This window comes from Diadema antillarum, unplaced genomic scaffold, assembly GCF_040938485.1.
Source record: "Diadema antillarum isolate AM-2024a unplaced genomic scaffold, OU_Dant_1.0 seq00001133_RagTag, whole genome shotgun sequence".
NCBI classification, from domain to species: domain Eukaryota; kingdom Metazoa; phylum Echinodermata; class Echinoidea; order Diadematoida; family Diadematidae; genus Diadema; species Diadema antillarum.
Genome location: NW_027271945.1, coordinates 280,139 through 340,208, shown reverse-complemented (window position 1 = coordinate 340,208; position 60,070 = coordinate 280,139). Strand labels below are relative to the sequence as shown.

General features: G+C 38.2%; 2 protein-coding genes and 1 non-coding gene across 3 annotated transcripts; 2 read left to right on the top strand and 1 right to left on the bottom strand.

The window, feature by feature from the left end:
- The first annotated feature begins 8,066 nt into the window (after window positions 1–8,066).
- Window positions 8,067–10,121, top strand: LOC139744063 (uncharacterized). Its single transcript, XM_071654518.1, has one exon. The coding sequence runs from the start codon at window positions 8,067–8,069 to the stop codon at window positions 10,086–10,088; it is 2,022 nt and encodes a 673-aa protein (XP_071510619.1). The 3' UTR covers window positions 10,089–10,121.
- A 6,923-nt stretch (window positions 10,122–17,044) lies between these two features.
- Trnas-cga (transfer RNA serine (anticodon CGA)) lies at window positions 17,045–17,126 on the bottom strand. The gene has a single exon. It is a non-coding gene; the product is annotated as a tRNA-Ser (tRNA).
- Window positions 17,127–34,875: 17,749 nt separating this feature from the next.
- On the top strand, window positions 34,876–45,702 carry LOC139744062 (sialin-like). The gene is made up of 9 exons (XM_071654517.1): window positions 34,876–35,061; window positions 35,789–36,022; window positions 36,946–37,033; window positions 38,038–38,124; window positions 39,393–39,523; window positions 41,981–42,133; window positions 43,415–43,547; window positions 43,991–44,232; window positions 45,475–45,702. The coding sequence occupies exons 1-9, from the start codon at window positions 34,876–34,878 to the stop codon at window positions 45,700–45,702; spliced, it is 1,482 nt and encodes a 493-aa protein (XP_071510618.1).
- Window positions 45,703–60,070: the final 14,368 nt, after the last annotated feature.

The window sequence follows — 60,070 nt, the reverse complement described above, 5'->3', positions numbered from 1 at the left end:
GGCGAAAGAGAACAATAGGCGATTGACGAAGATCAAAATAATGGGAATCGTGTCACAAAGAAAAGAGATCCAACGGATTTTCATGGCCGTTCCACTCACGGGCTGGCAGACCATTCATTCAATCGATCGATAAAGACACTTAAATTTATTAAAGGACAACAGCGCCTTCGCGAATTACGTTATACTCTATTAAGAAAAGCCGCTCTTTTGTGACGCTGTGACGCTGCTGCTGATCAATGTATTGGAGGCGGGGTGTGTGTGTGTGTGTGTGTGTGTGTGTGTGTGTGTGTGTGTGTGTGTGTGTGTGTTTGCTTGGGGGGGGGGGGGGGGTGGAGAATCGATGGGAATATAAGAAAAAAACATGAAGCATAGTCTGCAAACACAAACTTTATTGCATAATGCTGAGAGCTTATGTACGATTGTCTTCTCGAGAGACATCATGGAAAACGCGAAAACGTGTAGTATGCCAAAGATAGAACAACGAGATTGAGCGTAGCAAAGTTACTTAAGCAGTATAAGATTGATCGAGAAATAGGCAGGGGTTATCATTAATCGTCTTATGCAAATTCGAATTTATCATAATTATAGTTTTGTATGCATTAGTCTTTTTCATATGAATTTCATATGATTATAAGTGACTATCACAAATGGTAGCCTGTAGGCCTACATGCCTTCTCCCAAGGTCTTGAAATAGGTGGAGAATGGTCCATTATGTTGTACGAGACAGAACTCTGTTGTAAAAAATTAATCGTAAAGGTTATCAGTACAAGGAAACTATAAGTATTCAGTAAAGTTAATTACCCTGACTCTTCACTACTGGGCAATGCTTTAGTTTTGTATATTCTGTGCAGAAATAAACACAAAATGTGATAAAGTTATTGTTTTATTTACCAGCATGATTACCATAAGTTGGTTCCGTCATCAAAGTTATTTTGCAGTTTCCATTGTTTAGGGGACTTAAAACTTTGATTACGTTGAATATTCATACAAAACACAATCCACTTTGTGTGTTGTATTACCCATCATGTATCATCTGTGCAACTGTCTCTATTCTTTAGTCTAATTTATTGACAGAGTATATATTTTGAACTGTATTTTGATTACCTAATGCTCTTTTATCCAGTATCATGTACATCGGTGTATTGCACATTCTTGTGGAATGTCAAAAACAAATAATGAAACTCAAAATTTAAAGAAATAAATTCCATAACATTAATTAACTATATTTTCGAGTTCAAATTCTCACTCAATCAAATAAAAACAAAAGAAATAGTGAGTGTTATCAGAATAAAAGTTAAGAAATAGCTTCACAACTAATGTTCATGATCTTTTTAGAACAACGAAATATCACCTTGACTAAAAAGTTCCCTTACAAAATACATTTTGGTATATACTATTTAACCTAACATCTCTGTAACAGTTGATCGACACAGATCCTTACAAATATTATATCTTATACATAATCTAAATCATACTTATAAAATTAGTATACTGTAGTACTGAACATTTTACTCCGGTTACATCACAAAGTGTTGTAGATTCCCATTTAGAAAGGACGACACGTGGAATGTATTACTTTTGGAACGAATCATACGATTTCCTCAATACAGTCAGAAATGATTTCACTATACTCTTGGATAACATATTAGTAGATCATATACTATTCCCCGGTATTAGCGTATAAACGACTTGATGTTATCTTGCTGCAATTTTTTTTGAAGTGATCAACGACAAATTGATATCTTAACTCTTCTCACTAATACTTATAGGGCCTGGTATACTCATTGGCAGCCATACCGGTATACTCACAATCTGCCACAGGCCTTTATTATTAAATGTCGTTTTTACCTATGGAGTTAAACACTGCCATCTTCATTTCTTCCGATGTAAATTCTCTCGGGCATACAACTGCCTGTCTTTTAATTGGGTCTCATAAAAAATACTAACTTAACTAACGCTGTGATGCTCCTACGGCGTTCCAAGAATGCAATTTAGGCCTACATCGTGATATTATAGCATTGCATTGAATGATAACAAACAAATTGCAACGATGAATTAAAAAAAAGAAGAAATGACTGCGCCAAAAGCTTATGTATGAATGATTAAAATCCATCTTTTTAATATTACACAAGAGGCCTTCAATTGAAGACTAGCAGACGAGCTCGGTAAGCGCACCTGGTCCTGAGCTCACAGTATTTTACAAGACAATAGCTATGACCTTCGATGTTTTGCTTGCAATAACGCTATACAGATTGAATTGCTTTTCAGATAACATTATAATATCCATGTGCAAACTTACATGAAATTCTCGTAAAAGGACATCATACAAAAAAAAAAAACAGCAGATCGGTAAATCCCTCGTATACTGAATACGATGGATGTTTACGGGGTGTAATATTTGGCCTTCTGCAATACTGTGATGAAAAGCATTGTTTGTTGATAGGCGTATAGACAGCGAAGGGAGAGGAGACGAAACTGAGTTGTAATTGAAGATACGTTTCAGTTCAGCGAGGCGTAAACCCAGCATTGTTACCGAACACCATTAGTCAGTAGCAAGTGACGCGGATGTGCAATATTGAATAGAAAGAAACGGACGCCAAGAAGTGATACCTAATAGCCATGGTTAGAACCCCTTCTTGTCACCTCTGTGACGAAGATAAACAGTGAAATGTGATCCGAAGGAGTCCGAAATTTTCAATATCGGCGCAGGACGTGTATCACTTGCTATGGCGATCGTTGTATGTACTGCACACAGTTTTCCGCAGTGATGAACTGCACAGTGTTGTGAAATATTTGAGCGTACGTAGAAACGGAGCGGACTACGGACGCTGCACACTCGGAGACGGAACGGGAGGCGGGGTTGGCAAGCCAGCGGGTGAAGATAATTATTCTCGACCTACACCGGTGAAGCTGAGCGTAATCAGTTTCCAAGGACTTGCTGGTCAAAATTGACGCGAAAACCTCGAGCATTTCATCTGCATCTATTGTCACTGAGCGGAGCTGCGTACGAGTTTCGGTATATAGTTTCCCAGAGGCATACATTTCCATCTCCATTTTTACAGTAAGTATAATATATGTGCAGTACGTGGAGATATATAATAACTCTGCGTTGACCATGCACATGATTGTACGTTATCGAAAGTCAGTGCATAATACGTGTATAGTACCTTTACCCCAACGATTTTGATATATATGTAGTATATTGTCTCACTGAAATGTACGCGACATAATTATATTGCAGTGTATTTTTCCAAGATGTGGTATTATATACCTGTGTCTTGTGTCAGTACATAGCTCGTCAACATGGACAATGTGCCCTTGCTACATAACGAGTAAGATTAATCTTCTGTCTGACGTCTGTATAAGTCCCAATACGTTTGAATACACAATGGTTTGTTTTGAAGGTTGTATGTATCACGACAAAAATTGAATCTAGCCTCCTTTCATCCGTATTTCAATAGTTTGTAGTATATATAGGCTTATAAGAGTTATAACAGTTATTTTGTAAACCAATCATGAAAGTGGAAATAAATGAAATGAACGAAAGCTATGCTATGAAATACGTTATGAAGTGTACGTTTCACGTCTATCAGTCGATCACAGCAGCGTCTGTCAAGCTCACATCCACATTTGTAAGCCTATGACATTCGTGGTTGAACTTGTATTGGCGCAGTGTGCTGCTTTCAAAGGCAATGGTGTCACTCGTAGAATTGCCCTTTGTTCTCTCAATTTGTATGAGTTTGTTTGCGAAACCCAGCCGTCGGGATGACATGATTTTCGATTGATATCTATCTATAAAAGTATTTCTATAAGCTAAAAGAATGACAGCACGTCGTGTCGCATACACTCCCCGTGGGTGTTTTAAGCCTATACTCTTGATACAAAAACATTGTTTGTGACGAAAATCGTTACAAATTACTTCTAGCTTCGTACTTTTGTTTGGAGCCGGAACAACATGGGCCTGGGTATCGAGCCATCGAACATAAATGCATGGGTACTATACAATATTATGTTCCATAGCTGTTCCAATACGCAGATCTGTATCCTTACTTTGCTTGGCTCCTATTTAGTTTATGAGAAAAATAATTATTAGCTGTACGTAAATATACTAACGTTGTATTTAAAATTTCTAGGAGTTCAATCAGTTTCAGACCCGACGCCAATCGATAAATTTTCCATTGAAAAATAAAATGTATTCAGCCAGCCTACTGACGTGTCGAAAAGATAAGATCTAAAGGTATTGATCTGCAGTTGGATGTATTTAAATGTACATGGAGTTGTAAGCATAATGCAGAATATTTACATTGTATGCAGACCGAAACAGAGGTGTAATGGGGGATTATAGGTAGATAAATAAAAAGATGGATAGATAGGTTGATACATGTCGATATAGAAAGGGAGAGGGAGAGAGAGGGGGAGGGAGAGTGGATGTAACTAAGGCTGGAGTATGATAATACCCATCAATCTAATAACTCAATACAACGTACAGTTGTAAAAGATCTGCATTCAGGTCTAGCTATCAGATGTTTTATTCCAAAAGTTTCCCTAACATTGCGGCATGTTTATAGCATCTATAATTCTCATAGGGAGGGAAATTTACAGAATTGAAACCCAGTCATCTTCCCCAACAACAAACAACAACAGCAACCACAAAAAATACAAGAAAATCAAAAGAACGATGTTCGACTTTCGATTCTAAAACTAAAAGTTTGAAATATATAGTGACAATATCCAGTCATTTTATATTATAATATTACCGGTAATGTATGCGATTTGTCAGACGGAAGTGAATACTTTACAACTCTTGTCATTAACGTTGGGACGGGGATTCCCTAGCGGTATTCATTTCAATACATTGCCATTAAATATTTCTTCTGCGGTTCTGCTTCAGTTGTCTCCCTTTCTTTCGTATCTTAGATTCTTTTTTGAAGGAATGTTTCATTCGATCTTTTCACGCAAAAGTGTGGAAATATGGCGGTTGGTTTTGACGTTTCCTCCGTGTATGTTCTCCTCAGAGAGAGAGAGAGAGAGAGAGAGAGAGAGTTCAACCGTTCTCAAGTTTACTTCCAAATACAGAATGTTCTTTGAACCTTAACCGTGTCTTACCAGTATTTTTCCCCTGTTGCACTCCACCAGAGGACAGAGCACAAAGTCGGAAACGTTCAAGATCTAGGTTTCTAGACGACCAATTCTATGAGAGTATAATCGACATCATTCTGTGTCAAGTCGAAGTGAATGGTGAATAGGGTCATTCATCACTCCACGAAGTACCCAACAATGCTGGGTACATTTTGTACCTTTTGTCGTTGTCAGGCGTCTTGAATCCTGTGGCACAAAAGGTTGAAATGAGTGCTTAATCGTGGTCATGAATAAGTCGCAATGGCTTGTTATACTGAGAACATAGAACTGCTTGTTGCGAAAGTCTGTCGTTAGGTGGTGCAGAGGACGCCCCATTGTACGCTATAAAGTCCTAGATGTCGTTGTATACTCGAAAATGACAAGATGTATGCCAGCTAGTCTATACTGTAATAACATAATGTAGAATGGAATAATTTACTGAGCCTGTATGTATGCACAACTTCCCTCGATATTTGCCTCTTTCTCGGTGTGGGAGAAACTTTCTTGTTGTTGTTAGATTTCGTGTTTTGTTGCTGTTTTCTTGTTATGATCCGTTTGTCAGTATTCACATCTTGTATACTGCAATCTCAATCACGTGCCTATAGTCTGAGCTACACAAAACTTCATAAAGATCTCTTGATATTATGCTCTGAAAAAAAAAATGGTGGGCCTCGTTATGACGGCTTCCCTGCCTATTGATCAGTTACGCATTCGAGATTCCAGAAAAATCCGACGTATTGACGAAGACGTACTAGTGCTCTTTAAGGGCCACTGGGAGTCTTTTGTGTGGCCTTTTAAGAGGTAAAGGTTGACAAATCATCGATTTTTTTTTCTCTGCGTTTGAGTGAAAGGCAATGGGAGATAAGTTGTAGGTATTCGACGTGCGAACCAATTTGAGTGCCGGTGATGTAATGCAATTGTAACTAGAATTGTCCACCAGATAAAGATAGAACCACTTATACTGTCGCTTTCATGCTTTCCATAATCACTCCGTTCAGACAACAACCTGTGAGCAGAGGGCAACGTATTGCAGGTCGTATTACGTTTATATCTGGTCATATCGTCTTTCACACAATTTGCTACAAGTCGTCTGCGAATTCGAGCAAAGCTCAGAGTGTCCTCATTACGCGTCGCTCGGTGTAAAGTGCATGGTGAGAAATATGCAAGGCCGCTCGAGCTCGTTGCTAGCGGTTTCGACTTTCGTTTAATTGGTTGCCATGACAACGAAATGCTAACAGCATGCCTGACAGCGTCTTTGTTGTGGAGGGATCGAGGGCTTTGTTGTATTTCACATAAAGCTCCGATCCAGTGTACTCAGTAGGCCTACTCAGCGGGAAATATCAACAGTATAGGCTGTATTGTTATTTCCGTGTCTGCCAATATTGACTCTTGCGTTTAGCTATTGTGGCTCATCCATAACGAGAGAGCACGGTACATTGCCTATAACTGACTTCTGTTGATTTGAAATGCCTGATTAGTGACTCGTGATGACACAGTCTACCCATAAGCCTGTATCATCGTATAGCCAGTGAGGAATATCTAATGAACATGTACAGTGAAACAGGGGCGGATCCAGGAATTCCGTAAAGAGGGGGCGTGTTTACAAAATTAAAGGGGGGGGGGGCGCACGCACCCCTCCCCCATTTTTTCTTTTTATTTCTTTTGTTTCAACAAAAAATAAAGGGGGGGGGGGGCGTGCGCCGGTTGCGGTCCTCCCTGGATCCGCCCCTGGTGAAAGGACTCAAGTGAAGAAAATAAGTGACTGTTTATTCATTTAAAATGAGGGCATCTCAGCATAAAATAATTCGGTAATTGTTGCCAGTGTTATGTGGCCAGCTGTCAGTACTACATTTGTACATGTACAATAAATAACTTTGATTATACGAGTTGCTTTGTAACTGAAGAGGAGGATAAACTCTCTTTTGCAAAACGTCTTTTGGTTTCCGTGAACTAAAACGTGAATGCATTATGTGTGCACGTCACGAGCCCGACACCCACGAGTCATTACAGCCCACGAGTGCGACACTAGGCAAACAAGGCCCACGAGTGCCATACTAGGCAAACAAGACACACAAGTCCTACACCAGGCAAAAAAAGGTCTACAAATTTGTATTGAGTCCGATATTTAGTCTGGAAAGCAGACCACCTAAATCCACGGAATAAATAACTAATTAGGATATAATATCACGTGCTCGATTGACATCATTCTTATTATGATGACATGACACTAAATGAATTTCCGGCGGCTACTGGGTGCGGAGTTACAACTGCAGGGATAGATGCCAAGCCGTTGTTAAATCTTAATCTGTGAGACTTTGGAAGCGGCGATTAAGGGAAATAAAGCAAGCCGTCAGGGACGTTTATCAGCTCCGCACTTGAACTTTGGATCGGAAACAAAGTATGGGTATGTGGTATGGGCAAGCCCTCACCCAAAATAAGGTCAAACTATTTGATAATTTTAATTTGGGGAATTTTACTGAAGGAAGTACACACTTAACGAATGTAATCATTCCCACCCCATTCCATACCACCTTTTATCAGAACAGTTATTTATATTTATATCTTATTATTCTGTTATTTTGTGTTGTGTGCACTAAACTAAAATGACTGTCATGTGCGTTGGACTGTAGGAAACCTGAAGAGATTTTAAAAGTTCGACATGTTTCACCAGGGGGTGTTTCATCAATGAGTTCGTCGGAGGTTTTCACCGACAAATTTGCTATCAGCCAATCAGACACAAGCATTTCAGTAGCTGTTTACAATTGTCAGTGTAAATCACTGACAAAAAGTTTCATGAAACGGTACCCAGGTTTACCACTAAGTCATGCAGATATTATGATGTTTGACGTTGATTATCAATAATGAATGCATATTATTACTTTTACTCTCTTTTTAACATATTTCAGGTGAATAGCTTCAGTGTGGAGACTGTCGACTGACGACCAAACATGGCGGCAGAGACGGATCCAGCCAGCCCAGAGCACGACATCCACAGCGTCCAGTTCATGGAGGAATTCACGACTTGTCCGCTGTGTGAGCGCGACTTCGAGGATGCCCGCATGTTGCCATGCCTACACACTTACTGCAAGAGCTGCATCGAGAAGCAGCAAAAACAAAATGGCGGACTGTTCAAGTGCGACCTCTGCCGAGACGGAACGTCGGTGAAGATGAAAGCTGGAGAGCTCCCGATCAACGCGATGGTGGCGAAGATGAAGTCGCTGCTGCTCGGTGATCAAGGGGAGTCGAGCACGGAATCGGAGTCGGACACCAGCGTGACGGAGAAGACGTGCACGTCGTGCGAAAAAGGGAACACCGCCACTAGTCGCTGTCAAGACTGTCGAGAGTTTATGTGTAAGACGTGTTTTCGGGCGCACCAAAGTATCAAGGTCCTGCGTGATCACACCATCCTTACTATGGAGGAATGGCAGAAGTTAAAACAAAAGGACCCACAGGTGGACGAGACAGACGGCGTAACCAAGTTGTGTGGAGAGCACAAAGAACCAGTCTCGTTATTCTGTGACAAATGCAGTGCGTTAGCTTGTAGTGATTGTGTGGTGTTGTACCACAAGGGGCAGAATCATCGTTGTCTGGCGATCAAAGATGCTGCCGTTGCCAGGAAACAACAACTGGAAAATACGATCAGCGAGGCGCAGCAGACGGCCGCCAAGTTTCGCGGTGCTTGGGAAATCCTCGAGAAGACTCGTGGAGAGCTGAAAGGGAGCGCCGAACAGCTCCGGACGGAGATCAAGGACGCCATCAAAGGCGAAAAGGACGATTTAGAAGATCGCCAGAATCGCTACATGGGAAACGTCGACATCGCTGAAAAGAAAAATGACGGCAAAATTGAAGGTTTGATTGATAAGGTTGAAATGGCGCTGGAAAAGCTTGTGACTGCATTTGAGCTTGGTGAAAGTGTTTTAGACTTCGGTGATGATTACCACCTCCTGTCTCTTGACCTCCCGTTGCGATCGAGGCTGGATGTCCTGAAGAAGCTCCAGCCCACGCTACCGACGGAGGACCTGAGCATCATCGACCTGGTGGAGATCACGGGGGAGGAGGGGGTAGAGCAGGAGGAGGAAGATGGTCCAAAGAGTGAGTCCACGGAGTCAGCGGATGATGAGAGTGAAGACTTGGGACCCGTCTGGGAGCTGGCGACAACCATTGGATCTGCAGGCTCAAAGGAAGGTCAGTTTGATTGGTGCCGAGGTGTGTCCGTGTCCTTGGATGGACACACCGTCGTCGCTGACTGGGGCAACGATCGAGTGCAGGTACTCGACCGCGATGGCAAGTTCCTCTGCCTCCTGAACTCGGACAAGAAGCCGGACGGCAAGCTGTCCATGCCGCAGGATGTCGCCTGTCTCCCCGACGGGCGATTCGTTGCCGTGGACAAGTCGAAGTTTGTTCGCATGTACGACCCGCAAGGACGATTTTACCTCCGCTTCGAGACATCCAGCAAAGACGAGGATGTGAAGATGTTGGAAGTCGAGCTCTCGTGCGTGACAGTCGATCGCCGGAGTCGCATTCTTGTCGGCGACTGCAAACGCAACGTCATCACTTTCCACTACACGGACGGCACTCTGCTGAAGACCCTCCCCGTCGTCGGGCCCAGCCACATCGCCACCGATCTCCTCGACCGCATCGTCGTCAGCTGCCCCCGGAAGCAGAAGATCCGCATCATGACGAAGGACGGGAAGCTGCTCATGGCGGTAGACTCCTTCGGCGAGAAGGGTAAACTGAAGCCCAGCGGGGTCTGCTGCGACAGCGACAACAACATCTACGTGGTCCACAAGGAGCGGGGAGGGGAGAAGGGGGTCCACATGTACAACAACAAAGGCAGGTACGTCGCCTGCGTCGCCACAGCATTCCGAGAGCCATTCGACGTATGTCTTTCCGCCGAGGGGTACGTGGTCGTGTCCGACGAGGACACGGTGAAAGTTTTTCGTCGAAAGACTAAAGACAAGAACTCATAGGTGGGAAAAAATTGAGTATTTGTCATGGATGACTACGTGGATCTTTTTCGAAAGATGTGCAAAGTTTGGAAATGTCACCAGCTACAAAGTGCTTATATTCACTGTAAAAATATCGGTGTTAGATTTAACACCATGGGTGTTAAATTTAACACCGATCAAGTGTTAATAGAGGACCACACCCACAGGTGTAGAAATGTATTGTGATGGTGTTGAGAAGTGTTCACCTGGCACTTCGTGGTGTTAATTTGACACTGTATCTGGTGATATTTTGACACTGTACTGGTGTTAATTCAAAAATGCCACCGCATGGTGTTGATTTGATATTGCTGGTGTTAATATCAATGGTATAACACCCGTCCAGCTTCAGTAGGATACCACACCAACTTGTGTTAATGTGGTGTAAATGTGTTTACACATTTAAAAAAAAATCAGGTATCATCGGAAAATTCTTGATCGTCTTGTTTAAGTTCAAAATCAACAAGAAGTGCAGTTACTAAGAAACTCTTCAAAAAAAGTTTTATATTTTGAAATGACACCTGGAGGTGTTAACTTAACACCATAAATAAGCACCAAAAATTTAACCCCAGCTCGGTGTTTCATATTTAACACCGGACTTTTTGCAGTGTATTATCGTATTCGGAAACGGTATAGATTAATGGCATTTTGTGGGAAGAGAGTTGACGTGTGTTGGTGGCTTGCACTTAGGAATGATAATTCACCAAAGTCCTAGCTCATTAGCATTTAGTCATGTTGACTTTTGGTAGCGACGCTGTTATACATGTAGATTCTTAGACACTTTTACAAAACTGCCCGTATTGTACTACTGGTGGCGACATCAAAATTTTGATACACTGCTTTTTATGGCATCGAGTTGTTGTCTTGTCATCTTAACTGCAATCATTCCACATCCATCAACACTCTATTACATGGATCTATCTAATCCGTAACCTGGCTATTGCTGTTTCTGATATCTATTCATAAAAATGTCCATTTAACACCAATGCCAGGCTGGTTGACATCGCTTGAGAAACGTGAAAGAAACCAGGGGGGCGTTTCATCAACGTGTTCGTCGGAGGTTTTCATCGACATATTTGCTATCAGCCAGTCAGACGCAAGGATTTCAGTAGCTTTTAACAGTTGTCGGTGTAAATCACCGACAAAAAGTTTCATGAAACGGTCCCCAGGTTGGAACATTTACTACAAATGTATTTGCATCAAAGTAAATCAAATAAGGCTTCCCTAACTTCAATAGAGTTTCCGTGCAGCGTGCTGGCTGTAAACCTTTTAACATGATGTGACATTGGTAAAGCTCATATCCGTTTGCCTGCAGTGTTGATAGTGATACACTTTAAAGTGTTAAAAAGGGAGAGTGGTTATACAAGGTATAACACAATAGAGTGGGAGTAGAGGTATTATCCTTCCCGTGGGTTGAACTCCAGTCTAAATGAATGTTACATACGTTAGATTGACTGCTGTATTTTGCGAGGTATACGAACAATCATCAACTAATCAGCAATTCATCGTATTGTTACAGACCCAGTTATATACTGATATATGTTCTATGAGATTCAAAGAATGTCTTGGAAATTAGTCAAAGGGTCACATATTTCTCTGAAATATTATTTCGATAAATTTTCATTCCATTTATTTGCATGCATATCGCGTCATATAACACTACAGAGTATTCTTATGTACGTATTCAAACTACTCTTGTTTCTATTATTTATTTATCTTAGGGTAGGCCCTATCTGCAAGTAAAATGCATATCCGTAGTGCAATGTTGAGGACGTTTTATCATGTCTGGACATCTTTAAAAGCGAGTAAAATTGATTTCATACGAATGCGAAGACAGTCCTGTAAACTCTGATGTGAAGTTAGCGTGGTGAAAATCAGTTCATTGTGTCAATACTAATAGCTCTATGGAAGGCGCAAGAACTGAGTACACTAGTTTATTTATTTCATCGTGACATAACCTCAGTAAAAAGGTTTCAGTGTCCAGCTGAAATTAAAGATATCCATTGCCTAAAAATTGGTGGTGCATGTGGTTGCATGCATGTCATATTGAATGAGCAGTTTTATGAAAATATCGTTAGTTAATGAAAGTAATCTAAAATACTGATCAGAAAGTCCATATTAAAGTATACTCTTTGGATTCTATTTACAGTATCGCAAATAAAACTTTTTGCAGCGAAATAAGGACCCACCGTCCCTAAACATTGAATAATATCTATAAGAAAAAGATGATCACAGATATCTCGTAATGTTTCGTTAGAGGTAAAATTGAACATTTTTCTTTCTCTAGAGCATTGAACCTAGAATGTTTCGTTAACAAAGTTCTCAGTTCGATCTGAAAAGTTAGTATCCCTCACATTACAATACATTACCTCATGTTTATGGTCAAAATACGGTACAAAACAGAGGGCGCCGTAACGCATTTTGTATTCAGCATTCAGGTTCAGGTAGCGTCTCTATACGCCTACTATACTAGTATAATTATGTGGGGACTCTGTTCTGGCATGGGGGGGGGGGGGGCGTTGAAATGAAGTAGATGTACTTTGTACTACAAATGTATTAGTCGGAAATAAAACTCTAAAGAGACGGTTGCTGGCATGAGGCACATGGTCGCTACCCTTAGGTGTTGGGAAACGTGCAGGTATATGTAATTAACTATTATACTGGTCAATGATGGCTGTGTTCCTCGTCGCATTCCTCACAATGGCTGGAAATGTAAAGGTACAGCTGTGCTACCTACGTGATGCGTAATATAGCCCCAACACGTTATGTAAAATTCTTAATGTCCTCTGAAGAAACATTATAGATAAAAGGCGTTATGTTGAGATGGTAATGCGCAGTTACAGTACTCAGAATTGCCACAGTGCATGGTTGTCCTTATTTTGCTAACTCTGTTTTGTGCCAGTGTATGACCATGCAGTTTCCAATTACCCGACGACAAATCAAGTTGCTGTTTGTCCCCCTTATTTCAACAAGTTGATGAGATGGTCTAACAGAAAGAGAGCTAAGTACACTGTAAAAACATCGGTGTTAGATTTAACACCACGGGTGTTAAATCTAACACCGATCAAACTTCAATAGAGGACCACACCCACAGGTGTAGAAAATGCACTGTGATGGTGTTGAAAAGTGTTCATCTGACACTTAGTGGTGTTAATTTGACACTGTACCTGGTGTTATTTTGACACTGTACTGGTGTTAATTCAAAAATGACACCACATGGTGTTGATTTGATATTTGTTGGTGTTAATATCAATGGTTTAACACCCGTCCAGCTTCAATAAGCGAGCACACCAGCTGGTGTTACTGCGGTGTATATTTATTTTCACATTTTTTTTTTCAAAAATCTAGTATTCTAATGTAAAATTCTTGATCGTCTTGTTTAAATTAAAAATCAACAAGAAGTGCAGTTACTAAGAAACTCTTCAAAAAACAGTTTTATAATTGGAAATGACACCCGGAGGTGTTAATTTAACACCATAAATGAGCACCGAAAATTTAACACCAGCTCGATGTTCACTATTTAACACCGGACTTTTTGCAGTGTAAGGTGGAGAACAAAATAAGGTTAGGATTAGCACGTAACGGGAAGGTATGATGCAGCTTCTTTTTTTTAGTTATTATTTTTTATTTAGATATCGCTATATATCGTGATTTTGATTAGTTGACTGGAGAACCTTACTGAACATTGACTGAGCTTCATCATGTATTTTCGAAGTGGAAAACCGCAGTTACATCGATGGCTAAAAATGTATCATAAAGGATGACATGTCGTTCAGCAATCCAAAGAGATCAGTGCGAAATATTGGACATTGTCAAAGTGTGAATCAAAGTACGCAAATATTTAAGACCAATAGCCCAGGAGTACGAGTGTGTAAGCATATATTACAAGGTCGATAACCCATCATGTGCCTTTGAAATATAAGCAGATATAATTTTTTTTTTATTGACTGTTTGATATCAACTGTTAGGTAGCCGTACTGTTTGATTAATAGTTTATGGTCATCGATATCTTGTTTTTACTAGTATCTGTAAATGGTGCATTGTCTCTTTATCAAGACATCTGAATTTATTGTATAGCATATAAGATAGTATACCAACCCAAGACAAGCTAGTACTAGTACAGGTATATATGTGTTTCATTATAGGCCTATACACAAACGTAGATGGCGCATTGAGAATTGACGCTACTGACACAAGTATGCAGTGATACAGAGGTGTGGACATTGTGTCTATATTACATCAATCTTGTAATTTTAGAGCTGCTAATTATTTATAGCTGAGAAAAAGAAAAACAACTATCAGCGGCTTCCTTATTACGCTTGTAACTAAGCGCAGCCTCTTTCAGAATAATGGATAACAGATTATAAGATATTCTGTAAATACAAGCAAAATAATTAGTGATGGAGATGCAAATGTATGCATAATGTAACACCCATGAATAATTATAATGATTGTTATGTAAAATATGTGTTGAAAGTTTCAAACTAAGATTATTTATTATAATAAGTACGCGTATAAACTACCTAACAATGCAAATCGAACAAAAATCCTGCCATGAGTAATTCACTCTAATCATTTTGTTTCATGTGATTACACATTCCTGATTTTTTTTTATGTGTATTATTCATAAGTGAATGAAAATGGAGGCCAAATGAAATATTTCAATCGTATTTATGTGTGTACAAATAATATTTATTGACGAATGTTCTTCGCAGTAAACACTGTTTAAGCTCAAGTGATTTTTTATTGCATGTCAATTTATTCCGTGATGGATGATGGCTCATTTTAACGCATTGAACATTATTTCTTTCTCTCTTTATCCGTTTTCTAAAATAGCCCCACTCTCCTCACACACACACACACACACATACACACACACACACACACATCTATCTATCTATCCATCTATCTATATATAATTATATATATATATATACATATAATATATAATTATATATACGTATATTTGCGGATGAACCTGCAGTCAACCGCGTGAACTTCTGTCTGTCTATATATATCTATATATATGTGTGTGTGTGTGTGTGTGTGTGTGTGAATAGCTACCGCCATTTTGATCAGTGTCTATAGGCTGTGCTTTATCTTTGCTGTTGCAGAAAGTAAAGTATTTATAACATTCTTGCATAATCATATCACCATGCCAGGTCGTTTGTAGGGAGAGACTGAGAAAGGTCAGCCGATTCCGAACCCGAAGCATAAAATCGTTAAAAATCCACTGAAATAATTTTAGCCAGTGTCACCTAGAAATAGGGTGAACCCTGTCAATGAGTGTCACTTAATTCTTTTTTGTCCATGAGATATTTTGTGTGAAATTTGTGCACATTTTTTTTTTTACTCAATGGTTCACACAAAGTTTTAAAGGGGTGGTATAGTTTTGGTTGAGATGGAGAATCAGGTTTTAAAGGGATAGTACAGTATTGGTGGAGATGAGAATTGGGCTGCAAACCTTTTGCGAGATACCAAAAAAACACTTATGATATAGTACAGAGAATACCACTTTAAGAGGAATTCAAAGTTTATTTGATGAAAATCGGGTCTGGAATGACTGAAACATCCAAAAACAAAGTAAAACAAAGCGATCGTAATAAAGTGTGGGTCCCACACTTCATTAAAATCGCTCTTTTTTGGATATCTCAGCCATTTCAAAACCAATTTTCATCAAATAAACGTTGAATTCCTCATAGAATTACATGCTCTGTCATAATTATTTCATAAGAGGTTTCTCATTACCTCACCAAAAAATGTTAGAAACCTGAAATTAGGTCTCAACCACAACTGTACGATCCCTTTAACCCTTTTTTACGAGATGCATGTAATTCGAAACCACTCAGGTGACATATTAGAGAGCATCAAAGTTTATCAGATGAAAATCGGTTTTGAAATGGCTGAGTTATAAAAAAAACTAAGTAAAACAAAGTGGTCTTAATTTTTGTTAAAATCTCTTTGTGTCTGGATATCTCAGCCATTTCAAAACCGACTGTCATCAAATAAACTTTAAATTCCTCTTAGAACGGTATACGTTTTAATAATTCATACAAGTGGGGACCAGGTTTCTTATTGTCTCGCAAAAAGTTAAAATCTGAATCCCCATCTCAACCAAAACTTTACTATCCCTTTAACCATCATTGCTGCAAGACGGTAATAATGATGTCATAATGCTATACAATGTACCCGTTAAAGGAGAACTTCAGACGATTTGTAAGCACTTTCCAGCGAAAGTACAAAAGTACAAGATTATTGAAACTTGACCAGACTGCTTTGAAACGCTTTCTTTGTCCACAGGTGTGATAGAATAAGAAAATATCATTTTTCAATTTCATTTTTCTGAAAATATACTTGAATCGTCCATTAAAATCCTGAAGGCTTAACGAAAAAATGTTCTCCCAAAGTATGCGAGCAATATACAAACACGTTTGTGTGTGAGGGTGTGTGTGTGCGAGAGTGTGTATATTAAGTGTATAGCTTACATGCACTATTGTGTGATTTTTTTTTTTCACTCATTCCCTGGGTACACACGGTTCAGCCAATAGTGACTGCAGGTTGTATTTTGTAGCTTAAAATAGAAGAAAAAAAAGCACACTCAAACAAACATAGTTACTCACGTTGTCCATAACAGTGAGCATGATATGCAAGAATACTGAGTACATTGCATTATAGTTTGGGAAACTTTAATGCACCATCTTTACATTTTATGAGAATTTAGCAGGACATTGCATACGCGGAGATTATGTATACTGCACGTGCTGCTTGAGTGAATTTCTGTGCTATTTTCAGCGCAAGGACAAAGTGCAACACTTAAAAAAAAAAAAATAAAATAAAATGAAAAAAAAAATCACAGTGACGCAGGAGAGGCAGAATATTTTGTTCTCATGCGGAATAAAATATAAATAGCGTTTGAAAAAGAAAAAGAAAAAAAAAAATAACGTCACGGACAGGATTCGAACCTGTGCGGGGAAACCCCATTGGATTTCGAGTCCAACGCCTTAACCACTCGGCCACCGGGACTACATGCCAGCGAGGCGGTAATAATAAATATATTCTATAGTTTGCAGAAACCTCATACAAAAAGGGTCATTCCATGGTTAGTTTAGGGTATAAGTACAGATGTCTTTATCAAAACCTTCTGGAAATGGATGAGTTTCTTATTTTTGTTAGCACAATATCTATTTCAACCAGGCATACGCTATTCATGTCCGAATACGTACTGTACAGAGTTCAGTGGCTTCCGAATTCCGCATTCATCCGATGACAAAAAGTGGCTTAGCGCCCTCTCCGTTATCATTTAGCCAATGATTTGTATTCTCGGCACGGATTCTCGGACGACGTTACACATCGTGTTTTTAATAATCCTCCTCCGTCCGAGAGATCGGTCTGCATGGTATTCTTGTCGTCACGCATAATCATTTTCAGCGGAGACTACGTCTGGCTTATCTGCGGGAAAATTAAAAAAAATGGTTAACCCCCCTCAGGACAGACAGATTTTTCTGTCTAGAACGTGTGATGAGGCGTTTGGGCGTACATCATAATCATGCAAAGAACGAATGATTCTTATCGATGGTTTCAGCATAATTAATGAATGAAATGTAAAATCCTTGATTGGAATTCAGTCCAGACTATAATATTTTCATGTTGTATTCTTATGGCATTATACATGTATAGTTTAACAATCCCTATCGCAGTGCGAAATTCAAGACTTACTACTTTAATTAATTGGCCCATGACTAGAAGCACTGACACCTTACCCTCAGTGATATTATAGGTTGCCTAACGACCAAACCAGACTTGAGGTCCGTTTCAGTTTTTCACTCTTATGAGAAAAATTCCCTTATATAAAACACATTTATGGGAGAGGATGAAATGGATTCGAAAGTGTCATATATTATTATGAGCAACTTTGGCCATTCTGAGGTTTATGTAAAAACTTATGTGATGACTTTATGAAACTGACCCCACTAGATCCATAGGCAGGAAAATGCAAAGCTCTCGTTCCTTTTCAGTAGGCCTAATGAAATCTACACTACGTTGTCAGATAAAGCAACTGTATTCAAGTTCCCCACTTTTTTTTTTTTTTTTTTTTTTTTTTTTTTTTTTGTGGTGAAGCAACCTGGACAATAAAGGTTTGGACAATGTCGAACTGCCCAAATCCCGCATAGGCGTATATGAAAAATGCTTTTAAAAAACCCCCAGTGATCAACATTCATATTCACGAACCATCAATTTAACTATTCGACTCCCTACCACATCCCCCAAAACAACCAAAGAGGAACACAAATAGAAAGACGTGTTTTCCTGTTTAATTCATTATAGGCCTAGTAAGTTCTATGTAGGCCCTATAAGGTCCTATAGCCAGACCAACAAGACTAAATGCACCAAAGAAATCAATACTGGCAACATATAATAACAATATTCCTTATATACTTTTTTTTCTCTCAATATATCGCTTATTAGGCCTAATTATGCTTCAAATACAGTCATATTAGAAGACATAAATATGAACCACACAGAAGATAATGATTAGTGACCCTATACCAGTCAAACATTTAAGTTTCAAATGACAAAAAAAAAAACAAACAAAACCCATGACAACTTAGAGCAGGAAAAGTAAGCCACTCGAGATGCACGCCATTTATTGAATGCAATATGACGCATTTATAACAATTCTTGATGAGACGGAGTCCAGTCTGTCATTATTTGAAGAGTTTATTCGCAAAAACCGATAAGTCCATTTTTGAAGATTTTGAAGTACGATATCTGTCATAAAGTACAAAATAATACCTTTTAAATGATATACTGGTCACTACATAATAAACAGTTTTATAAAGGTACATTTCTGAAGTTATAGTCAAAAGAAGCTAACATTTTCTTATTGTTCTCTTTATTTTTCTTGACCTTTAATTGCAAATATCTCCATTTGGCAAAGATGGACTTATCGGTTTTTGCAAACAAACTCTTCATTTTCGTCTATCATGATGAATTTCATAGTGCACACAAATTCAGTAGTCATAATATGTTTGTGTTTGCATCATTATTATTATGTGACATTTTTTTTTTAGTCTACAGAAAGGCCCTCTCGCAGCCATTGGGGTATATACCCAAACGAGAAAATATTAATTCCCCCTTTTTCTTACATTCAGGTATAACCTTTTCAAATGATTTTGATCAGATAATCAGAAAATCATGCAACATTATGTTATAGAATATTATTGTAGAATTTCATTTCTTACAAATCTAGTTGTTATCGTTTCTTTGCAACTTGCACATTAAAGTGACTAACTCTTCGTCCTTCTCTTTTGTTTGAAACTATTCCATCAAAACAGGATTGTTGAATTTAAATTCTGAAAATACAAAAACTCTCTCTAGTGGAAGCACGGGGATAACCTTGGCCTTGTATTCAGACCGCCTCCCCTCACTCCGTATTTTAATTTAAAATCATTGATGTTTCAGGGGTGGATGGATTTTATGTGCAATCTTGATACTCAATGACTAATGCATCTTCTTCTTTGTTAAAACTGACATTTATTTTTCTAATCATTCTAACAAATGTGCACCAGATCCTTAAACTCCAATTCCTAAAAATGCAAAAGCTCACATGTTTGTTTGTTTGTGTCTTTGTGTGTGTGTGTGTGTGGGGGGGGGGGGGGGGAGGATTTCCCCTTCCCACTCCCTCGCCCGCCTCCTTCCCCTATATAGACTGAACGTCTTGCGACCCCCCCCCCCCAAAAAAAAAAAAAAAATCCTCCTTGACAAAGGGCATTTATTGTTGGGAGCTTATGATAAAAATCACAGGCCTAATTGAAGGAACATCATTTACCATTGACCTTGACCCCCGTGACGGATATACAATAACGCAGTCCAACCACCCTGAAAGGTTCCGCGGCCCCTGCGTATTATAAACATTAGAATCAATTGCACACTATTCACACAATGAATAGATCAAATTAAATCACTATACTTCTCCTGGTCAGACATTGTGTTAAAATTCTGATTCCTAATTATAACAAGCTACATTAAAATCGATGATTCTCTTATGTCAAACAAAACTAGTTGAGTTATACCCGTATTGAGTTTATTAAAGTTAATATAAAACAACCGGATAAATTAATACCTTAGAAGATATATTGGGTAAAAAAAAAACCAGTCCTGTCTAAAATTTGCGTTTACTTGACAAGTACATTTTGTACATCAATTACATTATGTGCACAGAGCCCTATGAAGTATACCAACAGCTTTCTACGAATAACTTTTGACGAGAGTACACCCGGTCGATGAACTTCGATGAACGACAAAAATAAGAACGGATATATTTTGTAAAGTAACAACCTTCCTACATTTCCTAATGAGTGGCATGCCATGCGAAAAAGTGCACAAAAGGCCAAAATATGAACCCTAAAGAGCGTCAGTGAACTTTGGGGTCAAGGAATATCCGTTCATAGTATCGTAGAGTCCATGTGCGTTTCTCCTGGCTTTCATATTTAAAGAATATACTTTTATCTAAAATGGTAATACTCTCAGCCTCGTATTTTAGCATCAAATGTTACATTGATTAATAACCTGTTTCTGGTTGATGATATCATGGTAAGTTATTTCCGCAAATAATAGATTATTTGTATAGGGGCAGTAGTCTCTGCCAGATTCAGTAGGAAAATGTTATGTTTTCAACAGTCTCAGAGATGCAAGTGTGGGTAATCACAGTCTCAGAGATTACGTGTGGGTAATCGAATGTGTGTATGAACGTGCTGTCCTTGTCATATTTTCCCGGTACACGTGGTTCAGTGAGCAGTGTCCGGGCACTAGCATTGGTATTCTATATTTTTTCCCAACCGGTGTATCTCAAAATAATATATATTGTTATAGAATAGTATATCATTTACTCATTATTTATCTAGCGATCCACGTCCGACAAGCTTTGCTTTTTAGTGGATCACTATTTTCCATAATCGAATTTATTTTCCACTCGCCCACGAAGTATTAATACAGTGTTTTTCCTAAATATTGTACATGTTATATGTTGTTCTATAATTTGTCTCGTATACATGAATCTTTTGCAAACGTTTGAACAATATTATTTCATCACATGTATACTTTGTACTATGTTTTTTGATTTTCGATGATTGGAAATAAACTATGATTGAATTGAATTGATGCAAGTTTCAAGTCCGGAGCTTATATTCACGTTTGCTTACACCCATAACCACTATTATACGGTGAATTCATATTTGCTTCTTTGCTTTCACTAAAATCAGTGTTTCAAAACATACGTAGAAAATCATAAAGATCGGACGGACAAAAATATCTAGAGTAAACATCCTTCTGTGATAATAATGATAATGATAATGATGATAATAATAATGACAATAATAATAATAACAATAATAATAATGATAATAATGATAATAATAATGATAATTATTATTGTTATTATAATGATAATAATAATAATAATGTCTTATTTACCCAGAGTATAGCCTCTTCAGTGTTACCAGTGCTCTACCAGAGGGCCCTGCTATTACTGGTATTTGTATCCATTTATACACCTGGGTCGAGAGGGACATGGTGGGTAAAACATCTTGTCCAAGGACGTAAGCACTGGGCGGGGTTCGAACTCGGGTCCTCCGATCGGGAGTCTGGGGTCTTATCCACTATATATATGCCGCAGCGCCCCCAGCGTGATGAGGAGGAAAGGAACAGAAAGTGAGTAAACAGACGAGGGAACCTTGTTAAACTATGTAAAATGATAAAAAAACATTCAGAATTCCCAGATTCAGCATTTCGTATGAAATATTGAAGACGAACGCAACCTTACTTAGATTACATGTAGATAGAAGGTTGATGAGAGTGAATGTTGATATCGGCGTCTTTCATGTCATTGAATGACTTGCGTTGTTCAATTACTTCCCCTTTTTTTGGAAATAAGATAAACAAGGAAACGCGTATCTTTCGCAAAAAAATAAATAAATAAATATTGTATCAAACTAAGCGTACTCTTTAGGTTGAAGGGACTGCAGTGACTAAGAGCATGCAGGATCCTTATACACGGTTACAGTTCGTTATCCCGAAGGTTCATTAACCCCGAAAATGAGGCAGCATGACAAGGTTCGTTCTTTCAAACGTTCGTTTATCCGAAGATTGGAATGAGGTTAATTATTCCTAAAGGTTCGGTAATCCGAAGTTTTTTTTTTATTCCGAATGTTCGTTAATCCAAAAATGAAAAAAAAAATGCTAGTTATTCCGAAGATTTGTTATTCCGGCAACGAAAGAAAAGTTTGTATTTCGTTTGTTCATACGCATCTTCTTGTCTTTTTCGGATTAACGAACCTGGTTCCATATTTGAATGAACGCGAACCTTCAAAATGATATACTCTTATAATTATACTTCATAATTGTACTTCATGCTACTCTTATTATCAATTTCTAGACAAATATAAAACAATAATCATGAAATGTACACTTTGTTTTTTGTTACGGTTTCTGTGAACAAAATAATGGAAACAAATCTCAGTTAAAAATTGAACTTGGAATGACGAACTTTTTTTTCATTTTCGAATTAACGAACTTTCGGAATAACGAACATCACCCTATACACCACCCTGTGTATACTATACATATCATTGCGACCTCGTGGATGAGATGATGAGGACCAACCACACAAGCGTCTTTTTCTGACACTCGACAATATCAAAGCCACATGATCATCAATTTACTTAGGAGGAATCCACAAACCCTGACTTCATTCCTCAAGGTGCGATCTCTTAGTCTAAAAACTTGTCACCTTATGGGTTAAACATGATTACACGAATTTGCATATTATATACATATTCATTTTAATTTCGTAAGCCATATACACACCAATGATAAATTGGCGTGGTAATGGCAACATCTCCTTATATCCAAAGTTTGTTGAAACTCTATTTCTCGTGAACATGAGTGGTATTATGAGACTCATTCGTTGATGAGATAGTACTTCTTTGATGCAGATAGTCGTAAAGAGTTTCATGTGGTTTCACTCCTTCAAACAAGAGGTCGTATATCCACTCACAACCGTATGGCCCTGTCAGAACGAGTGCATGATAGTCAACGGTCATACTCACATAGTTGACATTTTGCTGATAGGGTCAGCAGACTCACCATGATGGGGATGGGATTTAAAGGGGAAATCCAGTCCAAATATAAGTTAGTCTGATAAGAAAGAGTAACATATTACGAGTTCAATGGTATAATTTTGATCGAAATCGGATGAAAAATAAGGAAGTTATGACATTTTGAAGTTTCGTGTTTTTTTTTGGTTTTTTTTTGTTTTGTTTTATTTTATTTTATTTTATTTATTTATTTATTATTATTATTATTATTATTTTTTTTTTTTTTTTGGGGGGGGGGACAGTTCTTGAACAGTCAATATGAAAATGCAAATGGCAAAGTGAGCATGTCATCCCCTCACAACTTACCATAAATATATAATTTGTACATAAAACTTTGAAATTTCCAGTTTTCATTCCAACGCATGCAATATTGCCAGAAGCTCAAATCCTCGTATATCTAACTGATCTTTATTCTGAAGTTATTGAACCAGGAATAACATCATGTTTCAGATTTCAATGACAGAAACATTGAATTTTCGTAATTTTTTTGTACACGATCAATGGAATATAAAGTAGAGGGTATGACATGGTTAGATTAATAATTTGCACATTCATATCCACTGTGCAAGAACTGTTTTGCAGAAATTAGCAAGTCAATTTTCTTTTCCCGTTGAACTCGTAAGATTTTACTCTTTGTTTTATCAGACTAACTTATTTTGGGACTGGATTTCCCCTTTAAATCCCATCCCCATCATGGTGAGTCCGCTGACCCGATCAGCAAAATGTCAGCTATGTGAGTATGACCGTTGACTATCATGCGCTCGTTCTGACAGGGCCATACGGTTGTGAGTGGATATACGACCTCTTGTTTGAAGGAGTGAAACCGCATGAACGTATAGCCAGCGGTCGGTCAAGGCTCTATACAGTGCACATAAAAAGGTAATCCAACTTTAGCGGGCTACTATTTCATAATTGTCAGCTATGTTGAGCGCAAGGTTGGTTGTGAGGAGAGGGGAACTCTTCCTCTTTCCATTGGTACCTAATTATGTCGACATATGCCATGCATGAGTGAACACATGGGCTTTAAAGACAACAATGACAAACTGTACTTTTTCCAAGTTTGAGTGTGAAGGAAAAATGAATGTCTCACTGAATGGATGAGATCTGTCAGTTAAAGTGGTCAAATTAGCAGGCCAGCCTGCACGACTGCATGTTTGTGTTTAGGGTTTCTTTAACTTTTTATAGTCCATAATCTTCGACGTGGCCACGTTGTCGATAACTTGGTCACTCCTACAAAGGCTAACCCATTTTCTCTTTTCTTATTTAAGACATGGTATGTCGCTGGGAGATCTGTGTTAAATATGAACAGAGAAAATGGACTAAAATATGTGGGTTGGCCTTTGTGGGAGTGACCAAGTTATTGGACAGGTGGCCATTAAGGTTATGGACGGTAATGATTGAGGGAAAAAAAGCCCTTAAAATAAACCCTAAACACAAACCTGCATTCGTACTGGCTGGGCTATATTTGGCCACTTTCACTGACAGACCTCTTCCATTCAGAGAGACAATTCATTGTTCCTTCATGTGTCACTCAAACTTGGAAAAGTGCACCTTTTCATCAGTCATGCATGACATTTGTCAACATAATTAGGTACCAATGGAAAGGAGAAGAGTTAGTGAGGTGTGAATTTTCTTCAATTTGTCTCCCTCTAACAAATGAAATTATAAGATCGTAACTGCTGATCTGTAATTTATCAAACATGTAGGAAAAAAGGAACCGCGGGACTCGAACCTGTCATCTACTGCATTACGGGCAGCGACAATCATCCCTGGTTGCCGGCAGTGACACGATGAACTTGGAACAAATACCCAAGCTCCGAAATTCCGATATTGTGATGTTAAGTAGTTCAAGTATTTGTTCCAAGTTCATCGTTCATCGCGTCCCTTGGTTCCTTTTTTTCCGACATGTTTGTTAAATTACAGATCAGTATTTGCGATCTTTCAAATCTTATTTGTTAGAGGGAGACAAACTGAAGAAAATTCAAACCTAAACCTCCACCCCTCTAAATACTGATTATTCTCTTCTCCCCCCCCCCCCAAAAAAAAAGTTGTTCTTTCTTCACAACTAACATTGTACTCTCCATAGCTGACAATTATGAATTACACGAAATAATAATATAATAATAATAATAGCTGGTTTTTATATAGCGCATTTCACACTTAAGTGTCTCAATGCGCTTTACAGACTATTATTACCCCGGTCACTGGATACATGATTTCCAACCAGCACTAAACAGTGCTCATTCTCCACTCCCTGGGGAGCATTCCAGCCAGTCGCAGCCATTTTACAGGCGCGCACATGCTGATCAACCAACATAAGCTTTCTCATCCTACCGGGTACCCATTTATACTCCTGGGTGGAGAGCAGCAATGTGGATAAAGTGCCTTGCTGAAGGGCAAACGTGTCGGGCTTGGCATGGGCTCGAACCCACCATACCACGCTCATGTCGTTCACAGACGAGCGCTCTTATCCACTCAGCCACGACACCTCCAGCTAATAGCCTTTAAAAGTTGAATTACCTTTTTTGATACGCACTATAGGCTCAAGCTTTTTCAAAATGACTCTTATGAAAAAGTAAGGTATGGTAGCTCATTAGGAATGATATGAAATCAGAATTTGTTTAACGACATTGAAGCATGGAGAGATCACGTGTGTGGAAACTCATTTATACACGTGACAGCGAAGATCACAATCAATCCCCAATGAAAGGTGGAGATAGAATATAAAGGCTGGGCTTGATCATGCGTGTCAATCATCATAGATCATTATATGACTGCATTGGTGTGCTGCCTCTCAATGAGCTCCGTTTGATCGCAGGATATTCATAGCTCTCCATGTATCAGTCAGATGCCGAAGCTCCATCGCTCAAGCTCTCGTCATATTATATCGCTTTTTGTTTCTGAAAGTCACGAACCAAGTTCACAACGATCATCATGACCCGTTGCAAAGGTGAGTTGCACTAGGATTATACATGTCGCCATCATTGTAAGAATATTCTCGGGAACATTGGAAGGAAAGTGCATCACCACTAAAATATTTCGGCTTGAAGTAATTGAATTAAAGAAAGAAACTATCACTCAATAGAGTGATATAGATAGACATAAATAGACATAGAAGTTCCATTAAAATCTGAGACAAAATAATCAGTTGCACTATTATAAAGCTTCCCGTATTTTCATGGATAACCCAAACGAAAGTTGATATTATTAAAATATCGTATCCATGTTTTGTTGAAACTTAATGTGATTCAAAGTTCCTTGAAATATTATGTACTCATGTCACAATGTGAGAGTAGAAAATTTGGCCATTTGCATCAGGTTTTTACTAATGACATCAAAGGGGTTGATGTTGCCAATTTATTAGCATCACCTCCTTATTGGCCAACCAATGGAGATGTAACACAATGAAAATAGAAAATACATGTAAATGATATATATATATATATATATATATATATATATATATATATATATATATTTTGTTTTGATTCTACAACCACGAAGGAACTTGTTCAGCCTCGTGTTATATGTCAGATTACTGTAATAGTTTATTGTTCAGTACCTCGGCCTCACAACTACATAAACTCCAAACAATCCATAACGCAGCTGCAAGATTGATTACCCGCACGAAGAAGAATTCTCACATAACCCCCATTTTGAAGCAGCTATACATTGGTTCCCCATCCAAAGACGTATAGTTGTAAAGATATTGTTAGTGCATTCAATGGCACCAGAATGATATCAGTGAGTCCTTGGTCTGGTATACTCCCACTCTGACTCTCAGATCTGCTCACAAAAAATCTCCTCCAATGTCTTGTCATTGCAACTAAGTTTTATGTTGAACAATTTTTTTTTTTTTTTTTTTTTGCTTATGCTGTTCCTTCACTGTGGAACAATATTCCGCTTTATATAAAGGAAGCTTCCACAGTGTTAACGGTGAAAACAATTCTTCAGACATTTCTAATTTAAAAGTATTTTGAATAAGTTTTAGTCTTGCAAACTGCAACATCTATGGTGAATACAGTACATTGTCTTTTTCCATTTTCAGCGCTTTCCCTTAAAGCGCATAGAGACAATACGGTAGTTTATGCGCTATAAAAACCCACGTGTTATCATTACTTTTATTATTATTATTATTATTATCATCATAATCTTCATCATCATCATTTTTTCTTTTTTTTTGTTCCTTCCTCTTATTTCATTTTATGTCAGTTGACATTGGTTTCTTTGATTTTGTTTCATATATTTGTTTGTAGTTTCATGAAGTCATTATTCGTTTTCTTATGTATTTCCGAGGGTCCCATATCGTACAAGCTTGGCTTTTTAGTGGGACCCTCCATTTCCATTCCCATCCTTGTACTGTGCATATGCATATACCTTATAAATGCAATTACGTTGTTACTCAGGAAATCAAAGATATTTTGTTAATGTACGTTTTGAAATTATTACAAATATGTTCTGTTAATGCATTGTATATAATTATAATCATTAAAAAAAAGAAATTAAAGTTGAATTGAATTGAATCATCATCATCATCATCATTATCACTGTTGTTGGCGTTTTGTTGCAAACAATCATCTTCAAAAGAAATGCATGATACATTATAATACATGTACACATATACGATTCGACAAGCTGTCAAGTTTAGGCCCTGTCACATCTTTCCGGACAAGCGTTACTTTTTTTCGGGTAAATCGGACTTGCGTGCGCATCTCTGGGCAACTACGGGCGAGATACGTGCTAGGTACAGTCAGGTGCGGGCCAGCTGCGGGGAGCTCCCGATAGCAAATCTCTTTTTTTTTCCCCCGCAAGTCAACCCGCAAGACATGGTGCGACAAGGCCTTGAGCATGCTCAAAACTTGCTCCGGAAGAGTCGCCGGGGTTTAGAAGTACACGCAAAACAGCAGTAGGGGGCCCTTAAGGTGCGATCACACATCGCCGGTTTAGATGGCGGTTCATGGCGGTTCTCAAACCGCCGTGAACCGTGTCCCAATGATGGCGGAAAGCACTTTGACTACGTTCTCAACACGTTTAGAACACGGCGCAAACGCGGATTGACGCGGTAGTAACACGGATCTCCCCGGAAGGTGGAGGAGTCCATACCAAGCCCATGTAGTTGGATGCAATCAGAGCCCTTTCACTTGTCCTCAATGGGTTTCAACAAGGAGCGTTTTACTTTGTTAGGTAAACACAATTTTAAAGAAATTATGAAATGTTGTAGCCCCCTGTGTTTTACAGATTGATATAAGTGATGCAACAAGTAATTATCTTCAAGTTTCAACGTGCTTTTTCTCTTTCTCTTTTAATTTTCAAAATATTTGTATTAACTGTCATTAAAAAGACATACATATCAAAGCAGAATCCAACATAGTTTCCAAAGTTTCCTGTTCATTTGCAGGTTTATTTATCAAGTGATGTACAAGTACTTGCTTGTTTCAACATCTCTCTTTTTTAATTAAATTTTCACATAATTATTTCGCGTATTGAATTTAAGATCTTGTTGCTTGTTTATCCATGTTTTCACAAAATTGCTCCTTCTTACCTTTCAGAGCTCCTTGTGAAATATGAGCCTCTGAGAGTTCCTAAATCGTAAGGGGAATCTGTATGTGATACCCTCGATCCATTACAACAAACTACTATGGCAAACGTGGTTTATGCCGCCCCAGAACTGTAGAACAGCACCCCAAGTGATAAAACATGCAAGTTCCATCAATAAGTCCAAAATGCTTTTAAAAACTTATCTGTTAAAATAGTTACATAGTGATTGTAGATGATGATTTATGCAGCATGTTGATGTTTCTGAAATTACCTTTTCCTGTTTATCTTTTTGTTCCCCCTTTAAAGCGCATAGAGACCTTGCCAAAGGTATTATGCGCTATATAAGAACGGCAATGATGATAATATAATGATAACATCTTAAACAACAGTCAATAAAAAGACATAAATGTGTACATTATACATTATCAAAGAAGCATAATTTTATACAGTATGTGTGCATAGTTTCCTCTTTACTTACAGGTTCACGTAACATAATAATGGTGTTTTTTTTTTTCAAGTTTCAACATTGCTTTTCCCTCTACTCTCTTAAGTTTCGACATATCTGTATCAACAAGTCTTGCAAAAAGGCATACATAATCACGAAAGCAGAACCCAACATATTTACATAAGTTTTCTGTGTATAACTTAGGCCTATCAGGTTCACGTTGCTGGCCATCTTAAAAGCTGTTAAGCTTTAATAAAATTATGAACTTACCTTTCAATGTAAATGATAGTATTCAACATACCTAACAACTTTTTTAACATTACACTTTATTTGTTACTGTTTATGTGTTAAAGAAATAAGGAAACTATAGCATTCAATATATTTACCCGATCTTGCATTATGAGTTCATCTTTGCTTTTTTTTTCTCAATTTTTTATTGCTCCGCCACGAAGTGTCGCCGGAGCCATCATTCTCTTTTAAGTTCATTGTTTCTTTTCGCTTAAAAATTATGGCGGTGTTAACACGGTATTATCACGGACCTTGCGGTGCAAACACGGAGGATACCGTTCTGTACACGATGAACGGCGATGTGAACACGGTCCATTTTAAACCGCCAAGACCGCCACGAAAAATTAAGCATGTTTAATTTTTCTGGCGGTTCCCCGCGGTTTCCCGCGGTTCTCGGGGTTCATTGCGGATGAGTGACGGATGACCAGGGTTTGTATACGGTGTAAACACGGTCTTTGGCGGAGCACGGCGATTTGCTGAACCGCCATGAACCGCCATCTAAACCGGCGATGTGTGATTGCACCTTTAGCGGAAGTACCTAGCAGGCAACTCCCACGCAGGTACTTCGCAGTCCCCGTATGTCGCTCGTAACTGAAAACGGATTGGTTTCGAAGCTCTCACGCAGGTAACACGGAAACACGCAGGTATAGCACGCGTCATACCAGATAAGACGCAATTGCGAAAATCGCCAACATGCTTGTCCTCAAACAGAAAATTCTGATATACTACGTCTAGAAAATTCGCAACAAGCCCGGATAGGTGTGACAGGGCCTTTAAGCTGATAAACATGCCGTATCTGCCTGCATTATCTGGGATGTTTGGACCTCAGAAAGTCATGAACTTCAGTTCAAAGTTTCATGGTGCTACATGTGCTTCTTTTGGAGAAATTTTAAGCGTGGCTGGGAACGTGATTGTGCATTACGTGCTGTAGAGCTCAGCCACCATGATAGTCGTTCACCGGAGAGCAAACATGAATGACGATTCCAATCAATCAAATTTTCTTGACACACTACCACGGTTCAGTGATGTTTTATATACAGTCACACATGTTGCAAAACGTGACGAACTCTACACTTGACTACACTTTAAACACTACATGTGCTATTCATTTTTAGGTCTTTCTAAAAAAATGAAGTACTGTACACTCAGCGTGAGTCGTAAATCGACAAAACTCCTCCACAAAATAATGGTAAGCATTAGAATTAAAGTAAAGTTAGCATCAGCATAACCTATAGCCTGAACACTAATTGATAGGTAGGCCTATTACAAATACGTTAACAGCTTGGTTAAATCGGCGTGACAAAGTCGATAAGATCATGAAAAGTTTATCTTTGGTGGATCGTTCGTCTTACTAGTATCATCAAATTTCCTTCTTTTTTTTCCTTTTTTGGTGCCCCGACAAAGTAAAAGGAAAAATACAAGAGAAACAAAAGAAGAAAAAAATATGGATAATAATTTTATCAAACATTGCGATAATATAACTATGATAATCATGTAAAACTGGGCAAAATGTGCTTCAAATACCAAATATCATGGCTAAATGTAAGAAAGGAAAACACTGGCAGGCATGATAAAGGGCTTCAAATTCCACGTCATAATAACTTTAGCATATTCACCTCTGAATGGAGACATAAAAGCGTGATTCTCCACGTCACTATACATTCATGAAATGATTGTGTATACTTAACATTAGGGTTCATTACTTATCTTTTTTTTCCATTTTTCGATATTTTGTGTAATGTTATATCGTCTATATCACTTCAGTCAATGTTCATTACAACATTATTTGTTACCCCAAGGTTCCACAATTATGTTCTCTTTTCAATTTTACTTTGTTTTGATTATATGTAACCTTATCCTCTGTTACCAATGAAAGTGAAATGTTTATGTTCTTTTTGAAAAATGAAATAAAGTTTGAATTGAATTGAATTGAATTGAATCTTATTGGATACATACTTAAAAAAAGAAATGGTGTGTATAGGTCCTTGTGGTGACCCGATCGGGCCACCAAGACATATCATTTCTAAACGATTCTCAAAAGGTGGCCCTTATCTATGATTTTGGGGCCCCGGGCAAATCCGGACACCAAACTATCAATTTTTTAAGCCCCCTCCCATAAATAACAATATTGAAAATAAATAACATTATAGAGCATCAAATTAACGCAACAGAACATGAAAATCATGTGAAAACTGGCAGGAATGAGGAAGTGTAAGAAAAATCTACCAGGTAGGCATATTCTGAGTGAGAAGTAAGAAAGCATAAACGCTGGAATTTATGATTAATTGAAATATTACAATAAGTATAAACCATGATAACTGTGTGAAAATAGGTAGATAATTATGTCAAAGGGCTTCAAATACCTTCGACTAAGTTAACTTAGTGTAACATGCAATACTGAAGTGAGGCTTAACTATGATTGTTTCCAAACCACATATTTGTGAAATTATTATATTCAAAGTAGTGGTACAACTACTCCTATTTTTAGATAGATAGAATTTGGTCGTGAGAAAATGATCTGGCTAAAATTTGGCTGGAAAATAGACTGAGTTCGGCCGTGAACTCGGTCACGACCGAATGAACTAGCGACGAGCTTGCAACCCTGGTCGCAGCATAGTATAGCTGAAATTCATGCAATTATCAAGCACTGAGCGGCAAATCACATTACAAAAATTCCGGTGTTAAATATGAACCAACGAGCTGGTGTTAAATTTCCGGTGCTCATTCATGGTGTTAAATTAACACCTCCGGGTGCCGGTTCAATATATTTAAAATGGTTTCTTAGTTACGGTTCTTGTTGATTTTGAACTTTAACAAGACGATCAAAAATTTTCCAATAAAGCACTTGATTTAAAAAAAAGTGTCAACACATTTACACCACAGTAACACCAGTTGATGTTGTTTCTGCTGTAGCTGAACGGGTGTCATACCCTTGACATTAACGCCAGCAATATTCAAATCAACATCATACGGTGTCATTGTTGAATCAACACGAGCACAGGTTAAAAAAACATCACACTGTAAAAACATCGGTGTTAGCTTTAACACCATGGGTGTTAAATCTAACACTGATCAAGTGTTAATAGAGGACCACACCCACAGGTGTAGAAAATGTATTGTGATGGTGTTGAAAAGTGTTCACCTGGCACTTCGTGGTGTTAATTTTGACACTGTATCTGGTGATATTTTTGACGCTGTGCTGGTGTTAATTCAATGATGACACCGTATGGACGTGTTGATTTGATATTGCTGGTGCTAATGTCAATGGTATAACACCCGTCCAGCTTCAATAGGAGACCACACCAACTGGTGTTACTGTGGTGTAAATGTGTTTACACATTTTTTTTTTTTTTAAAATCAAGTACTTTATCGGAAAATTCTTGGTCGTCTTGTTGAAGTTCAAAATCAACATGGAGTGCAGTTACGAAGAAGCTCTTCAAAAAACAATTTTGTATTTTGAAATGACACCCGGAGGTGTTAATCTAACACCATAAATGAGCACCGAAAATTTAACACCAGCTCGGGGTTTCATATTTAACACCGGGACTTTTGTAGAGCACCAGCTGCAGTGTATATTAACACCACGAAGTGCCAGGTGAACACCTTTCAATACTATCACAACATACTTTTCACACCTGTGGGTGTGGTCCTCTGTCGACCCTTGATTTAACATCCATGGTGTTTAATCTACCACCGATATTTTGCAGTGCATTCTTCACTTTCAAGGGCGAGAAAGCACATAAAAAACAATATAAACACTGTACACATAACATTTTGTGGCCTAACCTCCAAATTATATGATTTTCAAAGCTAATGGTGGCCCCAGATCTAAAGGGATTAGCGTAGGAAACTTCGACATTCTCTAACTTTGCTTTATCATTTCAGGTTCAATTTTGATGAAACCTTGACTCTAGTGTCCCTATGCCGTCTTTTATCCATTAGAGCCAACTCAAACGTACTTTTACGTATCTATAGGTTGGGTTCGCAGTTATGATGTCGTCGACACGGATGAATACTGTCAGAGTGCATGTATCTCGGTCATACGTACTCTTGAATCCATCAGCCGCATACATATATAAAACGAGTATGATAGCATTTGTGACGTAAATGTCCCCCCCCCCCCAAAAAAAAAAGTGTTACGATAGAGTAGGCTTATTGTTTGGCTCTAAAAAACGCGATCATTCACCCTTTATTTTTTTTTTCTAGCATTAACATGAAATAGGTCGACTTTTCAGGCACCCACGCAGGCTCTACAGGAAGATGGAAGTGGCAAAGATGCCTTTTACAGTCATCTGGCCATGACAATTGTGCTTGACTCGTTTGTTCCAGGAGGATACACACGCTCTTATCGAATTTGGAGATCAGAGCCGAGGCCTACATACAGGATGATCATTAGGCCTGTACAGCAATATCTCCAAAAAAAAAAGTCATATATGCAAGAGCATTGTAATGACGCATGGCGTTATCGTTATGGAACACAATGTCTAACCCATTAAATATGAACCCGTGCAGAATCCCAGCACACCCACACCCACATACAAACATGTATATAATGTAACATTAACATTATTAATGTTTACGTTATATTATATGTATACATATCATTACGCATGTATGATATATTATTTATATAGATACATATACATATATAATATAAACATATATAATTATATAAATATATACTAACATGTTGAGAATTCACGTGTTGGCTCCAATATAACGAGGAATCAAGAAATAAACTAGTAACGCATTTTTTTTTGCCAATAAAGAATAAGTTTAACTTTTTCTTTATAGGCAAAAAAATGCATTACTAGTTTATTTCTTGATTCTTCGTTTTATGTATATATGTATATATATATATATATATATATATATATATGTATATATATGTATGTATGTATATATATATGTATATATTTATACATATATATATGTATATATAGGCCTATATATAAATTTGATTATATAAATACATATATATATAATATATATGTATATATATATATATAAACATATATATATATATATATATATATGCGCTATACATTTAGATATAGATTGAATATTTTTCAAGTGAAGGTCTAATGATGAGAGATTGTGAGAATGTGAGATTTATTGCATGGAATCATTAATGACGAAAAGGCACACAGGTAGTAAAACTGTTTTGCAGAAATGATCAAAACTTCAAAATTTCATGATTTCCTTGTTTTTAATTCGATTTCAGTCAAATTGTTACTGTTGAACTCGTAAGATTTTACTTTTTTTTATCAGACCAACTTACTTTTGGACTGGATTTTCCCTACTCCTTTTCGCAGGTCTCATCTCTACGCGAATGCTCTTTGCCGTCATGTCTTTCATTGGAATCTCGTGTCTGTACATTATGCGCATCAATATGAGCGTTGTCATGACGATCATAGCACGGACCAATCACAGCGAGCTTTCAGGGAATGACGTCATAAACTCCTCCCATGGGGTGTGTCCTGACCCTTCGTCACAGGAGGGTTTTAATAAAACTGAAATGTCACATTCCCAGGTAAATGAAATTCTGCAACATTCTCTTTCTTCTTTCGTTCTAGTCCAGATGGACAAATCATAAATAAACCATGGAATGAAATTTACGAACAGCAAAATTTCAAAAGAAAAGCTCCAAGAAACATGAATAATGTTACCGTCTTAACTGATGGGCAGGTCGGATGCTCAGGACATACTTTTTCTTTTAATACAGATACGCACACTTGCACGACATTCAAAGGTGCACATGCAAAACACGTGTACTAATACTTGTATGTACTTGTATTTGCTGTAATCTTTTTTTAATTTCTGTAATCTGTAAAAACAAAAGATATAGATTATTGTGTCAAATCATATACGTAACCGATGTTTTGATCATAACTTCAGTCCCTCCACATTCGTTATTTATTTAAAAATCAAAACTTCACTATCGAAGAAAATCAGGAAATCAGGAAATCTCCAATTGTAACAGTCTTCAAATTACGACTCAAAACAGATTTTTTTTTTCATTTCAATGTCTATTATCACTTTAAAACATGAAGAATATATACAAGAATATACGTCTAGAGAGTTTGCGCTTTATGAATTTATAATATTGATTATCATTACTATCGAAGGGAGTGATTATTGTTAGCTCGTTTTGGAATACAATTTTAATATTGATGAAATAAAACCAAAGATCCCAAAGATTAAACAGGGCAAGCCTGTATGAAATGATAAATCTTTCAAACATCGTGCACCCAACCCAGCAAGCCAAGTTTCAATGGAGTAGCCACCTACAAGAACTCCTCCTCGGTGCCTACTTCATCGGCCAGACCATCGGCACGATACCTTCCGGCTGGCTCTCCGATCGCTTCGGGGGAAAGTGGTTGATGGGAGTCGGTGCGGGTGTGTCAGCTCTCATGAACCTCGCCGCTCCGCTGGCAGTGGAAGTCAGCGTGCCCTTATTCTTCCTCACGAGGTTCATCTCCGGAATAGCTGAGGTAAGGAGAACTTCTTCCACAACCACAGGGGGTTGGGGACGAGGGGGGTGGGGGAGGAGGCCTGGGGCTCGGCCCCCACTCTTTTGCACCCGTACATAGGAATACATAGGGTGTCACCACTTTGGGCCCCCTACTTTTTTACCCCGGAAGTGCAGTAGAAAAAATATCATTCCTTTGAGCCTCGTTTTGCGCTGAAGACCTGTGTGTGTTTTTGTTTGTTTGTTTTTGTTTTTTTTTTGCTTGTTAGCTCACGAAACCCGGAATTCCTCCCCCCCCCCCAACACACACACACACTTTGGAAAACCTGGCACCGGCGGTGTTAGTTAGTTAGTTAGTTAGATAGTTAGTTAGTTAGTTTGTTTGTTTTTCATTTCATTTAAGATAAAATCTATAGTAATTATGTGTGACAATACGCTAAAATTTAAATCTAAGCAAGCGTGACAGCAACCAAAGTTCCCTTCCTCATTGATAAACAAACTTAAACGAAACCATAGCCCAAACATAAATATGGATTGAGTTAAAGCAGCAGTCATTATAGTGGAACACATCGGTGGAACTTTACATCTATCTTTTGGTGGCCCGATCGGACAAGGAAGATTTAAAATGGAGTTTCACGTTTGCTTTTATTTCGGGCCACTTCGTTCCATAATTTCAAAATAAAAGATTTTAATGGCCTGAACGGGATACCAGGTAAAAACGTACTATGTCGAACCCTGCATTTTTACATTTATCTAACAGTGATATGACTTGCGAATTCGAGATATTGATAATAAGGGCTATTGGCATGCACCCAGTTGAAGAAGATCACTCACTCGTAACACGTAACTTCCATATATCTCGTAACTCGTAACTTCCATAAACCTCGTAATATGGATATATATATATAGATACATACATATATATTTTTTCTTTTGAATATACAGACGACGTCTTTTCCGGCAGCTAACACGCTGGTCACCAAGTGGGCACCTGAAAACGAAAGAACCAAGATCATGCTCTTCATCACGTCAGGTATCACAGCATTGTTTCTAAATCAAATGATCAGTTTCTACACTTACTGCATCTTTTACATTTCCGCTCTCCCTTACGCTCTATCACCACCCTCCCCCCCTAATTTCGTCTTTTGAAGTCAGATTACTTAGTCTGATAATAAATCATAATATCGCATGGTCTTATGTATCCAGTGTAGTCGCTTTAACGTCCTCTGAAACTGTGTATCATCTAGAAAAAACAATTAACTTATCACATAATAAGGAACTAAAAGCAGTTTAAAAAAAGAAAACCAAAAAGTGGCGTCACGTGACCAATCTCATGAATATACCTGATGACGTATAATAGAAAGTCGAAATCAGGTTCAGCATCTGCTAGCTTTCGACAAGCTGCATGCAGCGCAAGTAGCTGAGGCGTGAGCATGACATGTGGTGTAAGAGCATGCACGTATAAATAATAAGTCATGTAGACGATCAAAAAGCATTGCGAGCCCAGCGATAGCGGCATAGGCCATATATCGCTGGACGAGAAATTGCCGCAACATCGTCGCGACATTGCCGCGGCTCATACTCTTTCACCAAGATGGTGACTCCAAGGCGACAAGGCTGTAGAGACGTCGCGGACAAAATAAGTCGTCTTGGAAATGCATACTAGATCAGCTGGAGACTGGAAAAGCGATGGATCGATTCAGTCGTCTCCGCATTTATACGTCACCACAAATAAATAATTTGTAAAAGTGCGCCCCAGGCGGTGAAACTATCATAGCCATGTCTCCAAGATCATTCAAGATAATCTATTCGATGCATTTTTCATCTATTTCTTCCGCGGCTCAATGAAAATTCCAAAAAAGAAAATTGCAAAAACCTTTCCAATTCATATAAAACAGTATAAAAGTCCAAAACCCAAGAAATAAGAGCAAAATATCAGGAATAACTAACCGTATAATCATTTTATGACCTTCGGAACTTTTCGGCCATTTCGGAATAACGAACATCTCCTCTTTTCCCTTTACCCACCATGAACAGGGTCGGCACTCGGGTGTGCATGCGGGCTAACCCTCTCTGGACTTGTGTGCTCGCAGCTCGGCTGGGAGGCGTCGTTCTACATTTTCGGTAAGGTGATGGTGTCGTCAGATGATTTCAAATCGTCGTTTATATATCGGATAATGTGAATGTATGAATATATGAATTTACAAATATATGAATATATAAATTCACAAATAAATATATTTATATATTTGTGTATATAATCATATAAATATGAATATACGTCTGCCCGTAGCTATAAGCGGGGCTCGTCATTAGCAGTTTCGCTATATCCAGATTTTGTTTTAACCCAACAAATGAACAATAAAAAACATAGACCGGATAATATTGAGGCCTGAATTTTACTTCGTTGTAACCGGAATTTCCTATTCACCGTGTCAGCTATAACGGGAGTGCATTGTACCCACAGGCAAAAAAAGTTCAACACTCTCTACCAGCCATACTGGCAAGAACACAGTGTCCCAAAGTGTGAGAAACAGTGTGAACATAAAGTGAACACATTGCGAACTCAGTGTGAACACAGTGTGAAATGTCTTCACACTGTTAAATTCGAGCGCTTTAACAGTGTAGACCTACCCGTACATTGTGAATCATCAATTCCCAGTGTGGCACAGAACATTGCCATGTGAACACTGTGAAAACCAAACCACAGTGTGCAATCATTTCCACACTGTTCAATTCGAGCTTTTTCACATAGCCGACTATGTGACCACACAGTGAACACACTGGGACACCGCGTTCTTTCCAGTAGGGAGAACTGATTTTTTTTTTTCCCGCGGCTTAACATGCCTTTAAAAAGTACAACAACACGACGGGATAAAACTGTCATCGATCTCAAATACTCTCTCTTAGGAGATTTATGAATGGTGCTCTCTCTTTCTTTAAATGACACAGACATATCATGATGTGCTATGAGTTGGAGTTCACATATGGGGCAATGTACTTTGATTTGTTCTCGGCGTGGTATACTTCGGAAATTTTGTGGATATCTATATTTTTGTGCGGGGGTTGCGTTGTCTTCTATGTTTTCGTTTTTGCTTGCATCAGTGGTTTTCTTCACAGGCAATCTTTTGTTAGTAGAACGGTTAACTCTATGCATGCCAGGGACTTTGGACAGTGTGCAAAAAGCAATGGTGTTTTCTGTGCCAATCAGCACTCGAAGTACACAAAGGGTTAATCATTCTCAAGTTCGATTTTGGTATGGATGTAAACAGACTCAGAGGAGCAAATTCGACACAATATGAGGAGCAAATCCGACAGAGGAGCAAATCCGACACAATATGACAATGCAACGCTTTGCATTTATGTTTTTCCCTTGTTTGGATTCTGTATAGGATCCCTGAGTTTGGCTTGGGCTCTTCTTTGGTCTGTTGTCGTCTATGAGGAACCGAGTGATCATCCATGCATATCGAGGAAAGAGAGGGAGCTCATTGAAACGCAACGCATTCGTGCCTGTGACAAAAAGGTTTATATTTGCTCATTTGATTTTTACCAGCAAAAAGTGTTGTCTCAACATTTACATTTTCACACGTAAGTCTGCATACGTATGTGAAGAGGTAACTTACACATAATATGACATACACATACACTATTGAGAACACTTATTAATTATTATGCGAATAGAATCTGAATGTTCAAATTAATCATTCTTGCGTCGAGTTGCCTTCATTGCAACTTATTGATAAACTGCCCTTAATCGACGTAAACTTGTCAGTCAGTTGCAATAAGCTAAAGAAATCTACGCAAGAATCGTCAATTCGAATAAATACGCAGTAGGCCTATACCCGTTGCTATTATTATAGGGATCAGAACCATTACCGGCTAGCGTACTAGTATATAGAGCGGAAGCTGTGTAATAGTCAAGCACAGTGGATGACACCTGTCTAGCAATCAGGCCTTCTTTGGTTCGAGTCCAACGCGACTATTATGTATGCCCATGGATTTTGCTGTAGCTATACTATAAAAACCAAGAATAGTCGGTGTTTATTTAGATGATGGTCATTTTTTCAGTTAGCTGCAATAAAGTCTGAATAATCTTTTTTGGTATAGAGTCCAGAGAATGACTGTGACATATCGTTTGTCGATCCATAAAGTTACTTGTGTTGTACAACAGTGTCTGATGTTCCTGAAACTTTCGCGCGCGTCTTCCTTGTGGGAATTAGTTAAATAACCCTCACGTTGGACAATTAGGAATTTTAGTTGGATTTTGAAATTTGAAATTCATTCCAATATAATATCATGGGATTTCTACGACTACAATGGCATGGCTTTATACGCTCATGTGGCTTGAAAACTTACGACACCCAAATTAACACTTGTCACTGAATTAGACAGTGATTTCATTTTGCCGGTCAGAAACATGCACTTACACGCTAAAAACGGTTCAACAATTCACTCTGTAAAACTCTGTAAAGCAATAGGGTGATATCATATGCTATATACATATATACTTATATATGTATGTGTCTATATATATGTATATGTATATTTCAATTCAATTCAATTCAATCATAGTTTATTTCCAATCAACGAAAATCAAAAACATAGTACAATGTATACATGTCATTAAATGATATTGTTCAAACGCTTGCAAAAGATTCATGTAATATACGAGACAAATTATAGAACAACATATATGTACAATAATAAAGAGGAACACTGTACAAATACTACGTGGGCGAGCGGAAAATAAATTCGATCATGGAAAATAGTGATCCACTAAAAAGCAAAGCTTGTCGGACGTGGATCGCTAGATAAATAATGAGTGAATGATATACTATTCTATAACAATATACATGTAGTTATTTTGAGATACACAGGTCGGGAAAAAAATATAGAATACCAATGCTATAGTGCCCGGACACTGTTCATTGAACCACGTGTACCGGGGAAATATGACAAGGACAATACATTCGTACACACATTCAATTACCCACACGCATATACACTGTTGGACGCGAGACAGTACCGAGAGGAGAGAAGACGGTAACAATATACAAGTCTACGAAGAACAATAGACGGGAAAGGAAAAGGAGAGAAGAAAGAAGAGAGGTCTGCACACAGAACACGCCAAGTGCTGCGACATCAGGACAGGTGAAAGCTCAAACATAAATTATAGCAATTTAAATTATCTAAGATTATAAGTAGAAAGTAAATGTTTTTTGAGTTTATATTTAAATGTGACAAATTTGGGGGAATCTTTTAAACTATTATCTAAATTATTCCAAAGTCTGGGTCCGGTATAAAGAAATGTATTTTGGGCATGTGCGGTTCTCATTAACGGAAGATGGAATTCGTCGGATCGTCGCGTGGGATAGTTATGAACATGACTGTTTCGATGAAATAAATCGTGGAATATTTTAGGTAAAAAGGTACTATTGTAATTAAACATAAACTGACCAAGTTGAAACACATACAAATCATTTACTTTTAATATTTTATGGTCAGAAAACAAAGCATCTGTATGTTCTCGGGTATGTAAATTAAAAACAATTCTAAGCGCTTTCTTTTGCAATAAAAGAAGTTTATCAAGTAACATCTGATATGTATTACCCCAAGCAAGAATCCCGTAGTTTAAATAAGGGAGTATCAAACTAGAATAAAGAGTTAATAATGCAGATGAAGGAAGATAATATTTCAATCTATTCATTACGCCAATGTTACGTGAAATAATTTTACATATGTTATCAATATGATTCCTCCATGAAAGCTTGTTATCAACGCAAACACCAAGAAATTTAAAAGAAGAAACTTCTTCTAAGGGAGTAGTATCAAATGTTATATTGCCTGGGAGGCTATCTAAAGAATTACTAAATATCATATCATATATACATTATAAATTATATCATGACACAAATTCATTGATTTTTTTTTCTTTGTCTCGTTTTTTTTTCTGTTTTTTTTTCTTCCGTGACCCATCCAGACGTCATCGATACCTCTGTGTTCCATTTTCATCTCGCCGAGGGCGGCAGCATATAGCATCTGCATGTTGACCCTGGCGGGAATGGTATCGTTGACTCTCATGACAAACATTCCTCTCTTTCTGAAGCGCGTACTCAGACTCGACATATTCAACGTAAGTCCGACCTAGAAATAGATTGAAATAGATTATTGCTTCCTATTTGATAAAGCACTCAGTTTCTTCTCGAAGCTTGTTGAAGTTGCCCCGGCCTTTGATAATTATGTTTGCTTGTTGCACTCACTTGTAACTCATTGTTGCAATTCAAACAGAATGTTAGTACAAATCTCACCGCAGTAAAGTGGTCCAAAGACAGAAAGTATTTGCGTGGGGAAGAAAAAGATATTTCATGTCTCAAATCTCAAGCCTGGGAATGTATTTCGAAGCATTTTTTTCACTACTTGTCCAGTGTTCGTGATATGGGATAAGGTTTGTTATTCCGCAGGCTTGCTAATCTGTAAGTGAAATCAGGTTCGTTATTTCGGAGGTTAGTTTACTCGAAAATAAACAAGAATGTGCGTACTGACAGACCCTCGAAATTACGAACCTTTTTCATTTCTTTTTGTGAACTTGTTTGTAGACCCGGAGACCAGAATTGCCTGTGAATTGACTCTTCGGCAGAATCCTTTTCATTGTTTTGTACTGACTGCACTAACAACATTTCCTCTTTAGAAAACACCATTCACAGGGATTAATTAGATAATCTTTACATTGCGGATACTTATCTGAGTAAATTTATGAACCAGTATGTGTGATTGTACAAAAATAATGACCTTTTTTGCTCATGTGCGAAGTGGAACGTAGTTCCGATTCGGCACGCGTTTCTTTTTCTTTTTCAATTTGCACCCTCACAAGGCCGGTATAGCGCGAAACATTCTTATTCTCCATCCTAATCATTATAGATCCTGAAACTCTGTACTCAGTATAACTAATTTATAGTTGTTCAAATGTAAAAATCTGAAAATCATCTGTAGGTCTTCTTTGATCGCGGAAGTCCATGCAAACTGCCTCACGTAAAGGCTCGCATACCTACAACGCCATCAACGATGAAATATTAGCATGTTTTGTCATTGACTGTACTGTGTTTACAAGAAAGCAGGACGAAGACCGTCCAGGCAGTGGATTAAGTGGCACAGTGAGCAGGCTTGTAGACATGCCGTACCATGTTCTATTGTTGTTTTTAGAACTTTTAAAACTGATAAGTCTTTTCAAGCACAACGCTCAAGAAACATCGCAAGCATACCTCCTCTGAGAGAAAGTCCGTTTTTACTGTTGTAATCATCATCATCATCATCATCATCATCATCATCATCATCATTGTCATTGTCACTATTGCTGTCCTTATATACAATCGTCATTATAGTATACTGTCAAATATTGTGGCTGATAATCCTATAGATCGGCCTGATGGGGGCGCTACCTTACTATCTGTTTTGGCTGCTCATGCTGCTTGCATCCTGCTTTTCGGATTTCGTGATACATAGGAACTACCTCACCAAAACTCAGACAAGAAAATTGATGATAAATACAGGTAAGATTGAAATTCAGTATATTGTACAGACAGTACACTCAATTTCATTTCTTTCTTTCTTTCATTTTTCAAGATGACGTCAGTATTAAGCGGTTGATATTTCAGTTTGCCTCACCTCTTTTTTTTGTACTTAGATGCATGGAAGTGCTTGTGTGTTGTAACTGTATTGCCTATATGATGCGGTTTTTGGAACTCTCGAGAAGTAAGTAGTAATCTGCCATTTTGTGAAGTTATTCATTCATTTATACATTTTAGCGCAGTACCCTGTACTGCACAAAAACACATTGGTGAAAGTAATCTCTGTAGTGCTTTGTAGAAGAAAATTTTGTTGTAATAATGAGCTCAGCAGTGTTACAGTAGTGCAGCATCATAACATCAGCACTTGCGTTGCCAGGGAAAGTTCACTTTGTGCACTTATCTAACATCCTACTCGTTGTCTTTAGGCGCCGTAATCGCAGCGGGCTCGCTGATCGCCATCTCGCACGCCGGATGCAACCACCGTTTCGTCGTGGCCCTGATGACGACCGGCATGGGCGGCGTCGGTATCGCTTACTCTGGGATTTTTGCCAACCCGTCTGACTTGGCTCCCGCCTTCGCCGGCACGGTGTGCGCCGTCGGCAACCTGCTCTCTGTCGCCTCCGGGTTTGCTGGTCCAGTCTTCGTCGGTTTCATGACAGAGGATCAGGTAAGAGTCACGGACGCGATGCCATTCATCGGATGTAAGAGGTTCGAATCCCAACCCAGCAGTAGCTTGCATTTGGCAGGGCACTTTATCTTCATTGCCAAGACGTGCAATGGAGATTTCAAGGCGTCAGTCCGCTGTATATAGCATATCCTACAGCTGTATATGTACATGAAAGAACCCTCTCGTAAAGAGTATAGAGATATCCGCTGAAATTATCAAACACACAAAAACTCGGGTGGTGAAGCCTATGGGTCACAGTCGCCAAGTTGATTTTTTCGCTCCCTTTCCAAGCTTTGAAACCGCAAAAAAAAAAAGAATAATGATAATCTTTAAGATTTGCCAATGAAATATCCCATATGTGCAAAAAATTGAGTACATCCGTTTGAAGGAAGTTTTGGGTTAAACACCCTACATTTTTTTTTAACCTACTGGGGACTATACGCTTGATTCAGGCTTTATATCTTGAGGTGGCGTTTGGTATCCGAGAAGGGTAAGCCATATTAAAGCTCAAGCCTCGACACCTCAAACCCCCCCCCCCCCCTTTTATCGAAGCCCAACCTGTCGTCTTTCAAGCATAGACAGTATTGTTCTGCTAGTCTATAGAGCTTTAGAAAATACTTTTTGAGCGAGTTATCAGAAATGCGAGTTTCATTTACTGTATAATGCGCGTGATTCGTATCTTTATCTGATGTTCACACGTAATGCGCCTGCATAATAAGTATTCTTCTCCGGTATTTTTGGGAGAGGTGCTAGTTTTATTTGAACTACATTACTCCGCAACATAAGGCCTTATTTTATGACAACAATAGTTGAATTACTCGAGAAAAAAAAGGATGATTAGTTGATGAAACAAAGTATTTTGCTTTCTAGCACCTCATACTTTGATAAGGCATTTCGTTTTAAGACATTTTCCTGTTATTCTGGTTCAATAAAACAATGCATTATCATGTTTATAGAGAGACATAAAAACAGATGTTTTATCATGATTCTCACTATCTGATTAGGACATCCATGTAGCAGATGAAACATAATAGGCCTATTGCATTTAAAATTTTCCATACCTGATAGGTCTACTTCTCCCGTAGACTGTTACATGTATGCAATGATTTGCGACATTGGCACACTACCATTCAGCAAGTTAACAATCAAAAGTGTATCTGAAGTATGAATTAAAAAAAAATCGTATATTCGGTTTGTATAAAAGTCTTCATATAGGACCTATGCTTATCATTATTTTTGAAGTCGGACCCAAACGGCTGGCGGACAGTGTTCTACACGACAGCGGGTTTCTGCCTCGCGGGGGCGTGCTTCTTCCAGATCTTCGGCTCCGGCGAGGTGCAGTCATGGGCGATGACCAGGGACGAGGTCGATGATGAAGAGAAGAAGAACAAGGTCGACGACGCGTTCAATGTTCAGCCAGTTATTAAGGACCTTGTAGCACAAAAAGTTGCGAAAGATGTGATCGTTTAATTTTCTGATATTTTTGATCGCGTTCTACTATACATCAAACAGCTGTTAGAGTAATGTTACAGTAACTCAGCACTAAAAGTTGATAGTACTGTAAGCAGTTTCGATTTATAACGAGAAAAATTCCATCCTGACTATCATTCGGAGACAATGATGTAGAGTTGTAATATAAGAAACCTCGAATGCACATGCTACATTTGTAGAACATATGAAATTTATGTACCCGTTAACGCCTGTTGTATAATGTGTACCTATTCTTGATCATTATATGAGTGGTATTTCTGTTATTATATTAATGTGGCATTTTATTTCTACATTCCTTTAGACGCACATTAGAAGAGTGATTACTGATTGCATGTCTTGCAGACGCTGCATCAATGTGGCATTTTCATCTTTACATTCCTGAGGCTACGGTCACAACTCAGAGCGGTGACCGACCGATTTGTAGCCTGTTCGGTCGCCGCTGAAATTTTAACTCCGCTTTTAAACTTCAGCGGCGACTGGCCGATGCCCTGGAAATCAGCGGTGCCTGGTAGATCAACTGTCGGTGTCCGACCGAAACTGGCCAGAAACTCGCCGACCGGTCGTCCAGCAGGCTGATTTTTGAGGTTGTGACCGTAGCCTAAAAAGTGGATACTGATTGGATATCTTCTGAACATTGCATACGTTTGCAATGTGACATATTTGTCATTTTACCATATAAAATTGTCCTTGGTCTTCCGGACTTATCGACATGCTATAGGGAACGATGTCATGACCTAGCCCTCGTGCTCTCGTTCGCGTTCATTGTTACAAATCTTGAGCTATAAAGTTATCTGGTCTGCCGAGAGGGCGACGACGGGAAGCGATCTCTTGCCCATACCGCATTTCCATTATGTGTGTACGTGTGTGTGTGTGTGTGTATGTCTTGTAAATTTAATACTAGTAATAGTTCTATAGGTGTACACAACTACGGATAACTTTGTACTTATCACGTCCTTACAGTAAAACCAAGCTAGGTAAACTTAGGTATGTTTTGTTTGGTTTGGTTTTTCAATTGACAAAGTATAATCATTCTTGAAAAGCTGAGACAATGTATTTCATCTTGAGAAATGAAATAAATTAAAGAAAAAAAAAAACCATGAACCTCTTTCTCACTATCTCTCCTCTTTCTGTCTCTCGGTGTAATATATATATATATATATATATATATATATATATATATATATATACAGCTGCAATTGATGAGGAAATTCAAGTTAGTGAGATGCCGCGTCCACAAAACAAAGTGTATTAGGATGAAAGACTTCAGTCTAAAGCAAGGATAATGTCACACAAGATTAGCGTTTAAAGTTTATTTTCAGAATCAAAACGCATGTTACAGGTGCCGCGAATCACTGCCAGATCTCGGCACGTATTCAGTCAGCAACATATACGTGTAGTACGAACAAGGAATACTGAATAAGAGAACTCAAATACAACACACACAAGAATTAAGACGTGAAATACCAGGAATCTTCATAAATATGAGGAATCTAGTGTGAATTCTAATATGAGGAATCTATATTGATATAAGCCATGTCGACGTACACTTTTCGGAATGTCGACTTGGCGAGATAATGTATATAGCCATGTGGATATGCAACCATTTTAGAAGTCATCTTGGCGAGATAATGTATATATCCATGTGGACATGGCTGTATACGTTATCTCATATGTTTCTTTTTAAAGAATCACTTGGGTGGTTCACGATATACAAGCATTGAATTCCTGATTTATTCTGTGTTAAGAAAAATGAGAAAGAAAATAAATGGTCTAAACTGACATGTATTCATTTCAGAAGTCATCTAGGCGAGATAATGTACAACACCATGTCGACATACATTTCTTAGGAAGTCAATTTGGCATGATAATTCAGGTCGCCATGTCGACATATTATAGTTGATAATTCGACATGGTAAGTTACATATCTTGATTATAGAAATATCTAATTGACTTGACAAAATATAGTAGAATAAATCTTAAGAGTTTCAGTAGATAACAGAGATAACACAGAGTATTTATTACTTGAATTCTACCGACAACAGTCCTTGACACTGCGTATTGTATATAACAAATACGACATGGTCTTCGTGAGGGGAAAGCCGCGAGCGACCAGATTATTTGTGAAGACCGAAAGTATACTTTACTCCTAATGTCACAGAAACAAAGAGTTTCAAAGCAATTGGAAGTTTCATTGGTGTAAATGAAAGACGGATATGTGCCGAATGTACAGAATTTCAGGACGAACCGCAGTGACGAATAGAGAAAAGACACAAGAAAATGAAAGTCGAACATCGAAATAAGAGCAAGGACACAGGAAAGGTTGAAAGCAAGGGTGAAAGGTCGAAAACAGGGATACGCAAGATAGCATTGCAGTTAACATGCCTGCACAAAAAAAATGCAAAACGACATAACGTACACAATAAGAGATCAGAATCAGTAATTTACATATATATATATATATATATATATATATATATATATATATGTATATATATATATATATATATATGTATATACATATAGTGAGTGTGAAATGTGTGTCTTCAGCTACTAAACCCCTGGGTCGTCGCATCTTATAGTTGCGTATGACGAGAGTGAAGAAGAGGCAATAGACGTAGCTTTTGAATCCTCACAATTTGATTTTGCTTCTCGAGCTGTCGGGCCCTGCCCTTTATCAAGAGATGTGGGATGCACAGTTCACATTTGGCCTAATAGCAAGCCGGCAATAAATTGGTGACCGGTTGCGGGAAATCGAGACATTTGCGATGATAGGTGGAGGTAAGCGTGCTAATCGAACTGAATTGGAAAGTTTGTTAACTCAATCATCCCATTTGGGGCATGCGAGTTCAAAAGGAACATACGCCTATATACAAAATAGTACACATGATATTTCACATGTTATGATAACATATACACAAACATAATGATTGTGTACAGAAACGTTACAGCCACCGCCTGCAAGCTCTAAAACACGAACTCATAAATACAATATACAAAATGTTCTGATACCATAATACAGCCTATACTAAGTAAATCATCCTAATAATCGTATTTACACACAAAGAATAAAAGTCATTAGACTGTATTTATGTGAAACTGCTGTGATGTAGGCTCTAAATGATCAATCACTTATCGGAACCGACAACCTATCATTCTAAGACAATGGTTAAGAGTGTGCCGTATTAATCAACGAAGACAAGAAAACAATAAAAAAGAGAGAAAGAGTAAAAAAGGATAAATACGCTGGAAACAGATGTTTCCACAAGACAGGTCCCCATCTCTCAGGTATGAAACATGTCTCCAAAAGGCACTGCCTCACCTTTGGACAGTCTCCTCGTGGTAAGTATTGTATGTATGGGATGTTCCTGCGTGTGTGTGTGTGTTTTCAACTTCTATGGGTATCTAGGCGCATACCAGCACCAACGGACCAACATATGACCAAGACGCTCGGAGCTCTCAGATTAACAGTCCAACTCGTTAAGGCCCTCCGAAACTCGCTTTGACGTTGTCCGTTAAGTGGTTTCCCTTTTTCTCGGTCTCAGTCATAAAGTACAGAATAATACCTTTCTAATGATATATTGGTCACAACATATAAAGGTACATTTTTGAAGTTACGGTCAAAAGAAGCAAAAATTTTCTTATTATTCTCTTTAATTGTCTTGACCTTTAATCGCAAATATCTCCATTTGGCAAATATGGACTTATCGGTTTTTGCGAACAAACTCTTCATTTGCTCTTTCGTCAGTAGCCATCCTCATGCCTCTCCCCGCTCATTTTATTATCATTATTATTCATTCAGCTTTCGATCACAAATATATAATACATATTTTAATTGATTGAATAGATGTCTTCGTTTCTTTTACTTCTTTTGCCCTTTGTACCATGGTATTTTATCTTTCATATAGTTTTGTCACTAGTACTTTGTGTTCTATCTTCCTTGCGAAACGTATTCACATCGGTACTTTTTTTTCCTGGAACCCGGGGTTAAAAGCTTTGCTTTTCGTTCATATTTCACATGTTATTGAGAATTGTCTTGTATGTACATTTGTTGACACACATGCTAGTCATGATCCACTTCTTATATTTGTTTCTTGTTTGTTTGTATTTTCTTTTTCTTTTTTTTTTTGGGGGGGGGGTGAAGTGTAACTATATGTATGACAAAGATGTCAAGTGAGATATGAAAATAAATGTGTTTGAAGTATTCACTGTGGCTCGAGTGTAAGATCGGTGGAGTATAAATTATTCAATTAAATCAAATTCAGTTGCCAATGCCGTCTTCTTTCACCTCTATCTTTTCCCGCCCTCAGTGGTCCTGCTGCTGCATTACAGTTTCGTATGAGAAACTTTGATCCTTCATTATTGTGTTTTTGTAAACTGGGTTTATTCGCCTTTTATGTCTTGACTTCGCTTCTCCTGGAGTTTCTCCTCCACCTGCCTGGTGCATCTCATCTTGCCCTTCCTGGTCCTCTAGAGAAACCACCTCCTCGAACGTACAACGTATTCCAATCTCCGCCTGTTTCATCGGGTTCGTTTGGAGCCAGTAAACCTTCCTGCCTTAATGAATCATCACCTGCACCGTGTCTTCTCGCACATCCTCCTCTGATGCAGTCGTGTCTGTGAGGGACATTGAAGTAGACGGAAGTAAAAAATATGAATGAACAGGCAGTACTTTATCGAAGAGGTAAAGTCCTGTTTCCAAAACCTATAAGGTGTCCAGGGTTTGCAGTCCAGACGTGTTTTTTTTTTAATTGTTTGGTCAATACAGCACTCAACGCTTCACCGATACACACCATATGATGATTCGAAAAAAAAAACAAACATAAAAACTTGTTTCTTAACGCTCGCGTTAATGTTCAATAACTGATACACTTTGTCTTGAGGACGCGGCATTTCGAAGAGAGTATGACCGGTACAAATGATTAAAGTAAGAACAACCACACTTGGAATTGCCACACTTAGTTTATCAAAGCGGTTGCCTCAAACAAAGTTTTGTCCGACTCCATCGACCCATTTGGCCAGTTGGTTTGCTGCTTCAGCTTCCGTATGGTGCTAAAAGTGTGCAATCTCATCTCTTTGAACTTTAAGCGTGAAGTGACAAATCCCGATTGTCAAGAATAATCATTCGTAATGCCCATATTTGGCACATACCACTAACAATGTGGTAATTAATTAAAAAAAGGTGTACCAATCCTGTCCCACATCTACCTGGTATTTGAAATGTTCGAAAGATCACGAGATGATCTATTATGATGTATAGTAAGCTTTCAATAGGGTGCCTCTGTGAAGAAATGCTTAATATCACCGAAACAATTGTTGAAACGACCTTGGATATTCTAACGGAAGTTTTGAGTTAAAGCTTCTTACGGATATCTACTGGTAGGTGAATTGAACTGTAGATATTTCCAACAATTTTGTTTTAGTGTATATTGTATGTATTCCCAGAAATGAGCAGGACACTCGTCGTTTAGCGCTCAACCTTTTATTATGGCCTATTACTGTTCAGACTTGATCAATATCCTCCCGCCACTTTTCGAACAGAAGATGGAAGTGAGAAAAAAAAGGAGACATGGAATAGGAGGGTAAAACTCTCAATAGATTAGGATGACAAGGGGAAATGGTTTTGTAGTAGCTGTAAGATACTACAAAAATAAAAAAAAAACCAATTAATATATCATAGGGTACTGCCTCTTTATCGCTCTACTCATTCTGTTCTATGGCAAAGACAGTATGGTTATTCAAAGAGAATTGCTGATAAGGAGGTTGCAACGAGAAGAGATGTTCCAGTATTGTGTATTCAGTGTTTTACGGAGGGCACGATTCTTTATCCGTTGTTCCCATTTCGCTATCTTAATAAGTTACATGAGCTTACCTATTAGGCCGTATAGAATAAGACCTGACGATAATACGTATTTTAAAAGCAGACTCACACACTTATCAGACATACTGAGACACACAATGTGTTTTAACTGATGAGAAAAGATCATCAAAAAAGATACTTGTGAATCAAATGCAAATCTGTGTCTCACCTTCTAACTTGTCACCGAGGAGCTCGTTTAATGGCTTTCTATTGATGATAATGTTCTCTGTCTGCAGCGTGTACAAGATGAAGAAAAAACAACCAAAAAAACAAACAAACATGCGAATATCAATATCTATAAACAGCGTATCTACTTTCATGCTATTAAAATATATCGAATCTAAGTTTTTCTCAAAGGCAAACTCTGCATGGTAACATTTTCCATTTCGTATATCCTTGCTCCTGAATGACACAGGCAGGTGTTTTGTTTGTTTGTTTTTTTGCTTGCTTGTTTAACTTTGACAAATTTGGACTCATTAGACTTTGACCGATTTGCGAACTAACAGGAAAGAGGAAATGGCAAATTATGATGTAAATACTTGTAGAAAATGATTTTTTGTTCATTTTTTTCTGATAAATCATGAAATGTGTTCAGCTTCTACTTCTTTCTTTCAGAAGAACGGACATCAGAAAGTAGACCCTCTTCTGGTGTGCAAAGACTTCTACGGCATGCGCTCTCAAGCTAGTGAGTACAACATTTTCCTTTCTTTTTCAACTGCTTTAACTACTACGTAAATATCAATATTTCAGATTTACTTTACAGCTTGTGGCCATGGAAGCAAATTTCTTGAAGAATGCCTCAGGCAGGTTTTCGCATTTAATATTAGCAGAATCAAGTTTGGGTATCTTGCACAGAAATTCAGCAAAGTTTTCTGCAGATGCTACCGACTCTGAAGTCCAGCGTCTTCGGAGCACGACCGAAAGATTGCAAATCTGAAAAGAAAAACAAAAAATGCACACTTTCAGGTATACTTCACTTCGTTTAGCCTATCTTCGCCATGTATTTTGTTTATATCTACGTGATAAAACCCACTGAAATATTGAAAGATAATTATTTTACATCACAGCTTTAAGGAAGCTCATATCATTTATCGAAATGAGGCACACGATATGAGGCCATGATATCTAACATTTTGAAGTAAGATTGTTTTGCAATAGCAAAAGACAACGAAATCTAAATTGCTTGTCAATGACTGTTGCTAATCATGAAGCCTAAACTGAATTAGCAGTTTGACAGATAGCAAGAAAGGGTTATTCTGCTTCTATCGTCTCTCTTTACCGTACTCTGTGATTCAATGATTGAACGAGAATGCTCGAAAACTAATGGGAACTCATTCAGGTCGAATTTGGGAAAAAGAACAGAAGCCAGGAATTACAGAAGAGAAATTAACAGAATCTTCATAGTTGACACAGACAACCTGTCAAATTACCATATATTGCTATTTCGCTTCACAACTAATGTATTGTCTTTTCATCCAAATATTTGGTTCAAATGATAGGCTGTATACACGCATTAAGACAAACTCTGACGAGAACTATTTAACGATTAACTTACACAATCTTTTCTTTATTTGATTTTCTATCAACCTCCATCTCATCGAGTCACAATTTTATGAAAAATCGGAAAGTCTTTGAATCAGATTTGCATGTAAATGCTTGTTTCATGACATTATTCATCCATTGATGAATACCTATATATGCCGCAATCAAAATCGTGGCAACTCACAGAGGCCTCTTTATAGAATTTCGAGTTTGGGAAGTCTTAGGGACAACTCAATGAGTGGATTTCTGAGACTAGTAAGTGTCATTTCTTATTTTTCGTTTTGTTTCATCTTTTCGTTTATGTTTTCTAGTGAGCTGCTGCTTTAGAAAGAGGAAAATGTTCACATTTCCATGATCTCTGATTTTATTCGGGTAACTTGACGATCTTCACATATTCTATGTGATATGCAGTCGAACAACAACATACTTAGGACTGCGTTTATTGTGCATGTGTGTGTGTGTGTGTGTGTGTGTGTGTGTGTGCGTGTGTGTGTGTGCATGTGTGTGTTTTCATTTTAACAACATCTCCTTTACACGAACGTCCACATTTAACACACATACATAATTAACGAACAAGACAATTCAATTTCAAATACCCTGCAGGATGACGCTAGTTTCGCAGCTGTTTTGAAGAAATCATCTTTAATCAAAAAGTAACAGTCCATACGGAAAGTCGAAAGATGGGGCACAGTACACAACCACTGGGCCATTTTTTCCCCTACTGAGGAAGCGTGTATGGAGGCATTCCAGTTGCCAATGATCAACTTCAGTTCTCGTATCTGTAGAAACACAAAACGACCAATCAGAGTTCAGAGTATCGGTCAAAGAAGAAAAAGAAATCCACATTTTGCTTATAGTATTAATAAATTGGTCTAACAACGAGCTCAAACACGATCAGGTGAATCAATATTGATAGCAAATTGCTGTGAGTCTCAAAAGAGTTCATCCAGCTGGTAGATCTCCGTTAGAAGCATTTTTTTAAAATATATTTTTTGTTGTTGTTCACCCGGACTTCAAGACAGCCAACTTCATATCCGATTCTACGCACAGTCAATACCAGCCTGACGAATAGGTCTGCAGCACACAGTAGCCGACACAGTTAGTAGACAGTAGCCAACAGTAATAGACAGTTTTATCTATTGCCGATTAAGGCTATAGATAAAACATGACTTTCTAATTCGAGGATTGTGAAGTGAGAAAAAAAAAATCGCTTCCCCCTTCGAGAGTAGGTATAGAAAACATGAAATACGGAAAAGAACGTGAATATCATTGGTCAAGTGCACTTCTATTAAAAAGATAAAATGTAATAGAGTATATGTGTATATGAGACTCGAGTAGACACAGTTCTACAATGTGTATACCGGTAGTGAAAAGGATGCTAATTCAAAGGCAATCTCAAGGGAAGTGCCCAACCTACTCCCACCCTTATACATTTGCTTACAAAATGTGCATTACATCCGATGAAAATACAATGTATTGGTCTAAGCGTACATACTTTGTCAAGAGTCGTTCAGACAGTACTGCAAAGACACGTTAATTTTAAAGAAATGTAATGGAGTTAATATACTGGAGACATTGCTGTACAATTGCTCTACCGTATGTCCCCCCAAAAAAATTACAACAAAAATTACAATTACGAACTTTTTGTGCGGATTTATTGCTGTTTTCAATTCAATTTTTACATCGGACTTCTAATAAAAGAGGGGCCCACACTCTACAAGCTCTGTCTTTTTAGTGGGTCCCTCCGGTTTTTTTTTTCACACAGTGCATAATTTATATTGAAAACTATTTCACTTTCGTTATCTTAGCAACTATTGCAATGTATCGCTACTGTTAGGGTTTTTTTGCTATTATTGTTGTTTTCTCTGACAATTGTATGCATTGATTTTGTCACTTAAGAAAGTGAGATTTATGTTTGTGTTATATATTGTGGAAAAAAACGAATAAATATGAACTTGAACTTGAACTTGAACCCCTCAAATACCATGTCCCCATGGAAAACTTGTATTATGCCAACGCGAATAGATTAGTGGTATCGTAAGCGTACCACACGATTTTCCTCAAACTCTCACTGAGTGTTTAACAAGCATGCCTGCAGTCACTAATATTTACCTTTGGGAACTTCTATGATGTCGCTCATTTTCATATTTGGCTGCGATATGCTTGATATGAGTACATAGTATTATAATGCAAATCGTATAAGACAGTGTCTTCAAACATACTACAGTTGTTCAGTCATCCCTGAAACAGATTTATAACAGAGTTGCAAAGAGAAAACAGCTCAACAAACAATGTTATGTGGTAACAGACTGAGCATCATTGGCATGATGGGTGAATGTACAAAGGGAGCCATACTCATTAAAAACATTACGTGAAATGATATGCTTATTTTGTAAAGGAAAATACGTTTCGATCAGGGACGAGTGGCAAGTTCAATATGTAAACAAACAAACAAAAAAAGAATTATTTAAACATTTACGAGTCATACATCTATACATAAACTAGTCCAAAGTGACATACCTTACAGGATGATGCCGAGTTGGTGGCTGTTGAGAAAAATTTGTCATCCAAGTATGGGCATGTTAGACTGAATGTTGACAGCTTTGGCATAGTAAATACCCATTGGGCCAAGTCACCTTCCATCGCCGACCTATCATGAGAACCATCATCCCAGCTGTCAAAAAACACTTTCAGCTCTTCAATCTGGAGAAAAACAGAACGACAACCAGACAAACAATTCAAAAGAAGAGATAGATACAAATTGAATAAATTCTAGTATAAGAGTAATGATTGGTTGAATGTCTGTACAGAAGACCACTGTTGATCAAAGAGCCTAGAATAAGTCTCGTGATATACAGTGCTTATAAAGGTAATCCGATTTCGGAGGGCTACTATTCTATAATTGTCAGCTATGGAGAGCTCAATGTTGTGAGGAAAGAAGAACTCTTCCGTTTTTCCATTGTTACCTAATTATGTTAACAAACGTCATGACTGAGCACATATGAACTTTCAAGACGACTATGACAAATTGCACTTTTTCCAAGAATGAGTGTCTCATGAAGGAATAATGCATGAGATGCATGGATGAGATCTGTCAATGAAAGTGTCCAAATAAACAGGCCAGCCTGTGCGAATGCACGTTTGTGTTCAGGTTTGTGTTCAGAGTTTCTTCTAACATTTTATGATCCAAAACCTTTTAACATATTTGCCTGTCCAAAAACCTGATCACTCCCACAAAGGCCAACTCACACAAATCCATTTTCTATGTTCATATTCAACACATACGTGTACGTAGCTGGCAGCCACAAACCATGTCTTGAATGTGGAGAGAGGAAAACGAATAATGGGTTAATCATGCGCATATACTCTTAAAACACCCGAGTCAGAACTGACCCGGAACCACTGGCGTAGCCAGGGGGGGTGGGGGGGGGGGGCGATGGGGGCGATCGCCCCCCCCCCCCCCCCCCTAAGATTTGGACCGGGGATTTGGGAGGCGGAAAAAAAATGCGTGTATACTGTATACGCATGCACATGAAGCGGGTCTCCTTTGCAACCTTCATCAAATAAGATATTTTTTGAATATTTCACTCAAAGTGTGCACCAGATCGTTGAATTTCAATTCAAAATATGCAAAATCTCTCGTGCTTGGGAGGGGGATACCCCTCCCAAACCCTCTCCCTCTGTGCCTCTTTCCCTAGCTTAGTACACTTTTTAGATTTACAAAAAATTATGAATAATTCTGAGTGCACAAGACTTATCACTTACATTCCGAAAACTCAAGGTTCCCTCATGTATAAGGGGAATTTCCCATTTTAATCGACCCTTTCCTCCCTCAGCCCCCCATCAGTTTTGTGTGTGTGTGTGTGTGTGTGTGTGTGTGTGATTTCCCAAATGTTGATTCCATCAAAAATGCGTAGATGAGATATCTCAATTTCAACCTTAACAAGGCAAAAGCTCGATCGGAAGGGAAGGATGGGGATAACACTCGCCCACGCCTTCTCCCTGCTCCCCCGCCCCTCCCCCCCCCCCCCCTTTCGCCATGCATAGAAGTATAGACTGTGGCTATACCTAGATCACTTTATTTCAATTCTAAAAACGCAAAAGCTCCGCGAGCGGGAGGAGGAATCCCCCTTCCTCTAAGCTCTACCTCACTAGACTTTATACATACACACAGATGGTGCACATTCGGAATAAGAGCTAAATTCCGTGATTTTATCACTTCGATGAAAAAGTATTGCACCAAAAATTTGCAACAGATCGCTGAATTTCAGGTCTGAAAACGCAAAATCACCTTCGTGTGGGAGGGGATATGCCCCTATCTACACCCTAGTGTACATGCTTTTTCTGTTTGACTGCTGAACAGACAGTGTTCATGATATTCAGTGTAAGAATTAATACAAGAAGATTATTTAAATGATACCATTTTATAGGCAAATTGTTCAATAATAATCTACACTAAATTATACTGCAACTTTAAACAAGTGGGACTGTTTCACGTCGACAAAACGCGCAAAAAAAAAACATGCATCAAATTGCACCATTTGCAACATCAAAATGCAAAAAGTTCTCACCGTGGGAGGGGGGACACCCCCTCCCACACCCTCCCCTCCCCCTTCGCTCTCTCCGCTCTCTCGGGTTCAGTCGCGTTCATGATATTCAGTGAAAAGAATTAATACAAGAAGTGTATTTAAATTATACCATTATATAGGCAAATTGTTCAATGATAATCTACATCAAAATATACTGCAACCTTAAACAAGTGGGACTGTTTCAACTCGTTAAAACACGCAAAAACATGCATCAAATTGCACCATTTGCAACATCAAAATGCAAAAAGTTCTTACCGTGGGAGGGGGACACCCCCTCCCACAGCCTCCCCTCCCCCCTCGCTCGCTCCACTCGCTCGGGTTCAGTTGCGTTCATGATATTCAGTGGAAAGAAGTAATACAAGAAGTGTATTTTAATTATACCATATTATAGGCAAATTGTTCAATGATAATCTACATCAAAATATACTGCAACCTTAAACAAGTGGGACTGTTTCAACTCGTTAAAACACGCAAAAACATGCATCAAATTGCACCATTTGCAACATCAAAATGCAAAAAGTTCTCACCGTGGGAGGGGGACACACCCTCCCACACCCTCCCCTCCCCCTTCACTCGCTCCGCTCGCTCGGGTTCAGTCGCGTTCATGATATTCAGTGAAAAGAATTACTACAAGAAGTGTATTTAACCTATAGCATTTTATAGGCAAACTGTTCAATAATAATCTACATCAAAATAAACTGCTACCTTAAACAAGTGGGACTGTTTCACGTCGATAAAACGCGCAAAAACATGCATCAAATTGCACCATTTACAACATCAAAATGCAAAAAGTTCTTACCGTGGGAGGGGGGACACCCCCCTCCCACACCCTCCAAAGATCTCATACAATCAGGGACTGATGATGATAGAATAAAATATACACAAACACAAATAGAACGGTACATACATTACTACATTGTAACTACATATATTATACCATATTATCACACATTGTTCAAAGGTTTGAAGCACAAAAAAGATCAAATAGAAAGGATTTCGGTTTTAACTAAATTGAACTTAAAAACGGGTAAAGAGGAAATTTGACGCAAATCATTGGGTAAGTTGTTATACGCTGATGCACCTCTGTATGAAAAAGATCTCTTACAATAATTAGTTTTTGGCCGAGGTAACTGTAAATCGTTTTGATTACGGAGAGAGTATGGTGATGTCTTGTACTTAAAAATATCTTTCATATATTCGGGGGCCATGTTATTCATAATCTTATACATAAATGAAAGCAGATGAATTTTTTGTCTATTGATTACTGTATTCCACCCTAAGCTATAATGAACATCACTGGTAGTAATATGGGAATAAGGGTTAACTTTTAAAATCAGTCTCCCGGCTCTATTTTGCATCTTCTGAAGTTGGGAAAGAGAGTTACCGTTGGTGGATTGCCACACTACATCACCATAATCAAAATGAGGTAACACAATAGAATTATATATCAGTTTCAATTCAGTCATATTAACAAACTGTCTCAAACGACCCATATAACTAATCATTTTACTTAACTTGTTGCATAGTTGTTCAATGTGAACATCCCATAATAACTTGTTATCTACAAAGATTCCCAGATATTTAAAACTTTTTACCTGAAATAATTGTTTACCCCTAAGTTTAACATGCAAATACTCTTGCTTTTTTAACATATTATTTGTACCAAGTAACATACAAACAGTTTTATCAAAATTGATTTTTAAATTGTTATCAGCCATCCATGATTCCATACATACAAACTCTTTTTGCAAAACATTTTCTACAAATTTCGGGTTTTTATGTGAGTAATAAATAACCGTGTCATCGGCATATAAATGGGTCCTGCAGTCAGAAAAAACCGAATTGATATCATTGATAAATATACTAAACAACAATGGTCCTAACAAGGATCCTTGTGGCACTCCGCTAGTTAATATTCTTTCATCCCAAAGGGTATTATTGATTGACGTTCTTATTCTTCGGTTCGAGAGATAACTCTCGAACCACTCAAGTTCTATGCCATTTACCCCCATGTTTTCAAGTTTAGATAGAAGGATCATGTGATCAACCATATCAAAAGCTTTTTGCAAATCAACAAAGATGGCGCCAACGTATTCACCCTTATCAATAGAGCGGTGCCAGTCGTCCGTGACGGTAGCAAGTGCAGTAATAGTAGAGTGCTTGGGACGGAATCCTGACTGGTTTCTGCTAAGCAAAGAATGCAAGTTTAGATAATCAAGTAACTGTTTTTGAACAACTCTCTCCATGACTTTAGAAGCACAGGACAATAATGAAATGGGTCTGTAATTACTACAATCCAGCTTATCCCCTTTTTTATATATCGGTACAATTTTAGCTATTTTCCATTTATCAGGCACTA

Coding starts and splice junctions, on each gene's coding strand:
- LOC139744063 (XM_071654518.1), top strand. CDS start 8,067: ATGGCGGCAGAGACGGATCCAGCCAGCCCAGAGCACGACATCCACAGC.
- LOC139744062 (XM_071654517.1), top strand. CDS start 34,876: ATGTCTTTCATTGGAATCTCGTGTCTGTACATTATGCGCATCAATATG. Junction 35,062..35,788: donor CTGAAATGTCACATTCCCAG/GTAAATGAAATT, acceptor CACCCAACCCAG/CAAGCCAAGTTTCAATGGAG. Junction 44,233..45,474: donor GTTTCATGACAGAGGATCAG/GTAAGAGTCACG, acceptor TTATTTTTGAAG/TCGGACCCAAACGGCTGGCG.